This window comes from Nyctibius grandis, chromosome 11 (assembly GCF_013368605.1).
Source record: "Nyctibius grandis isolate bNycGra1 chromosome 11, bNycGra1.pri, whole genome shotgun sequence".
NCBI classification, from domain to species: Eukaryota; Metazoa; Chordata; class Aves; order Nyctibiiformes; family Nyctibiidae; genus Nyctibius; species Nyctibius grandis.
The window spans coordinates 20550115-20610272 of NC_090668.1; the positions used below are offsets into that span (position 1 = coordinate 20550115).

General features: G+C 49.5%; 1 protein-coding gene across 2 annotated transcripts; it reads left to right on the forward strand.

Moving 5' to 3' along the window:
* Positions 1-6866: 6866 nt before the first annotated feature.
* Positions 6867-38063, forward strand: ST8SIA2 (ST8 alpha-N-acetyl-neuraminide alpha-2,8-sialyltransferase 2). Of its 2 annotated transcripts, XM_068410601.1 has the most exons (7): positions 20550-20627; positions 21082-21322; positions 22268-22330; positions 24329-24457; positions 24985-25242; positions 27506-27799; positions 37641-38063. In XM_068410601.1, the coding sequence occupies exons 1-7, from the start codon at positions 20621-20623 to the stop codon at positions 37924-37926; spliced, it is 1278 nt and encodes a 425-aa protein (XP_068266702.1). In that variant the 5' UTR covers positions 20550-20620; the 3' UTR covers positions 37927-38063. The 2 variants fall into 2 exon arrangements, with proteins under 2 accessions (XP_068266703.1, XP_068266702.1); XM_068410602.1 differs by lacking the exons at positions 20550-20627; positions 21082-21322 and adding an exon at positions 6867-7055.
* Positions 38064-60158: the final 22095 nt, after the last annotated feature.

Genomic DNA, 60158 nt, shown 5'->3' on the forward strand with positions numbered 1-60158 from the left:
TTTTGCTAAATGGAACATATTGTTGAGTCTCATGTTTTCCTTGCAGAAAAGTTCTCATTTGCAAAGGACCATGTGTGCGTGCCATTTTTTTTTCTTTTTTTGGTTGTTTTAATTGCTGTTCTAATCTGCACATTTTGCAAAGATTTAGATCAAAATTTTCCAAAGGACCATAACAAGACCAGGAAAAAGCAAGACACCCTGCTTGCAGGTTTTCTGAGGTGTGCTCATCACTAAGGGGATAGATTTTTGGGTGGTTAGCAGCACTGCTGTCTTTATTTGGATGGCCCCAAAGGAGGGTCATAAAGATTTTCTCCTTCTTGCTTATCTGTTCTTGTGTCATCTTCTCCAGACCTCTTTTTCACTCTGACTCCTCACAGGAAGGAACAATATGAAATCTCAAGTCAGTCTTGCAAGAAACCCCCTCCCATACTTCATGGTGCCCATACACTGCTCATTTCTTCATCCCCCATGTAGGATTGTTTATCCAAACTAGGTAGATTTTACATCCTCGACACAGTTGTGGAGAGTAATTGGGTTTCTGTCAAATATAGGACAAGATTAATCAAACCTGCCAACTTGAAACAAGCCAAAACTAGAGTCAAATATGACCTGTGCTTTAAGGGCCATGAAATGCAGACACAGGTACCGTGATGAAGGTGTACTGCAGAAATAAACCTAAAAGCAATGCCACATCTTAGCCGCTTTGAACTGAGATAAGAGACAAAATTCAAAACCAGATGAGGTCTCAATTTGGCATCTGAAACCTGTATCTGTTTATCAGACACTTAAAACCTGCCATTATAAGTGAGAAATCCTATTGGTTTGGAATTATCGTGGGGGAACACGTTGTTAAATTCAAATCACTGCTGGTTGTACGCAAGAAATGTGCATGCTTCATGTGTAACCGAGCACATGCACATATTCTGAGTCACTGAAAATATGGCCTTGCTGAGTTATTTATTTCTCTATGGGGTGGGAAGAACAAGGGCTACATGTGTGGGTTAGGGTAGAGGCAGGGATCAGGGCAGGTACCTTGTGCCGGTTCTGTTTCAGGACTATCAGCAAAGGACTCTGACGACCCTGCAAGACAAATGCTGCAAGTGCAGGTTTGCAGGCAAGGCTGGGACAGCTTGGATCAGCCTCGAGTGCCAACACTGGCATTGGCCTTCGGGCACTCGCTCCTCCTGGCTCGGGAGTTTCGCACAGGTCGATGAAAACGCAGCAATCATCTACACTCTTTGAACTTGAAGCATCTTTCAGCCCTTTCTTCTCCTGCCTTCTGCCTTGGGCACCGCAGTGGCCTTCAGTGTATCAGGGATGAGCAAAACATATCAAGGTTTGAGATACCCCCCCCAAAAATGGCGTCCCCCCCCATTATGAGTGTGTAAATATATACACACATGTGCACACACCGCACTGCCACCCAGTGGCTTGCTAACCACAAAGGGGGGATGCAAACCTCTTTAGGTTGTTTTTTTTTCCCAAAAAAGCCATTAATATGGTATAAAAACTTCCTACAAGCACGTACTCAGCTCTGCCTTCCCAGCGTGGAGGTGCCCGGTTTGGCACGCACGCATGGCCCAGCTGTAACAGCGCGTGCCAGCCGTGCAGCCGCACGTATCAGTACCTCAGCATCCGGTTCAGGTAACGGGCAATTTGCAATTGTCACACATCTATTCCACCATTTCCCTTTTTTCAACCTTTTCCCTTTTTTGTGTGCGCGTGGTTAATTGTGAGGGGGAGGACAGCAGACCTTATCTCTTGCGACTAGTGGTGGCAAAACTGAAAAATTGTTTTCATTACCAGGTAGAAGGCTTTTCATATGCAAATTATCAATATCATTGTGATTGTGGCATTTTTATTAATCCAAACCAGCTTATCTGACCAAAAAGAAAGAAAGATCGTTCTTGTTTTATATCAAACATGTTGCTCTGACAATGGCAAGTCATATTTGATGAAATGTTGCATGGATCACACCATTTTTGCAATTTACTGCAGGAAAGAAAGAACTAGAAAAGACTAATGGATGGGGTTGGGTTTGGGGGATTTTTGTGGGGGTTTGGGTTTGTTTGTGGTTTTTTTTGCTTTTGCTCTTTTTCTCTTCAGGACACTTCTCCTAAATGCCAGTCAAACGTGGCCACTTTACGTAAGCGTTTTAACTTCTCCAACATCAAAGAAACTAATCTGGTTTCATAGATGGGAGTATTTTTGTCTCTCTATTGTGTGCACTTCCTCTGCAGACACTGGGAAAATAGGGTCACGTTCCCTACTAAGTCCATCCTTTTCTATTGATTTTACTTTCTTAAAATCCTAATAGAGCTTGAAATTAATACAGCTGAATTTTCTTCTCCCTTTCTTGTGAACCACCAGAGCTTTTTTGTTGCTGCTACACCACTTTGGGTATAAAGAAGATGATTGACTTGGAGTCCTCCTTCCAGTGGCAAAAATCCCTGAAAAGAGAAAATCAGAAGGGTTTTGGCTCTTTTTCCAAGGAATTAAGGGCTCTCCCTTCCAGCCTAAGAGATGAGGATCAGGGACGCTTCTTCACTCAGTTCAACAGGGGACGGACCACAGAAAGTCACGGACCCCTCTGATGTGGCTCAATTCAGATTCACCGACATTAGGACACGTCTAAATGCCTCTGCTAGGGCTGCATCTCAGTGCTGTCTGCTTTTCAAAAAAGAACCCTATTCATATCCCCCCTGCCTACAACAAACAATTTGTCCAGCATTTGAGAGTCCTTTAGTAAGACTCACAGCTCCTCCAGGAGCCAGGTGAATGCCCTTTAGCTGGATCCAGCTGGAAAACATTTACCCAAGAGTAAATAAAGCCAGGTGAGGAGACTGACAGCTCTGGAAGCTGCTTGGTTATTACCAGTGTTTCTCCAACCATGAGTAAAGATGCTGGAGTGGTACTCTCCCATCCCTTCCTCTGCAGGCAGACCAGCGAGAGCATTCAGGAGAAGATGGAGAGTATCAAACCTACAGAATCAGCATCCTTCCTTCCTGCTAATGAATTTACTGGGGAGGAAAAAGGCACCTCATGACCCTCGGGAGTTTCCTGACTTTCACAGGAGGGTTTCGTTGGAGAAAGCACCTAGAGGCAGGTTCGTTCCCGATAATGAGGCAATGAAACATCGCGACCCTGGTTAATACAGGCTCCCATTTGTCACGCCCATTCATCACATCAGAGTACTGTTTAGCTGTATAAAATGGGCTGTAAACTTTGTTCATTTTGACTGATAGACATGATAAAGGTTATGTGCGTTTCATAGCATTACAAATTTGATGGAGAAAGGTCCCCTGAGACCTCCTGCTGCACTAGGTCTTACCATTCGTCACAGCATGGCAAAGACCTCATGGGTCATCTTCTCTGTCCCTCCTTTGCTTGCTCAGGAGCCACTACCTTTCTCAATGATGCTTCTCACATAGATTAAAGGCATTTTAAATATGTATTATTTTTGCACTCTGTGTATCTGTGCCTTTCATACCCACATCTTAAATTCATCGCCTCGCTGCCAGTTGTTTGTAAATGTCCCTAGGTGTTTAACTCTTATTCCCTGAATCCTCCGAGCTATTGGTGAATGTGGCTATTACATATTCCTGATATTTCTCAAAGGTCAAAAGAAAATGTAAAAATGCCATTTCTTTTCTCTTTTCCCTTCAAAGCAGCAAAATGCAATATTGTTCTGGTGCAGTTACTTGTGCCGTTATGCTAAGATTTTTCTTTTTCAGTACACCTTATTGTATTTATTGCAGATGTTCTGGATACAGAATTATTTCCTCAAATTATTAGGAACTAGAAGACATAATAGCCTTTTATTCTGTTTCAGAACATATTACTCTACCACAACAGTCTATTTGTGACAGTTTGCTCTCATCTTCCTGCAACCCATCTTACAAATGAGACATAAAATTGAGGCTCTGGATCCTTACGGACCCAATCCTGCAACATTTATGCACCTGTTTAAGCTGAATCATGTGAGGATTCATAGTGAAGTGAATGTGCAGAATGACTAACACTTGAGGAACTATGGCAATTGCTCCAGAGCAGTTTGCAGTTCTTCAGGATAACAAGCAATGCATGAAACTAAGATGCGTTATCTGCTCCTCTCCCAAATCTGGCCAGGATGCTGTAAAGGACGGACTTGGAGGGAATGCAGAGTAAAATGTCCTCTCCTGCACTCAGTACCTATTATATTCATTTCTTCCTATCACTACGGTAAGAGTCCTGATCGTGCAGAATTTAGCCCTCAGCAGTGCAAGATCATCTCTAGGTTTTCATCGCAGAGTCGCACTTGGTGATGTTATACAGCCTTGTTAATTGATTACAAAATAATTCAGCAAGCTGCACTGTTTCTGCATCTTCTGTATAGCTTGCAGCCTCCTCATTCAAAACCAGCTGTACTTCAACGTCCTAGTCCCTGTGTTTGAAGCCTGATCAGCTGAAGAATGACCTTTCTCTCGAACCTACATCTTTCAGAGGAATAAAGCAATGGATGACACCAAGTACAGGATTCACAGAGCTCTTTGTGCAAGCCCCTGGCAGTGGAGCTCTCCAGTGAAGGGCATCAAGCTTAACTCTCAGCTCACCCCGCAAGGAGGGTTTCTTTTTTTCATTTCAGTTAATAGCAGCATTTCCATTGACTTACACAGGAGCAGAGTCAAATCCCAGCATGTCTTTTAACACAAGCTACTCCTCAGCAGAAGCACCATCTCAGCAGATAGGACGTCCTTGCCCCTGCTAGGGTCCTCATCCAGGCAAAGCAGCTTCCACCATGCACCGAACAATCCCCCCACTTATTGCTCAGCCTCCATCGAGACTTCTGCTCTTGCACGTCGCCACCGTGATTGGCAACTGAAACAGAAAGATGAGACAAAAGAAGCTGAAACACCACCTGGGATGGAGCTGAAAAAGATGCAGGAACAGCTATCTCCATCTGTATTCTCGAGGACGTGTAAGACGGGAAGCCAGCTGCGACGTGGTGCTCCCGAATCACAGGGGACTGGTGCTCTGCCCCGCTGCATCTCGGGAAAACCCGATGTCAGTCCCTGCACCAGCAAGGTCACCTCAAAGCCTGTTTCTTCATCCTCAGGCCAGCCACACTGCTGTGAAACTCCAGAATAAGGTGAGCAAAAGGAGTCCAAGAAGAATAAAACAGAAAGAAAATGAGGCTTTTCTCAGATTTATGCAGAAGGTAAATTATGGAGCTACTTATACCTCCTAAAATCACCTTCTCCCCAGGGGCCTGAATATGCTCTATTATAAAAGCTGTATACTGGACTGTAAATTTGCCATATATACTACAGTGTAATTGTACCGGACTCACCTATGTTGTATTTTTTACCTATAAATGTGTCAGTGATTTGTTTGTCTCCTCTTTCTACAGGAGTTTCACAATCCCCAGGAAAGCACATCGGCCGTAACACGCTCCTTCCACCGTTTGATCCAGATAAAGAGAAGTGTCTTCTGCTGAGTAGGCCCGACCGTACGCAATACCGGTGTCACGCACCTCTGTACGTATGGACACACTTACCCCGGTGCAAAGCACCTCGGCATCCTCGGTAGGAATTACACAACAGTGACAGCGCATCGTGCCCTGAGCAACGTACTTTTGTATTGATGCAAAAAGCCGTGCAGAGAAGGGAAAATGGCAGCTTTCCAAGTGGCCCCAGTTAATTGCTCTGTTTTGCTTAATGGTGCCTCCCATTCAGACTAAAGATGCTGTTTTAAATATGTAAGCAATTAGTATCTCTCCCTCTCAACACATCTGTGCTGCTTCTAGCTGCTGCATTATAAATCCACTGCATCCCTCTCCAGCTCGGCGGTGCATGTATCAACAGATATTCTGATTTTCAGCAACTTTCTGATCCGAAAGAATTACGCTTGGATTTGGGAGACGCTCTGCCAGGCTGGCCTTGCCTGACCCCCAGCACAGCCGGCCTCTCCTCTCCAGGGCTGGCGTTGGCCTAACAGACAGCAGGGATGTAAGGAAACGACCTCTGGGTCTTTTTTTGGCCTTTCTTTGGTCCAGCCAGTGCCTTTTTCCTTCTTCCCAACTTTCATACGCTTCCATCTCCCTTTCTGGATAGAAACTGCAGCCTTTTCTCTCCACAGCACAACCTAAGAGTACGCCTGGAGCTTTCAGGTTGCAGGGGCTGCAAGTGTGGCAGAGATGCATCCAAGCGCCTCAGCAGCGGAGCCCCTTGCCCAGTTTCTGCTGAACAAATTCTGCCTGTTCCAACTCCAGTGAGATTTAGAGCCGGGGCGGGACTGGTGTGGTTACGACCGTCAGTATTTATAGTAATGCAAAGAATTATTGTTGCTAAAATGGGTGTTAATAGTAACAGAGAGAGGTGTGATCAGTTATTCATCAGCTTTGTTTATGAAGTGTTTTCCACCCCGAAAGATCCACTTCATTGCACGCACGTTGCGTGAGAGGAGAAGGTGCGATCGCCGCCATAGCACGCAGGAGTTAGCTTTGTCTTATTTTATTCCAGTTTTTGCCCTTTTCGGGGACAAACCCCCCGCCTGCGCGTACCAGCCCCCACGCCCAGCCAGGACTGACCCCGCCGCACCGCGCCGGTGCGCGCAAGGCAGGGGCCGTGCCGCGGCCGCGCAGGATAAGCGACAACCAACAGCACAGCCCGCCCGGAGCGGGCGCCCCGGGGGTGCGGGGAGGCGGCGGGTCCCCCCCGCCTCGGGCCGAGGGGCAGCCGCCGCCCGCCGCTCCCGGGACCCGCCGCAAACTTTCCCGGCGGGGGGCGGCGGGGGCCGCGCCCGCCCCGTGCGCCCCCTCCCCGCGCCGGGCGGGGCGGGACGGGCGCTCCGCGGGCGCCAAGGGGCGGAGCGGCCCCGCCGGGCGGCGGCGGCGGCGAAGAAGGGGGGTACGCGGCGCCGCGCTCCGCACCCCGCGGAGCGGCGCGGAGGGGCCCAGCCCAGCCCAGCCCGGGAGCCATGCCGCTGCCATGCCGGGGCTGGACGCTGGCGTTGCTCACGCTGCTCGTCGGTTTCCTTATCTTCGCCGATATCTCCGAGATCGAGGAGGAGAGCGGGTAAATACCCCCTTCCCTGCCGCGGAGGGGCGCGGAGGGTAGGGGTGCTGGAGGCGGAGGAGGCGGCGGCGGCGGCGGGGGGGCGCCCGGACAGTTTCTTTGTCTCCGGCTCTCCCGGTTTCTTGCGGCGCCGAAGTGGGAAGGGAGCTCGCTCCGCTCCCGCGCAGCGCCGCGGAGCCGGCGGCAGCGCCGGGCGGGACCGCCCGCCGCCGGGCAGGGGTGCGGGACCTGGTACCGCTCCCGTGAGAGCCACCGAGGTGCCGGTCTGGGTAGGGATGCTCGGTCAGGGGCGGGTGTGGGCAGGGATGCTGGAGCGGGTACCGGCGTGGCTGGGGATGCCGGGGCAGGCAGCGGTCTGGGCGCGGGCGGTGCGCAGGGGGTGGTGGGCTGACGGAGCAGGTCCCTAATGGGATGTTGGTACAGGCGGTTTGCTGGCTGGGGATGGTGGGGCAAGTTGCAGCCCAGGGGGCTTGGGGACGGGTGCTGGTCCGGATGGGCGTGGTGGAGAGGGCTCCAGCCCGCCGGGGTGATGGATGAGGGACCAGTCTGCAGGGTGCTGGAGCAAGGACCAGTCCGCAGGGTGGGAGAGATCGAGCAGGGACCAGCTGGGTGGGGGTGATGGAGCAGTGTGGGAGAGCTCAACCCACTTGTCTGTCCCCACGGGCTGCATCAGGGGCTTTGTGATCACCCCTTCCCGGTCACCTCCAGGGTGGGTGCTTACCTGCGGGCGCCCTGCGTGGCAGGGGCTAAAGCAGCCCCAAAGTCTGGGGAGAGGAGCAACACCCTACCCACCCCATAAACCCCATCTGTGAGGGCTGCTTGGAAACTTAGGGGATGAAGGAACAAATGCGGAGAGGAGGGTTTGCATTAACTTCAGGAACTCACTACAGTAGCGTGGGAAAACAAATAATTCTAGTAATGTGGGGTGCACTCGTAGTGCCCAAATGGCACGAGGTCTTTCTGTTTGGGACCAAGTGGCATTGCCCACTGTGTTACATCAAAACAAACACCTGGCTGAAATTATAAATGGCATGCAGTGATGTTTGTCATTGTTTCATTGTTATATTATATTGGGTGCCACAGGCAAGTGCTTAAAGGTCAGTAGCGTTGTCCAGAAACATCCAGCACTGGACTGTAGGTTACTAGGCTAGATAAATTGTTGCTCTGCAATGAGCTGGCACTATCTATATAATAATAAAGGAAATGAAAAGCTTCTGAAGCATCCTCTCCATCAGACAGGCTGCTCCGATCCCCTTGCTTTCCTCCCATCTTCTTCTCCAGCTTCTGTTCTTTCTTCTCTCTCCTCGTCTATCTGCTAGATCTGTCCGCTAGAACTTGCTGTGCCCTTATTGAAAATCTATTCTGTTTTGTTATTTACTTGTCCTGTTTTTCACCCTGGTTCATTAGGGATTCCCAGTGTTGTGGGGTTTTTTTTCTCCTCTCTTTTCTGTACATTGTATGGAAATTGGATGTTTGCTGCCTGCTTATCTCCAAGCCCTGGCATCTGACTTTGTTGCTGTAGTTCCTCCAAGGAAGTACTGCCAAGCAGTGCAGCGGCAGAGACGGCAACAGGGTCAGATGAGTTCTCTAGAAATAACAAGCAGCTTCTTTCATATGGCATTTCAGAAATTGTAGTGCACAAGGTAACTAGCAAAGGAGAGGAGCACCCTACACCCCAGGGGAGTGCAGGAGGGGTCCTGCAATCTGGTGCCCTCTGATATGCATTAGTCCCAGACTGGTTTTTCATAGATAAGCTCCCACATCAGTTGTGCTTCTGATACACAGATGCACAGAGTGAAGGTGGGACCCTGCTATATTAAGAAGTAATCAGGAAGTAGGGCAAACTGACCCTTTCTCTTGCTTTGCCCTCTCCCACCCACTTCTTTTCCTCATTGCATCTCTGAAGTGGTTCAGGTTTGATCAGCTCCTTCATCCCAAACACAGCAAGGGGTCAAACACTGTTCATCTGACACCCCAAGCTCTTAGCACAGGAGCCTGGCACAAAGAGCTCTTCATCCCAAAGTCTTGCCCTGGGACCAGGGATGGTCAACATGATGCTCTCACCTGGCTGAAGAACATTGCTGGGGAGACGTGGAAAAGCCGAGTGCCTGATCTGCAACAGGTCAGAGGGTGGTAAAGGGTGTTCAACTTTGAGGGCCACATGATAGCAGCATCTTTTGCAAACAGGTCCTGTAGGTAAAGGGGACTGCGTGACAGCAAAGGTGCACAACAGTGTAGAGAAGGAGACCCTGCCAAAGTTTTCCAGGAGCTCTCTGTGTGTCCAGGAGGGAACAGCTGCTCTTTGTGAGAGGTTTGGGAGGTCCTGGATTTTTATGCAGCAATTCCCCAGGTCAGGGATATTTGGCTGATGGATCGTGTGGCTCAGCATCCTCCTCCACACCCGCGGACACCACCTTTGCTTTGGTCAGCACAGCCCAAGCATTAAGGAAAGCAAAGAGCTGGCCAGGTGTCCCTTGGCAGGCTCATGGCACCGAGGGGGGCTGGGAAACGCAGGCAGGTGCGACTCTTTTCTTCTTTTTCCTTGGCATCAAAACACTCTCTAATGACTGTGAGGAGCGAACAGCTTGCCCACTTTTACACATCCCCTGCCCCCTGCCTGTGCTTTGGATTGTCTTTGGAAGAATATGCCTCATATGGGTGGGAGCAGGGGGGAAACATATTTCTCTCACCTACAAATACTGAGAAATTGCAGAAAGAAAGAACAAAATGTTCATTAGGTACAAAGTAAGAATATGATATTACTGGCGAAAGGACAAAAGAAAAATCGTGCTGTTTCCCCGGACAATAAGTTCCCAGCACCGCAGGTGAAGGGAGGTGGGAGCTGAGGGCGGCTGGAGCTGCTCTGCCTGCCAGAGCTTTCTGAGAAAGATGTTTGCTTCCTAAGCAGTCCTGTCTTGCTCCTCCAGATATTCTTGTACCACCTCCTGCAGACGGGAGATACTGAAACAAAGAGATGTCAGGGCAAGAATGAGAATTCAGCAGTTTCTCGCTCCCGACGCCGTGTCGCTCTCGTTACCCCGTTCCTCTCGCCCTGCAGCCGCCCTTGCGCGCAGGTTTTCATCCCGCTGCATCCCTGTCCTTATATATACGTATCGCCCATACGTGCATCGCTTGAATCGCGTGCTCGGCGGGGCTGCGGGCTGTCTGCGGGCGCGCTCGTCCCGCTTGCCGTGGCTCGCTCCTCGCTCCTCGCGCTCGCCGGGCGCATGAAGCATCGCCGTTGCGACCGGTCGTGGCACTTTGTTTCCCAACACCCACCTGGTTCCGGGCTGCTGAACTTTTCCTGCAGCCCCGTGGCGCCTACGTTTCCCTCCCATCACTCCTCTGCTCCGGCTCTTTGTCTCCCTGGAAGGGAACAAAAGACACATTCACGTCTGTCTTGGGAACACTAATGCAATCGCAGCCATTTCTTCATCCACCTCAGGACAGGGGAGCGGGCCAGACCTCTTGCTGGGGAGGAAGACAAAGGACTCGGCGTTGAGTGGAATAATTATTGCCGGTGACGAGGAGGAAAATGCTGCTCCTTGGTAGCAGTTTGAAGGGTCTCTTTGTTATTATGCGTCTGCTGTAGCGGTTCTGCAGGGGTCCGGCTGTGTCCTGATTGTCTGTAGAGGGAGCTGGTGACCCGCTGCCACCAGGTGACTTCTCAAATGAGCCTGTGAGCCATCTTAGGGAGCACTTGACACTTGGTAATGGGTTGGACTTAATATGAGTCAACCTTTTCTCTGCTAGTCCGGACCACATGCCTTTCCATCCTGATTACAAGAGGAATTATATTCTGCTCTTTTTAAGTGACGAATTGGAGTATCTGATATTGCTGGCCTGCCTCGAAGCTTGTCAGTAAATTGCCACTTTTTCCTCGCGTGCCCTTTTCTGATGCCTGCCTTTCAAAGGCTCCGGATTGCCACAAAGACATTTTGTGCCCTTTATGGTGGCTGATGTGCTTGCTCTGAGTAGTCTGTAGTGTGCTGCAGTTGTAACACTTCTCGTCAAGGTTGGTCCATGGAGTATAAATGTCCTGCTTGGGTCTTTCAGGCTGTGATTTACTGTGCCTGACCTAGAGTCAGTCTAAGACTTGTTCTCCACCAGAAAGTTTAGTTGAAAAAAAGTGCTGTATTCTACCAACATCATATACTTTTGTGCACTCACACAGTGGGTGCACGTGAGCCAAGAATTATCCAGGTTGATCTAGAGGAGTAACACCTCTCTGCAGGACAGAAGCCCGCAGGGACCCTGTAATTATTACTGTAAATGGAGCCAATGGAGAGACCTTCATACCCATTGGGTAGGGCAGGGCTCTAACAAAAGCCCCATGACACAACAGGCTGGAAAATAAAAGCAATGTTGGAGCACTGATTTGGGTAAGAAAAAACTTGGTGTAGGCTTTGATTGCAACTCTTCTGACGATGACCAGAGCTGGAGCAGCCAACTTCAGGTTGGCAGCGGAGCTCCCCTTCCTCCCTGTGAAGCACTCCTTCACCTCATGCTGCCCTGCAGGGGCAGGGGTGGCTGCCACAAAGGTGTATCCAAAACCTCTAGTGCTCCTGCCTAGAGCAGGCTGAAGGAGGTGAATCTCCATAGCTTGTTTCCTTGAGCTCCGAGGGAATGGCAGGAGCCGCGATACCTGGCAGGATGGTGTCTGGCAGGAGGGCTGGGAACAGCGGGGTGGAAAGCGCTAGCAGACCCCTGAGCAATCCAGTGGAACAGAAAGAAAACCCAGCACCGTGAACGTAACCTCTAAGGGCGTTCCAGGGCAGTTGGTGAAAAGTTACTCTTCGGTCAGGTCTGGATTGTCAGCAGCTTGCAAGACTCCCCAGGAGGGAATTTCTGAGCTTGCCAGTGAGGAGGGCAGTGCTGTGGTAGGAGGATGCACTTCATCAGCCAGTGCTGCTCGGGTGCAGAGTTCCCAAAGCCACAGCCAGCCTCACCCCCAATGACCAGAGCAATGAAGAGAGCAAAGCAGCTCCCACAAGTTTCCCTTGTGCCCAGGTGAGCTTTTTGTTTCCCGTCTCTGACCCCTCCAATGCACTATTCCAGTCCGGAAGGCAAAGGAAACCTTTTTCTCCCTGCAGAGAAGAAGGAGTTGCAAATGTTGGTTCATTTAGCGAAGGCTTGTTGAGCAGCTAACGGGGAGGTTAAGTGATCCAGCCCTCAGCAGTACGGTGCCCGCTCCTCTGTACTGGTGGGCAGGGAGCGGAGCCCTGGGACCGCGGCCAGCGGGGACACAGCAGAGCCCGCTGCCGCCCTGAGCCCTCCTGGCCTCTCCCGGACGTGGATCAAGGGTTCAGTTTTCTCTTGTATTCCCTGCACCAGCCGTGGTTATTCTGCTCAAACATCTGCTCATCGGTGCCTACCTGCATGCCAGATGTGCTTTTCATCTTCCAGGAGTGTGTTTAACAGGAGCCCTTGGGCTTTCAGGCTACAGGTATTTTGTTTTTTCATCCCTGAGACCAGCACTACTTAAATACATCTACAGGCACGGTTGCTATAAAAACCTGTTGTTCCAAAGACAGAATTCCTCTAATTGCTTCCGTCATTTGTTTTCCCTGGGCCTGGGTCATCCTCAGCTGCATGAAATAAGTCCAAACTACAATATTAGATAATAATTATTTTGCATTTCTCTGATTTCTGTCCCCAGTTGCCTCTGAAAACGAGGGCGTTCCCTGGTACAGCAAATTCAGGGAGTTTCAGGTGTCTTTCAGCAAACACCACGGCAGAGCAGGCTGGTGTCAACAGCTCTGCCCTTTGCAGTGCAATAGAAAAAAAGAAAAAGAAAAAAAAAAAGAGCATCTTTACAGCTCCTTTTTCTTTGTGTTCCCACTGTAAATCTAAACAACTCCTTGTCTTTGCTGAGCAGGAGCCTTGGCGGTGGTGGTGGCCTTGGGGGATGCATCCTCAACAGCAGCAGCACTGGCTCTGATCGGGAAGCAAAAGGGAGATCCAGGGAGATGGGCACGGCACTGCTAAAACCCACTGGGGTAGCGGTGAGGGTGCGGGGCGAGAGGGCAGGCTGGGAGCAGGAGGGAAGATGAGCCGGGAGGGCAGCAGAATGTAAAGGTGCTCGGTGTGTGGGTGGTGGGACCAAAACGGTCCTACCAAAACAGAGCGTGATGCCACAGCACAAATGCCATGTCCTGCCATCAGGTAACCCCGTTAGGAGAGTCCCTGCCCCAGCCCAGGGGTGATATCGCTCTTGGGGGTGACACTATAAGGCAGAAACACCATCAGCTGTAGGGACGCTCCCCTCTGCCAGGCAGTCCGCAGCTTCATCGCCCTGATCCCGCTACCTCTGCTGGCCCCTGGCCCTGCTGTTGACCCTCTGAGGTTCCTTGTTTGCACAGTGTTTGATTCATCAAGCTGGCTGCTGGTGCACCAGGTCAGCTCTTCCCCCATTTAAGTGCTGGACTCTTTCATATTGCTACTGCAAATAAAGTCCTTATTATTGCATACAGAAATCACAAACAATCACAAAAAAAACCCCTAGGCTGGCCATCTGCATGCTGAGCGTACCATCCCTCCCGGTCCAGTGCTCTCTATGGGCAGGACTGCTTTTGAAAGCACATATTGTCACAGTCATAGAATCATAGAATGCTTTCGGTTGGAAGGGACCTTAAAGGTCATCTAGTTCCAACCCAGTTTTGAAGTGCTCTGTGAAGGCATCCCTCAAACAGCATCTCAGCAGGCTCCAGGTGTTGCCCATGCATCTGGCAGCTCCGAATCGAAGGATGGTTCTTTTGCCACAACCCATCACCTCCCAGCCCAGGCTTTACCGGCATCCTCAGGAATATAATTCAGCTCTCAGCCAGCGGCTACAGCAGGGGACGTTTCCCCTGTGAAGGTTAAGCATCGTCATAAGGCATCTCTAGCACTTTTTCAGATACCCAGAAGCACACTCGACTGTCAACCAGCAGCTGCTCAGTTGGTAATTAAACTTCTCCTTACTGCTGCCTGGATTTCCATGGTGTGGCTTTACGAGCCAGGGGAGGAGAGAGGAGGCCAAGCTCTGAAACTACTATTGGCTTTTCAGTATTTGGCATCTGGACACCGTCATCTGGGGACTAAGTCCCTGAGAAGGTCCTGGGATGGCTCCATTGCTGGTGAGTGCCTCTGACATTGGGCAAATAGCCCAGGCGGTTGCTGCTTGCGGGGTGCAGCTCTCATCCAGGTGCTCCCAGCTCTCTTTGTGTAGGCACCAGATGTTATTTTGAGGATGCTCGTACAGAAGAACCACCCCAGAAGGATGTCACTGCCCAGGAGAGGTCCTCAGCATCCACATCAACAGCGGAAGAAGAAACCACACGAGACATTGAATATTCCAAGGGGATGCGCAGAGCAGTGGGAAAAGTAGGCAGGAGATGGATGTGGGAGGATGAGCCCAAGGACCCACAGCCCCTCAGACATGATATCTTTTCACATTGCACCGTTCCCATTTCCCAAGGTACGTGGCATCCAAGATGCTGCAGGAGCCGCTGGGATTTCTGCCTTTTGGGACATGAGTGCTGAGGGTGACAGGATCTGCTGCAAGACTGATGCTCTGCTGTTGTGCTCCCTGATAGCTCTGCTCTGTTCACTGAAAAAATTATCCCAGGAAAAATGTCTAGTGTAGACAAGTTTTTTAAGCAGTGAGGCTTTTGTCTCAGCTCCTTTCTAAGTCTTCCCTGGGCTCTTGGGGTTTTTTCCTTCTCCCTTCCAGAAGGGGAAAGCTAAATATACAAACACACCCCCCGCCCCAATCCCAAGCCCCTCGCTGGGTTCTTTTTACCTGCTTCAATGTCTTTTTCTTTGCTGGCTGTTTCAGTAACACAGCCAAAGAAACTGAACCAATGCCAGGAATAAACTTCTAATGGAAGACCTGAGATGAAGGAAGGAATAAGGTCCTGCCAGTACGCAGGATGGGGAGAGGTGAAGTGTGAGACATTCAGCCCTGTGAGCGCATGAGTATTTTGTCTTTAGAGCTGCGATAAAACAAGAGCATCACGGGGTGATAGAGTCAGCCCGTGCTGACGTTATGGCAAACGTGTGTGGATGTGAGACCTGACACTTCACAGGTACAAGATGGACTTTTCTGGCTCAGGGAAAGCGCATGCTGGCTTGGGGGCAGAGCCTGAAAGTCCTGGACTGTGGCTCCTTCATGGGCAGCAGTAACCAAACATCAGGCTGCTCTGAGCATCCTCCTGCCTCTTACAGGTCCTTCAGGGCAGGTAGTTTGAGGCAGGGACAGGGATTTGGTTGTGGTGCTCTGGTTACACCAGCGCAGAGTGATCCCCAAGCAGTGTCCTGATGGCAGGCTGCCACGGGCATCCCTCCCGTTGCCTCGTGTCCTTTTAGTCTTCGGAGCTGTGCCGTTCCTGCTGGTTCTTCACTGGTTTTGTCACGTCAGTGTTTCAGCCTCATTGGTTTCTTCCTTATTAAGCAATAGGTGTTTCTTTTGCAAACTCATGTGTCTTGGTTCCTGCGTCCTCAGTGTACGCTTGCAATGATTACACACAGTGATTTGCAGCCAGGCAGGAATCTCAGGGCCAAACCCTGCTCTCATTTACGCGGGAGCTGATGTGGAGCCATGGTTACCACCTGACAGGTAGGCATGCTGAGCGCCTCCAACCTTCCCATCTTCTTGTGGTCCCCAGGAAGGAGCCTGTGGGATGGGTGGTGTGATGGAGGTGGGATTGGGGCATGGAAGGAAGCGACCAAATTAGCAAGGCTGGTTCGCGTGAGACTGACAGATCTGCCTCTCCCTGTGGTGGGTAATAGCAAGTGCCATGAGCAACAGCGAGGCCATCAGCTTTGTGCTTTTACACCGAGTCTCCTTGGCTTGCTGGAGGATGCTACGCCACCAGCCAGGCTGCACCAGCACTGCCCCCACGGCTCGTATACCGGAGCTGCATCGGGACCCAGCGGGGAAAGGTGATCTTCCTGAAAGCCATGATATGGGCACACTCTCCAAAATGTGGTCGTATGACTCGATAAAAAAGAACGAAAGTTGGAGCAGTAAAAATAGCACCTGATATTTAGGAAGGTTTTGACGCTCCGGCTGCCAAGCTGTGACAATACGAACAAGTGAGATTTTAAACACATCGAAGTGCGATTTCAAACGTCTTGTCAAGATGTATCGCAGGATCTTTCATCCTCGCAGACAAACGCTTTAGAAATGTCTTCCAAATTAATCCCTACAGAGGGAACCTTGCTCGCCAAGAAAGTACGGGTACCAGGGCTACCTAATGGCCACCGCTTCTGTTGATCGCAATCTCCTCCGCAGCCCGGGATGAAAGCCTCAGAAGTGACTGGTGAAATGTCACAGGGAACGATCTGCGAGTGTCAGATGTCCTGGCTGCTCCCGGTGTGTTCTGAAATGTGATACAGGGAGGCGAGATGAGAAACGAGCCTGCGAGAGCTGCGGTTCTGGGTGGGGTAAGACCGGTGTTAGAGAGAGTGCACGATGTTGTGTTCGAGAACCTGGTCTCCAGGGTCAAAAATTCATTTCTGATCCGATTGCTTCTCACCTGACTTTGGCTTTTGTTTCTAATTTGTGAGTTGGCCGCGTGCGTGTGGGGCTAGCCAGCAGTGAAGCCTTTCCGTATTTTGTCTCTTCTGTGATAGCAGAGCACTTTATGGCTATGGGTGGGCTTTGACCTAAACCCCGCAGAAACCACTTGAGCCCACAAGGGGACTTGCCAATGTGTGTGGCCTTCTCCCATCTTTTCAGCAAGACCCTGACATGCAGATGGAGATCCAGGACACGGTCCTCAAGGAATCCTGGTTTCCAGCCTCTGGGCACAGTTCCTGCTCAGTTTGGGCTCCCGGGACACCTTTGCTTCTCCACCCAGCAGGACAGTGTGGACAGGCTGGCACTTGGAAACCAATTATTTCCCTTTCATAGACAGCTTGAAAACGTGGCAGTTTTTTCCCCCAAAGCCCCGCATCGCTTTCGCTGCTCTGCCGGTCTCAACACAAACCCTGAATTTCAGGGTAGAGGAGGGAGGGTTGAAACCTGGTTCCCGAGACACATTTCATCACACTGGCTTGAGCAAATCCTGCTCCATCTTTGTGGACATGGCTTAGCTTAATGACTGCACTGCTCTTAGTCAGCAAAATGAATCCACTCACGTAACAGGGCAGTCGGTACATCTAAGCCCATCTCTAACGACGTGGCGTGCAGGTCCCAGCTAGTCCCTGGCGTTGCAAGGTCTGTCTTATGCCCATGAATGCACATGGGATTATATATCACTATGAGCGTCAGCAGAAGGAAAATATACATCAGGTTTGGGAGAAGGAGGGTGATCTGCGTGTTTGTATTTCATTTTCCGTGGCTGGGCAGCATCTCCCTTTCCCCAGAACTACTTGTTACAGCGCTTGGGTCCATCTGGCCACGAAGCAGCATCCTGCAGAGGGTCTGTGGGCATCCCGCTCCGCGTCACCTCCCCACCCAGCTGCCTTGGGGACGGCCCGTGTGTTGGGAGGGCAGTGATTTTTGGGAGGGTGGTCCCTGACCAGGACTGGCATCATGCTCCTGTGCTTTTCAGATAGAAAATAGCAGTTCTGGTCTTGAGGACAACATCAGAGTAACCCTTAAAAAACCAAAGTAAATATAGTGGGTGATTTTTCTTTTTTTTAATAGATATGGGCTGCCTTAGGGGTGCAGCCTGCAGCCATTTCAGGAGACCAACGGCTACATGTGCTTTTCAGGCTAGTGAGACCTTTTCAGATCTATTTCCGTGGTGCTCTGGGTGACGTGTCCTACCCTCTCACCCAGCAAGAGCCATACTCGCTCTCAGCGAGTAGAGAGCAGCATTTTCAAGAGGACAGGTCTGCTGTAAGCCCATAGTGCCTGCTGCTATCCTGGCTTGTGGGACTGTCATTTTTGGTGTTAGGGGCTGAGCCACTTCACCCCCACTGTCCCAGCCGTAAAACAAGGATCATAAAATGTGCTTAACACAAAAGCAGGTTGTGAAAACTTAATTAGTAGTTGTTAATCATTTGAACTCCTCAGATAAAAATTGTGGCACTCTGAACTCTCTTTCTGAAGAATTCAGATGAATAAATCCTGTTTAACAATCCCCCAAGGGGTTACAGAGGTGTTATTATCTCTCTTTGATGTGGAGGAGGGAGAAGAGGAGGACTTAGGTTGCCCAAGGTCAGGAAGAAGCAGAGATTTTGTTCCACTAGGAAAGGGCTCCACAAATGTGGCTAAATGGATGATTGTGTACAGCTCAAATTTCTGGCTAGTTCATGCTTCTTGTACCCACTTCCTAGGTGTATTCTCTGCCACAGAGGCTGGGGGGGAAGCGGGAGTTGGAGGTGGGCAATGTAAAATATCCATGGAAAACACATTTTTGAAATGGTAAGCCTGAGAATATGGATGCGTAAAGCCTGCTCTTAGAGATCCGCTCGCCCAAAGAGGCTGTGTGACCTACTTGTTCAGTCAAAGCAGCTTTGATTTCACATATCGGAATTGCTCGAAGCAAGACCGAACCGTACCCAGCAACAATTAAGAGAATCATTTAAGACGCGGGAAACGATGAAAAGGGAAGTAAAAACCCTAAACAGCCCATTCATAGTGGGTGAATAGAAAAGTCTTTGCATACCTAATTTGTCAGAAATTATTCATCCAAGAAAATTTGGACCTGAACCATAAGACAGTTTTTCTTATCCTCTGATATATGAATCAGTGTCACTTTACATCTGAGCACAGAGTGTTTTGACCTATATAATATCTTAGATAGTGGAAATTCAGCTTGAAAATCTCAGAGCAAAAATGAGAAAGGATGGCATAAGGCAGTAATATGGCATTAGCACATATAGATGTGACTTATCACTGGAAAACAACCCAACAGAAGTCCAGAGAAGAGCGTTTTGTAAATAATAGGATTAGGAAGCAGGTTGGTACTTTGTGGAGCTGGCTATACAATCAAACTGATAACAACTAGATTAATAAGGCAATTCAATCTAAACATGGTGTAGCACTAGAAAGCTTTTCAAAATCAATGCCTATCTGTGCAGTTTTAATCGAGGTTGGTCTTTGCCTTTTGAAGCCAGGAGATTTGAAACTCCAGGTCAGCAAGGTATAATAAAACAGGCTGACTTTTCTTTTTTCCCAACCTGTGCCTCTTAATTAGTGCCTTCCATTTCTTAATGTTTTCCTCTTCCCAGGTGGGGGAAGTGAAGCAGTACAGTGATATTGCCTTGCCTGTGTTGGTAATGAAGTATGGCAGACCTTGGAAAATACCACGCTTGGCTAAACTATGGGCGTTTTGAGCAGCTGGTTTGCCTGGCTGGTACCCAGCGGTGGGCTGAGCTGAGCGGGGTGGCAGGACAGGGCAGTACAGCCCATGGTATCGTACAGCGCACGTTGTCTTCGACTGTACAAAAGGAGATTGTAGGGAAAGTGTCCAGAAGTTGTATTGCAGGACACAAAGGGCCAAAAGGCCGATGGTTTTGAAGTCACAGGAGAATTTTAGGATTCACTCAACTGGCAGAGACCTTCAGCCAAGTATTGTGTCCCAGCTTCAGGCGATCTCCATGGCTCGGAGAGAGAAACCAAGCCTGGTACGGGGAGCAGTGTCTCTGCCAGCATCTCAGGTGTCCACCAAGAGCATCCTGGATGCTGCTGGGCCAGATGCTGCGCTGCAGCGGTGGTTGTGGCCAGCAAAGCCCAGTGCCGCAGAGCAAGTCATGGGAAGATGGCTAGCAGGGTCCTGCCCTCTCCTCCACTGATGAGCCACCCCCTCCATGTTCATATATAGAACCATAGAATCATTTTGGTTGGAAGGACCTTTAAGATCATCAAGTCCAACTGTTAACCTAACACTGCCAAGGCCACCACTAAACCATGTCCCTAAGCACCACATGTACTCATCTTTTAAATACCTTCAGGGATGGTGACTCAACCGCTTTCCCTGGGCAGCCTGTTCCGATGCTTGATAACCCTTTCTGTGAAGAAATTTTTCCTGATATCCAATCTAAACCTCCCTGGCACAACTTGAGGCTGTTTCCTCTTGTCCTTGTGCTCTGTTTGCTTGACAATATTTTGAAAACTTTGGCATTTCACAGTGTGTGGGAGGGAAAGAGTAACCCATGAAACAGCCCTCGAGGAGCTGCTCGGCAGGGGATCCAGGCAGCCGACCTCCTTCCCCGTCACCTCTGCACACAGTGAGCTGGGAGATGTGCTCTCAACTTGTCTTCCTCACATCCAGCCTCTCCAGCCCCAATGCCTGCCTTAATTTCAGGAGCAGACATGCACAGACCTGTCGCTGGGGGCATGCAAAGCTAGACTGGATAAATGCATTTGAATAATACGTTGTGATGCTTCGGATCAGCCTTGCTATAGACGCAAAACATGGATGAGGTGAGAGCTAATAGGTCTTCTCCACTTCCTAATTTCTGGGATTTTTTTTTTCCCTTTCACAGGGATTGTGAACCAGCACTTACTCAGGGAGCAGCATTTCTTTTTCTATGCCCTTAATCCAGTCCCTGTCGGTCTTACAGCAAGTGTGAAGGAGTGTGAATCTCATTTGGAAGGCTTCTTCAGAGGAGATGTCTCTGGAAGGATGTGTGGTTTGTACACTAACCCAGTCTGCTCCCACACCCCATGGTGAACCCCATTAAAGCAGAGGCTTGTTAAATGCCCGTAGGCTCCAGGAATAAGCTAGTCCTGCTGTTCCCTTCATGCACCAGAAAATGAAACAGCTCGCTGACTCTTGGGTTTGTCAATGGAAAGAGGAGAGTGTCAGAGCAGGAATCGCTCTGACTTGGCCGTAGATGGTCTCCAGCAGGAGGGAGGGAACGGACAACTGTCACGGCATTTCGAAGGGTTTGATGTTACGCGGTGCCGAGGGCTGTGTTCAGCCTAACGAAGGGATTTACATCGCATCCTGCAAGCCTGAAAGTCTTTTTTGATGGCACCAAATGTTCATGCATTCTTATTTCTTTTTCATTTATGTCTAATGCATTTGGGATTTTTTTAGGACTGGTAGAAATACATGCTCCTGAGATACATTTTCATTTCCAGGTAACAACATTTCTTCTGGAAGAGAATTTGGTTATCTTTATGAGCATGTTCATTTGGATATCTGTGCAATGGAAACAATAGAACAGAGCAATGAGCACATGGCAGTTGAAATGTGTCTGACTTGGAGCCCAGCTCCCACTGAGCATCACAGAGTGGGTGACTGGTTCTTCGTGACCCCTTTGAAAATAGCAAGCTATAGCAAGAAGGGACTCTGCAGCCAACTAGATGGAGACGAATACTTGTATGTATTTCTTTTTGAGTGAGGATTGACAGGTCTCATGAGTGTCATTGGTTTCTGAAGGGGCTTGGTCCCACCTATTCTTCATTCCAGCATCAATCTAGCACCTGGTGCTGGAAACTTGGGCTCTCCGTTCCCACAGGTCTTGCTCAGGCAGGTCTGGCACCTGTCCTTGAGCAGTGGTGTCAGGCCATGGGAGAGACAAGGCTGTTACTTGAGGTCTCAGCTCCAGCATGAGAGCAACTGCACTGAGTTGGCCTCATAGCTTCATCCAGGTTACACCAAAGGTGGGGACAAGGGGCTTCAGGACAGTCATGGGATTGGAGTGGAATGGGGCCCTGGGACTGGCCTGGGTCACTGGGGGCCAGGAGAAGGTGCACTGCAAGGACAAGATCTCCACAAGTCACCCAGGAGGCTGGTGTCTCAGTCTGGATAAAATGGAGATGTTGGGTGGTCTGAACTGAAAGCCCAAGATGAAAATGATGGTGGCCATCCTGTCCAGGTCATTCAGCTCCGTCCCCACCTGAGAAGGACAGGAGAAGTCTCTTGGCAGCCTGGAGATGGAGACCTTCTCTATTCAATGCTAACACCTGACTCGTAAAAAAAAAAAGTAGAGCTGTATTTAATGCAACCTGTAGGCTGCATGCTGCTTTGACGACAGAGACCAGATGTCTTTGATGGCTGGTTAGATGCGCAGGTATTATTAATTGGGTTGGTTAGCAGCTTTTTTGCCAGAATGATGTTAAGGTCGCAGTAGGGCAGCAATGACGATAGATGTGAAAAGCCCTTCACAGGCATCAGGACGTCTCCTTTCTGGATGGGGTGGGATGCGAACGGCGCGGCAGCGTCTCCGTTCGGAGCCCTTCAGAGCAGGATCTCTTGACTGTTGAACAATGCTTGGCAAAGAGGAGCTGGGTTTATAAATAATGCATTTCCTTTGTCTTGCAGGAGTTCTGGAGGCAGAGGTACAATCAGATCAGCTGTGAACAGCTTACATAGCAAATCTAATAGGTTTGTAAATTAGATTTTGTGTTCATTTGTTTTTGCTGTAAGGCAGCTATTAATCTGCTTCTCCTCTTTGCTGGATAGTGCTGTTCTTATTTAGCAAATGTATCTGTTTCTTTTCACTTCTGCTTTGCATTTTCGTAATCGTTTCTCCCCCTCCTTCCCCCAGCTCAGTGCAATAATCATTTGCGAATAACCAAGGATCTGCAAGTTGCGGTGATTGAGAGAATGGGAAAGAGAGAGTTACTTATTGTGAAAATAAGTCAGTGATAGAGTTGCCATTTTCGTAGTTTTACTACGTGCTATTAGAAGAGCGATCGCTGCCTTTGACACCAGAACTTCATTCGGTTTTATCATAATGCACTTCAGTAACGTCGCTCCATTGCAGAGCCATTTCGTGGCATCGCAGCTTCATTCGGTGCCTCTCTGTGTTATTTTTATGATAATTTCATGTCAGCCCAGCGTTACCAAGTGACACGGCTGCAAAGCTTAGTGACACCATGTGAGAAAGGAAGGGCGATGTCATTCTGTGATGATGTCATCACAAGTGATCAAAACACAGAAAATGGACAAAAAAAAAAAACAAACAAAAAATCATAGTTATTCCCAAGATTTCTTTACCCTATTCCCTTTATGATTTTTGACACCTTATAAGTAAGCTTTGCAAGACACGAGGTGATGCGGCAAAATGCAAGATGCAAACAAATCCACCAGCCTCGACTGGCAGCCTCTGGAGAGGTGCTGTACAAACACGCCCAAGGACACTGGCAGCCAGCATTTATAAACACGTTTCTTCGCCTTTCTGAAACATTCCATAGCGCGAGCCACTGTGTGTCCTCAGGAGGGCCTTCCCTGGGCTGGAGACATGCTCCCAGGAGCTGGATGTTGTCCATAAGCCTGGGCCACCAGCTCTGCCCCATCTCTCCCTCTTCTCCCTCCTTGGGGTTTACACACTTAAACGTATGTATTTACAAACCATTTCCCAGCTGGAAAAAGCCCTTTGCACTGGAGAAGGAGATTCCCTTTAGCTGATAGCGAGTGCTTTGGCTGTGTATTTCTCAGAGCGCTCTGAAGCGTGAAGGTTTTTTCGGGGCTGCGGACACATGCGCAGCTTCCTGATGAGGTGCTGGGGTATTCTCTTTGGAGGGCAGCTGGCTGGAATCAAATATTCAGAGGCTCCCTTAATTCGTGCCATTTGATGTAAATGGCACTGAAGTGCTGCAGCTGATTTGCTTCTCAGAGTAGGGATTAAAAGCTGGGGTCTCCCAGTGATCATCTCCAAGCCGCAGCATCTGTCTGTTGCCCGTCCCCCTGCTCATTTCTGGGTCTGGAGCAGGAGATACAGATGCTGAAGTCCTCGTGCTCTCTTCTTATAGGGGGAAAAGTTACCAGCGAGCCAGCCTCCCCCTATTCGGTACGGGATGCTCGTAGCCCGATCTCACAAGCAGCCCCCAGCCACGCAGATAAATTAATTTCTCCTTGGGTGAAGTGAAGGTTGCACTTCTCTGAGGAGGATTTTAACCCTCTCCAGGAGCTGAGCTGGCTCCGCTTTGGGATGCTCATGTGCAGCTACGAGGCAGCACAGCAGCAAACTCGGCTGCCCACGTAGGAAATGTCTCGGTGAATTTTGGGGGTTCCCCGGGGTTCTGGGGTGTCTTGTCCACGAGTGTCCATCTGCCAGCCTGTCTTTGCAGAGCCTGCTTGTGTTCCAGTGTGCATGCCTTTCTACAGCTGTCTGTGTAAGGTTGTGTTTTCTGTAGAGCTGTGCCTGCCTGTAAGTCTGTGTTCGTGTAAGCGAGCGGGTATTTAAAGATTTGTGTCCGTCTGCTTGAGTGTAGCAGAATACAAACAGGCTTTCAGTTCTTGTTGGGCTAATAACTACAATTTTGCTTTTCTGATGAAGTTTGAATTCCAGCAGCCAGAGCTGAACACAGTGATTAGAAGTGCCATTGGGATGCTAACGGATCCCGTGTCTCTCCCTCTCCCTGTCTTTCTTTTCTCTAGAGCTGAAGTAGTAATAAATGACTCTTCGTCTCCAGCTGTTGTTGACAGAAGTAATGAAAGCATTAAGCACAACATTAAACCAGCAACATCCAAATGGAGACACAACCAGACACTCTCTTTGAAGATCAGGTACTGGTAATTACCTATAGGACAAGAGACAGATTTGGTCTTCGCCACGGCAAGCTGGCAAATTGCCTCTGTATATCATCTAAAGAAGTCGAGGAAGAAATAAAAGGCTTATCTCCTGCTGAGCTAGGCTTCATATCTGTAAGCGATCACTTGGAAATGAATTCCCAGCTGAACTAACTGGCCTTGCAATGACGAAACAAGGAGCACTTGAGCCCCCATTTTCCCGGCCAAGTGGAATTAGTGTGTGCTGGTGGTGGGTCATGGAGGGGAGAAGGAGACCCTCTTCCCACGGTAAATGCAGGGACCCCCAACTAATGCTGGGCTGACCATGCTAGCCTGCCCCGGGAAGGGATGGGTGGAGAAGGAGCAGGTGTTAAGATGGAGATACCTGTTTGTAAGCAGTGTCTGGAGAGCATCAGTCAGATGGAGTGGCCACAGAGCGAGGGCAGCCAGGAGGTTTGTCTTATGCATGACCCAGGTTATCTCTGTACCTCACCTGATGGGGCTATTTTCTTCCCTGTTCTCAGGAAACAGATCTTGAAGTTCCTGGATGCAGAGAAGGACATTTCAGTGCTGAAGGGGACGCTGAAGCCAGGGGACATCATCCACTACGTCTTTGACAGGGACAGCACCATGAACGTCTCGCAGAACCTGTACGAGCTGCTGCCCCGCACCTCGCCCCTCAAGGGCAAGCAGTTCCCCACCTGCGCCATCGTGGGCAACTCGGGGGTCCTGCTCAGCAGCGGCTGCGGCCCCGAGATCGATGCACACAGCTTCGTGATAAGGTAAGGGGCTGTGCCCTGCTGCACGATGGGGCTGAGGGGGGTTCAGAGGGGTTCGGAGAGGTGGAAAGGGGCTGGAGTCCTGATCAGCGCAGCCTTGGCAGCCCCATGTGCACACACAGAGTTCACCGCTGCAAATGCCCACTGCAAACTCTTCCACCCACCGCCGAGTGCTCCCCCAGTGTTGTTGCAAATGCACCCCATGTCTTCTCATGGTGTACCATTAACCCCTCCCAGGGCACCATTAACCCCCAGCACTCCCAGTCCCAAACGCTCCCATTTTTTTCCCACATTCTTGCCCTCTTGCAAACAAACCCTGTCCTGGACTCTCCCATGGACATGGGCTCAATTCTTCCCCAAATCACTTCTGCCCTCAAGCACTGGGTGCACCACATGGTGCCAGAGCCAGGTCTGACTCTCCCCTGTGACCAGTCCTTCCCCAGCACCGATGTCCCCGCAGATGCACTGCCTCGTGGACCTGCAGCAGCAGATCCTGACCCACACTGGGGCTCACACCAGATTCGCTACAGAAGATGCTTGAAGTGGAGGGGAGGAGCACACCTGCCCTCCCGTCCCTGACACCCATGTACATCTCTTAGCTGAGGGGCTGTAGGAGTCTGCTGATGATTTATATATGTGCAGACATTTGCTTTCTGGCGAGTCTATTATGAAGACAGCCCAATCCATCAGCAGCTCACAGAGGCACTCCCTGGCATGACGTTGGAATGAGGATAATGTCACCTCTGCCCCCCGCTCACACCCGGCTGCTCCAGCCTACCTGTCCGCAGGGGACGGGGCCATTATCGTTTCCATCCTTAAGTGTAATCAGAGAGAGCAAAGGGAAAAATTGCTTAGTGCATTCTGGCAGAGCTTAGGGAGGGGCTTTCATGCCAGGCAGCAAAGTTGCAGGAGGAAAGCTTTTCTGGGTGTAAGGATTGGGATTTTGAGCAACTTCTCCCCAGCCGTGTATACTAGTGCAGGTGCTAGTGGGACATGCTCTTCCCACCGTAGGTTATCTAAGCCACCACCTGAACCTGCATCTTCCTGAGGAGGGTTTGCTCCCTCCAGGCAGCCTTTTCAGCAGGGCTGGCAGTTACCAGTGATGGGCTCTGTGTCCAGAGTACAGCTTCGCCCTTCAGATCCGATGTTATTTGCAGTGAGTGGATCAGAAGGGCCCCACGTGCCAGCAGCTGGATTTTCTTTACACCATTCCCTTTGTCTCCCCATCTATAAAGTAGAAATGGCTGATTCTCGAGGCAGATGGTTAGGATGCAATTCCTGCTCGTTAAATACTGTAACTTCCCTGTAAAACGCTGCAGGAGAGCACGCAGTGTGTGAACACATGGGTACCCTCTGGTTTTCACCACCCAGGGGGACCATCTCTCTGCATCCCCCCCATCAGCTGGTCCCCAGGGCCATTTTCCCAGTGCCACATGCGTGGCATGGCCACGGCTTAATGGCTGTGAATCCCCCCTCGAGGAGCTGTAGGAAACCACCGTATAACGAGGGTGATTCGTTGGCAATTTATCCCGCAGCCTTTGTCCCTGGCATGGTGCAGGAGCTCATGGCACGGGAGCTGGCAGAGAGCTCCCAGGGGACTGCGTGTGCCCATATCTGCATGCACAGCCCGAGAGGAGGCATCAATTAATACCACAGAAAGAGATGTTTTTTGAGGGTCACAGCCTCCAGACAGCCAAACCCTGTGGAGACAATGTCCTGGCATCCACCTCCCGCTGGTGTCATCATTGCTGCCGGTGCCACCGGGTCTGCTGTTAGCAGAGACTCACCAGGAGGAGAAAAGGGACTTGGGATAATATTACCCCAGCAAGGCTAGAATTACGAGGCAAGCGCTTTCCTTGCGTGGGAAAGGCCGTGTCGTTTCAAATCTGCTGTGGCAGCAAAGACGGGAGGTTTGTTGCTACGTGTTATTTTTGGACTGCGCCAGAAGAGATACTGATCCGTACAAACCCACCCACCAGACACCAAAGTTGTGTCTGTTATTAGCATTGCCCCAGAGGAATAAGCATGCACATGCCAGCATGTTGAGGAATGATGACCTGGTATTAAGACGGCTCATCGTTACCAGGCCAGAGCCTCTCTAATTTATTGCAGAGACTCATTCTCCCTCCTCCTCCTCCTCCCAAAAGCGAGGCCCAATGGGCACATCTGTCACCGGCCCCGGCTTTTGGCATCAAACACCCCTCGTGTTTGTCACGGCCCTCTCTCGCGTCCATTGTAAAGGGCAGTTCGGTGTTTCCCCTCGCAGGTGCAATCTGGCCCCTGTCCAGGAGTACTCGCAGGACGTGGGCTTGAAGACGGACCTGGTGACTATGAACCCCTCGGTCATCCAACGGGCCTTCGAGGACCTGGTGAACGAGACGTGGAGGGAGAAGCTGCTGCAACGCCTCCACAGCCTCAACGGCAGCATCCTCTGGATCCCGGCGTTCATGGCCAAGGGGGGCAAGGAGCGAGTGGAGTGGGTGAACGAGCTCATCCTGAAGCATCACATCAACGTCAGGACTGCCTACCCCTCGCTGCGCCTGCTGCATGCTGTCCGAGGGTGAGAGCGTTTCTGGTGTGCTCGGAGCCAGGATTTCATGAGCCTCCTGACCTGGAGAGCAATCAATGGGTTTGTGCTGGAGGCAAATGGCACGAGCAGTTTCTTTCTGCAGACCATGAGGAGGACTCCACGGGTGGTGGCTGGTCCCTAGATGAGCACTGGAGACCCCCTCGCAAGCAGGGTCTGCCCACTCTGTTGAGTGTGAGGTCTTTTAGCCATGCAACAGAGTGAGCCTAAGTCTTCCAGCGCTTTGCTCACTGTAAACCTGGATGTCACCACAGTAACTCCCCGACCTACAGTTAAGGCTCTCCTTGGAGGAACGTGTGTGTGTTGTGGTTTGTGGAGCTAGTGACAAGGTTTGTCACTGTGTGCCTAAGTGACACGTGCACATCTCGCACAGCTCCTCAGGTTGGGTTGCTCATGGCAGCCTGGATGGGCTCGGCAGAGGACCAAGAGCTGTTCACGAGTAGCCTGCATGCTCCTGTAGCTAATTGCACTGCTCATCTTAAATGACCAGCCTAGGGAAGGGACTGACATGGTCTGGTCCTGCTGCTCAGATAAATAGGGTCAGGTGGTGGTGAATAGACTTACTGGGAGGGAAGGACGGGGTCTTTCTGCTCTCTCATTGCAACCAGGTGTGTGGGAGACAGTGGTGTGATGGGGATGGGAAGACTATAAAAGAAAGAGAGCTCCAGGGCTGAGACTTCCATGTAAGTGGCTGGGTAATGGGGTAAGCTCTTGCTTTTTTGCTTTATTTCTCTAGGGAGAGTTATTTAGGGGGTCTAGGCAGGCGGTGGCTTATGCTGGAGATGGTTTAGTGGCAGTAGTTGTCCTCTCTGATCCTGACTAGACCCTATTGCTCTCCTGGGATGGGAATTCACTCGTGCAGCTGGTTCTCCCATCTCTAAGCCTCAGCATTAATGTTTTTTGATTGCTTTGAGTGCTTCTTCCCCAACCCAGCTCTGAGCCTGAGCTCCTCTGGTCAGTTGGTCCATGCTGGGTGTTGCTCTGTCCCAGCGTGGGTTATGTGTCAGTGCAGGGTGTAGGCACGGGACAGACTTTGGGGTCCTTTCCTGCCTAAGGGGGTGCTCCAGGGAGTGGGGTGTGAAGGGCAGCTCTGCAGGCAGCCCAGGCAAGCTGGGAGGAGTGGAGGCTCTTGTGCCGTGGTGCATCACAGGCAGAAAGAACTGTGTCTGCCCCAAGTGCCTGTGTTTGGGGCTTCCCTGGGCCCGAGAGGCATTTTACAGAAAACACTGGCTTTGAGGTAAAGAAAGGGAAGGAAACAATACCACAACTCCCAGAAAGGGAGGAGAGGAAGGAAAAAAAACCCCCACAACCCAAATTCTGAGCTATTTCTAGCTGTAATTGACTTACTTTCATCTGTCAAAATAGAATTAAGCTGCTGTAACAAGCCCTTTAAATCAACAGGCTGCTAATCCTGTGCTGGCAACCATTCCTCGTGCCAGAAACTTCCCTCAGGAAGCTTTGTGGAGGGATTGGCAAGGGCTGGGCATCGCTTTCCCACGGCAGAGGAGGAGGGTGCCTTGATAAGCTCTGCTGCTGAACTATCTTCCAACTTGCGGCATCTTCCTGGCCCTCTTGTGCTGCAGCCCTGCGGCCCGGCCAGGCGCTCTGGTTGTCCCCGTGCATCTCCCACAGAGCAGTGCTGGAGCCACCACTGGTGCTGGCAGGTCCTGCCTGGCTGGGGGGGATGCAGGGATTTTGGGTCAAGCCCAGGGGTTCAGTGCTGTCTCTCGGTGCATGGAGTGATGCACCCCTCTCCCCCGTGGCTTGGAGTAGTGTCTTCCTTTGCACATGTTAGTGTTCCCGTGGGTTTTAATGTGGTCCCGTGCAAGGAATATGGGTTCAGGCTTCTGAAAACCCACTAGGGCTCAGAGGGATGCGACCAGTTAGACCAGCAAGAGAGTGAAGTAGCCAGCATTGGTGGCTGGCTGGGATGGGTTTGGTACCAGCACGTGGTCGGACACTGGCTGATGCTGATGACAGGCTCTAAGTACCTGGTCTGAGTTACAGCCGAGACCTCAGTCCTGTCCTTTGGGCTGCTCACTGTGCTGTGGGGCAGTGGAGAAAGGTGGGTCATGGCTGCACTGAGGCAGCACTAATTCAATTATAACTGCAGAAGCTGATGCTGATCCTTGTCAGGGGTTGCCCTCTAAGCCAAGGGAGCTGCTGCCTGACCTGCCCTCCTGCTCTCACACTTATCAGCAGGAAAACAAGGATGCCTGCTAATTAACGATTAATAGAATTAAAACTGCAGGCTCCTGAGCTAGCTAGAACTGATGGGAGCACTTTAACACCTACCCAATGTGGTGTGGCCTGGCCAAAGAGCTGTGCAGAGAGACCACCCAGGGCTGGGGGGCAAGGGGCTGTGATGTTCTGGGGGAAGGCTAGAGTCAACGTTAACCCGTTCCTTGGTGCAGCCTCCTCAGGTTTGGACTTGGGTGGATTTAGGAGTGATTCAAGCAGTGTTGAATGAACTGGCCACAGCTGAGGAGGGGGTGTGCTGATGCTTTTGGTGCTATATAGGATGTCTGTCAGGTACCTATAGGGTTGTCTTGGCCGTCTGCTCTGGGTAATTGATATGATGTAGTCTGGGATGAAGAAAGAGTCTTTCCTCAGGTCAAACTGACCGGAATCAGTAGGAGGTTACTTATTCATCTGCTGTGATACTGTCTAATTCCTAAGATCATCATATATTTTTGTTTATGAGCTCCTTGCTGTAACAGGCATATGATCTCCAATTACTTCCTCTGTCTCTCCAGCTCTCTGAGGAACACGCCGGTTTGTAGCATTACACTTTTCTTTGGCAGATCTGAGATTTGTGAAATAAATAAATTTTGTGGCATGCAATAGGGAACATCGGTTCCCACAAAGCCCCACAGAGCATCCCTCTGTGCTACAGTGGGCTGCAGTTGCAGGGATGTCCTGTCTTCTCCTTTGCTGGATAAAGCTACCCTTTACAATGTAGCCTGAGTTGATTTGGAAATCACAAAGAAATGGAGGAGGTCTTTCAGCCAAGACACTCTTCTATATATTTTATTTTTTTCAAGGAATAGCACTTTCTACAAAGACTGACGTTATCTCAGCCAACTTCAGTTTGGCTACAAAAGCTTTGCCTTTTCTCTTCTTCCTTCGCTTTCAGTGAAATACGTTTGTGAGTTCTTGACTCCTCCTTGAACCGCAGTATTTATTGTCCGGCTCTGCTTTCCCCCAGACCAGAATGCATTTCAGTGGCAATTGAGCAGTTTTTCCTACAATTTTCAGTGTATTTGGGGCATTTGTCGAGTGTGCATTGCTGAGATAAGTAAAAAGCATTTGGTTTTGTTGTCCTCAACAGCATCATTTGAGACATCACCTTCCTGGCTGTGAGGGTGCCTTAAATGTTTGCTGATAGCTTTTTGTGTTGGCGATTCTGGATAATCTGTGCAATAGGACGGAGGCTTTTCTCACACGGTTAAACTCCCCATCTTCACGCGATGAGGGGAGAGAGCCATCAGCGTTTCAATGATGGAGGAGCTCCAAAGGAAGGAGAGTCACTACCCAAGGCTGAGGAGGAAAGCTGTGCCATGGCAGGGAGCCAGCTCGCGGGGACGGTGCCATGCATTTTGGGGGTGCGTGATTCACTTCGGAGCGATTGTATAAAATGTCTCCTAAGCAATTCATCTGGCAAGTGCAGTGCTCATCTCCTGGCTTGGAAGCAAGCAAGCCCCTTATAAGTCATCTGTTAGTGTCTCCAAAAAGCCTTGTAATCCCTATTGCCAAGCAGCTTTTGTCAGAGAAATAACAAGCAATGCAGGAAGCAGGGGAAAATAATTGTGTCTGAAGGTTTGACTATCACTCCTTGCGGAGAATTCATGGCCACGTTTCAGTTTGCCTTGTATAATCTAGTCTAGCATTTCTCACTGTGTCCATCACGAGGGTCTCTTGGCAGTAACCAATTCTAATCCCGTAAGATTTTGTTGAAGAGCTTCTTGAAAGAAAAAAAAACTAAAAAAAATCAATAAATCTTCCAGCTCCTTGACTTGGTCTCCCATTAGGTTTAACATCTAAATAGCTGTGACAGTTCACATGTGCTTTTCACGACAGCGACCGCCTTGCTCAGGGTCCGTAGCTTTCATAGTGCAGCTCTGCCGCGTGCCCTCGGAAGTGCCACCTGGTGGGACATACGGTGGATCCATCTTTGCCTCAGAGGTCTCCCTGGGTCCTCGCACCCAAACAACGTCTAAGCCTTTGCTGATTTTTCAGGGCAGTGCTGCTCAGCTGCTGCCTTTCCCATCCATCAGCCATGGTGGAAACCCTTGCCTTGTGTCCTGATTACAACACATCCTTTCCAACAGTCTTGCCTTGCTTGTAGCCATGCAGGACGCACGTGTGCAGGTTGTTCTCCTGAGCTGTTGCTTTGATCGCATCAGCCCCCTCCTTTGCATCCCTCCATGGGCTCCCCTTTTCTCCAACACATTAAACCTAAGCTGCTGCTTTTCCTTTTCGCAGCCCTCAGAGCTCATCTTTTATCACCCTCTATCTTGAGATGGTTCTGCTGTTGATTAGCCAGTGTCACCCAGTTGTGGGGTTTCTAAACAAGCTCCTTCATGCTTCTTCCCATATGGTCCTTAAGCTCACAGGGGCTCCTCTGAAATATCTGCCCCCAGGGACTTGTGCCTTAAAGCCCTTCCTCTCTGGTTCCACAGACAGTTTAAGGACAGTGGTCCTGTGCTCGGGTGAGGGATGAAGATGACCAAAGCCTTTAGGGGGGGGAAAAATAGCTGTTCACAAGTGTGTGACTGGGTTAGGGTGTGAGGGACTATGAACGCCCAGTAAAACTACAGGTGGGTGAGATAAGTGGATATCCCACAAATAAATCCTTGTGCGAGCAATTATTCTTGCCCCTCTGCACTTGAGCAGATGAGGCATGTTGTATCCGAGCTGTGGCGTGTCTGCGCTGGGACCGTGAGATGGTTAATTTGTTCTGGTTAATTGGGAAGAAGACTTAGTCTTTTCTTTGTCAAAAGAAGGGGAGGGGCATAGGAAGGAAAGGGGAGCAAAATAGGATAATCCTCTTCCCAGTTACTTTCCTCCTCTTCTGTCTGCTTGGAAATGGTGTAACTTGTGGGTGCTGCGCACCATGTGTGTTTGAAAGGGCACTGCAGTGCTCAGGACCTGGAGGAGAGAAGTTACTTATCCGTGACCCAGCGTTGGTTTGCTTGCACCAAGTCACCAAAACCAGACCCAAGGCACACAGTACAGATCCAGTCTGGATACAGAGGCTTGATTTGGTGTTTAGGCTTTGCCCAGTGTGGGAATAAAGCCCAACTCTGACTCCAGATCCATCTTTAGGAGTCTGTTAGCATGAATCTCGATGGGTACCTGCCCATTCCCACCTGTCCAGCACTGATCTCATCGCTGTATGTGGCTCTCGGCTATTTTGGTGGGGGTGACAGAGGAGACATGGACAGAAAAGGGCTGGGAGAAGCTGGATGGGGGATAGCGTTGCTCCCTGGGCTCCAACACTTCACCTTCATCCACCCAGCAGCCGGGAGACATGCTGTGCCCTGCCAGCACCGGCGGGTCCTGTCCTCGCCTGCGCCAAGGCGAGTGCGGCGCACCATCAGGGCACTCGCTCTGATTATCTGTAGCTCGTTTTTTATGGCTATTAATGGGAGCGGGATGTGTGTGGCAGACTGATAATGTGCTTCTGACAGTCAAGGTCTAGCACCTCCACAACAGCTTGTGTTTGTATCGTGCTTTTATGAATAAGCTGTTTTAAAAAGGTCTGAAAATGCATTATTTCAGCTATTCTCATTTGTATCGCTAAATAATGCAGCTGATACTGCTGAAACTTGATTTCTTCATTGACCTGGGTTTGTTTTATTCATTTCATCAGGGCGATGGATTTTCTGTTCATTTTATCCTGCAGGTTAACCCTTACCTGGAGGGTACAGGTTTCCTTAGGGTTTTCTTGGCCGTGTCAGGAGGTGATGGGTAAGCACAGAGCAGGACCCTGCCCTCGCTAGCGGTCCTCAAACACTGCCTGCAGGGAGGGGATTTGCACCCAGCGTCTCAGCCCAAATCAAGACCAGGCTGTGCTCCCTGGATTCGGTGATGCCGGGGGAGGATGAGCTCTGTCAGTGCGGTGGGGTGCGTGCTCCAGATGTGCGATGTGGAGGCTGCCACCTTCCCTGGCTCAGGTGGGAGCTGCGGCTTCCAAGGGGCAGTTCCAGAGCGTTTTGTCTCCTGAAGGATTCCCACTGGGCTTTAAGGTCCAAAAGCAGCGGTCGCTTCCCTTGTGGCTGCAGCGCAGCCCCCTCGCAGGAGGCACACACCCGTGGTCAGGCAGCCGGCAGCAGTGCTGTGCAGTTCTGCTTAGGAGGCTGCTTAAGTTTCTTGGAAACTTTTCTTTTTGGAAAACTGGTGTTGCTGAGGAGCAACCAGAACCACCTGCCAGCTAGGATGAGACTCTCTGAACTGCTCTTCTTGAAGCCTCTGTCCTTGGTTACCATCAGGTATTAATTCAAAGAAGTGCTAGGGCTTGTGTCTAGGCTGCCTCCTTGCAAAAGATGGCCTCGAAGATCTGATGGCATTTTCAATCTGTCACTATCATGATCCGAAGGAAGAGCTGTCTCGAACAATTTTTGCCTGACAGCATCACGGTTCCGGTTCATAGCTGCATCCCGCTCGGGCACCAGCCTATCTCTGTAGCTTCTTCCACCCCTGAGGGTTTATTTACAGAAACGACACAGCACCAGCTTTTGAAGGAGGTCCACGCTGCGAGAACAGCTCCGAGAAAGGAGGTATTGGGTTTCAGGACTGCTCTTTGCTCTTCTCTTTTAATTACGGTCTCTTTCCATAAAATGTTGCAGTTAATAGTTATGGTGATTGGTGTAGCCAATTTGAAAAATAATTACTGCCTGCTTCAAGATTATCTTTCCTCCTAATTAAAATCCTGGACCTCCCATATTAAAGGTGCGCTGTTGACACAGCATCCCATGTGCGCCCAGACAGCCTCATTTGAATTTACAGAATTAATTAGGTTTTATTTCCATCCCCAGCTGTTCTCTTCTGCACCAGGAATGTGGCCGCTGTCTCAGTTGGCCAGTGGTGGGAGAGAGAAGAGGGAGATCTTCCTGTATATCTCCCACGCTCCCATCATAAACCAGTCATTAAAAAGTATTCCCAAGACCTCACCGGAGCATTTCTCACCTTCGCTGTCCAGGAAACAAATTGCAAGCGCTGTGGCATGGCCTATGTTATGGTTTGGGCATTATGTATGTCGTCTGTGTGGGTGGGCTGGGACAGCCTGGAGTCCATCACCCCCTCCCAGAGCTGCAGCCAGCAGCGAGAGTTTATGATGCTGTGGGAGAGAGGTTTGTCATCCTTCTCGTTTTTGCAATGCCGTGCCTGCAATAGAGGGGAAATACAGATAAAAGAGCCAGGCTTTTAATTTTTATTATAAGAAACTGAGTTGGCATTGTTCCCTACCCCGATATTATTGAGTGAGCGGGGGGGATACGCCGGGTTGGGTTTGGTCAGGCTGCTTTTGGGTACTGGTTGCACACACTTGTTGGTCTTGGTGAGGCTGTTTGGGCGCGCTGGGTTGCAGAGGATGGCACGCTCCTGTGTTTGACCCAGGTCATTTTTGTCATCATTAATACGCTGGAAACATTGGTGGTCACATGAATGTTCTGTACCCGCGTGCAAGGGTCACTTCATCGTGCTGTCAAGGTCGTTGTGCGTTCATAGAGTTTTTACAGCCTCTCAACAAAACCCCAAAGTTAGTGTTTTGAGCAGGTGTAAGGTCACCAGTACCTTTCTGTGCTCTGGCTGGCAAATTGATAGAAGGAGAGTTTTAAGGCTAAAGCAGCTGCAGGACAAACCCAGACAGTTATCTTCCCCCAAAGCCAGCCGGTTAATGTGGCTTGACAGTTCTTCCCAGGTAGTTTCCCTGCTGCATGAGGGTATCCTAATTCACAGGGTTAAATGGTTGTGACAGTCTCCCATTTCTCTCCACGTGCCAGGGGTTTAATGTGCTTACCTGTAAACTCATCAGGGAGGCTGTTTTATGGCTACCTGTGGGAGAAGATTGCCTTGGCACCGCGGTGAGCTTTGCTGTGTCCCCATAGCACAACCCATATGCCCGGGCAAGCCCACAAAATGCTGACGCTGTGCCTCTGAGATACTGGTTCTCACCAGTTTTCCCCCAGTCTCTTGCTCCATTTTTTTGTGCTGGATGCTGAGGAGACAAGTCAGGCAAGGAGGACCTCCCCAAAACATTGTACTTGGCTTTTGCTAAAGCTACAGGCGCTTGGACAGCCCTGGGGTGTGGGACCCCAGTAAACCCTGCTGTGCCCTTCCTGCACGCTCAAGGCAGTCACTCTGCTTCCACAATTTGATTCACCAGAAAAGTCAATTTTTCTCTTATCTGACTGAGAACAAGCAAGTACATTTTGTGCCTTAGTTGCTAAATTTTAATGGCTTTCATGAAAAGCTAATTTGCGGGATTAAGGCTGAGCTCTCCCAAGGGTTCCCACTGAGTGCCAGAGCCTCAGGAGCCTGGCAGAAAGTGCGAATGAGGAGCAAGACAATTCCCGAGGCTCCGCGTGCGACAGTGGGACCCAGCCGAGGATCCCAAACCTCTGGGTGAGAGCACAGAAATGCCACGTGCTTTGCTCCGCTTCCTCGTGCCTTTTATCCAAAGCGCTGCCAGTCACTCGCCTGACCCCAGGACCTTTGAAATATCTATTAAAAATAATCCGAGGGCTTTGAACGGGCTGCAACACGGCGGGATGTGCTGCCTGCACCATCCCTACCTGCTGTGGGGCAGCGCCGGCATCGGATGTGCTGGGGGAGGAAGGAGGGAGTGCACCGGGGGGAAGACAATACACACCACCTACCTCCGCCAAACCTTTTGCTTTCTGATTTTGCTCCTCTGACTATTTTTCTGTTGAGCAAACCAGGTAAGTTGCCTGTGCAATAAACACTGGGAACATCTTCTTACAGAACGTTGATGCTGCAGTAACTTCTGTCAGCAGCCCAAAATACAACTGCTGATACTGTTTCTGCTCATGCATCACTGCAGGATGCCTCCTTCCCCTGGTCTTTTTGCCATCCCCCATAAAAACTAACGTACTTTTCAGCAGCGAGCACAGCTGACCATGCAATATGACAGTATTATATATTACAACGTGCCGTATTGTGTATCTCCTGGACTGGTGTTGCAAAGTGTGGTGATGTGTTTTGGTCCAGGATCGCAGCAGCAATTGCTGGGTGTAACGGGAACATGGCAGTGTGTTTTAGCTCTTTCAGCCTGGTGACCCTTTATTCTGAGGTAAATGTTTTTACAGCCCTGTTGTGTTTACTGTTGGAGTAAAAATCTTCACTCGTCGATGAAAATCATCAGCGTGTGTGCGTGAGAGTGTGCCTGCTTCGAGGGGTTGCTGGAGTCTACTTGACTTGTGGATGGTTTGGTCTGTGGTATTGATCTCCTAGGTTGATTGGAAGATAATTGTAGGCTGAAGTGCTGAAGTACTGAAGGCCACTGTTGCAAGCAATTTGTTTTTCATAAAGGATTGCTGAGGCATGAGATGCTTCAATGCCATAGCAACAAGTGTGATGTAACCGCCAGACAGAGAGCAGGAGGATGCTTATTCATGAAGCAATCCCTAAAGAGGCTTTTTCTTGGCATGGAGAACTCTTCTGCGAGTCAGAAACCTCTCACTTTGAATCATCAACGTATCTCAGTCAGAGGCTGGAGAGACAAAATCTGCAAGACACGAGCCTCGTGTGTGTGGGGAATAACGTGCTTTCCTCTACTCTCCCTTTGCAGGTACTGGCTCACGAACAAGGTGCACATCAAGCGACCCACCACCGGCCTCCTCATGTACACCTTAGCCACACGATTCTGCAACCAGATTTATCTCTACGGCTTCTGGCCCTTTCCCCTGGACCAGAACCAGAATCCGGTCAAGTACCACTACTACGACAGCCTGAAGTACGGCTACACCTCGCAGGCCAGCCCGCACACCATGCCCTTGGAGTTCAAAGCCTTAAAGACGCTGCACCAGCAAGGAGCCTTGAAGCTGACTGTGGGGGAGTGCGATGGGGCCACGTAGGGTGGTCCCCGGCCGCGTTCCTGCACAGCCACGGGAGGAAGGGGAGGGGGTGGAAAGGACGAGTGGTGCCTGGTGGGGTTGGTTGTCTTTGTTAATGCGCAGAACAGCAACACAAATATATATACGTGGTACCTATATATATTGACCTGAGTATTATAACTGTTTGGTGTTCACCAAGGAAGGGGCAGGAGAGATGCGGGAGCATCTGGCATGACTGGCCTGGGCAAGACCCCTTGCTGTGGGCTTGCTGGGCTCGGCAGGGTGTTCGCCCTACGTCAGAAAGGTGTGGAGGTGGCCTTGGTTTTTGAGGGTGTGTTAGGTGATGGGTAAACGTTAAGCCATTTGTCGTGACTGGTCCAAGGTTGGTAGTTAGTTTGTTTGGCCAAGGACGCTGGCGCTCTGCAGCAAGGCACGTTCTTGGCCCCGTGCTCGTGGCAGGGAGGGGAAGGGGCAGGGAGCGGGGTGGGCAGGGGAAGGTTTGTTGGCAGCTCTCACAGCTGAGGGACTGCCTGTGGCATCGAGCAGGACCCATCTCCTGCCCAGCAGGGACCAGTGCCCAGCAGAGTCGTGCACAGATCCATCCGAAACATGGACCACCAGGCTGAGCACAGCCTTCGGAGAGGTGGGGGAGAAGCCTCCTGGGCTGCAGCTTGGTCTCCAGGAGGTGGTGGGGGGCTGTGCTAAGCTGAGCCCGGTGACATTTGCTCGGAGAGATGCAAGGGCCTCCAGAGAACGGGCGCCTCGGCATTGAGCCAGATGGGCGGCGAGGAGGATGCTGAGCATGTGTGTCCTCTTCCTTTCCTGAGGAGCGATTTAGAAAGGAGCAAAGATGCTGGAACATAGCGGGAAGGTTTGCAGCCGCAAACCAGCACCATTAGTATTAAGTGTCTTACTGTGCCACAGTGGAAGACACTCGACATCTGTCAGGGCTCGTGAAAACCATCTAGCTCTTAATTCCCTAACGCTACCTGCTAAGCAGCTGCCTTCTCTCCTCCTCCAAAAATAACCACTGAAATATTGGTGATAGGCCTGAGACCCAGCCAAGCAGAAAGACCGCAGGACTTCAAGGGACTTTGTCAAGTCTAAATAATTTATTTTCACTTTCTCCGCAAAGAGCCAGCCTACAGCGCTGTGTTCCTGAAGTCCCGCGCTCTCCTTGCTTTCAAGCTCTGATTAGCTCTCACTCTGAACAGTTAAATAGGATGGCAGATGGATCTTGATGGGATGCTTGCCTGGTGATGAAGTTCAAGAAAATAATCTTTTCCCCTTTTTTTTTTTTTTTTCAGAGAGAACCCAAAATATAAAGAAGTTTTTATAGCCACACTTGCTTTTCTCTTAATTTTGGGGTTTTGTGAGGGAAGCAACTAGATCGGTCTGATTAGCCTGTTTAATTTTCTGCTGCTGTAGCCTACTCGATTTATCTCCTAATTAGCGCTCAGTGCCAAAATGCAGGGGAGTCCGGGGTTCAGTGAGTTCAGTCTGGGTTTAATTTGTGGGAGAGCAAATACCACTGCACAGGCGAGCCTCGGCCACGCGCTGCGATGCTTTCATGGCTGGGTATCATCACCTTTGTGCCTCTTCTTGCTGATGTGTTTTTTAAGTTAAAAAGTGTACAGTTTGGGGCTGAAATACTTGATATTGTCTCTTTAAAAGCCGAGTGCTTCAAGTGGTAAAAGGAAGAGCTCGCTTTCATGTTTTGGGATGTAGAAGCTACTGTACCCGCAGGAGCCTCCAGCCTGCTAATTAGTGTCAGATGAAGATGGTGAAGATTAAGGTATAAGCAACATTATAGTGGATAAATGTGGGCTAATTTAGCACCAAGGGGATGTTTCTTTCCAACTCCTGAAAATGATTTCTTTTATGCATTTTTTTTTTTTTTAAAACCTGGTGCTTTTTTTATTGTTGTTATTTTTACTTGAGTTTAGTTGCACAGTGAAGCTAAACCTGGCTGTGAACCTCAGCTTAAGCTGTTGGAGGTTCCTGAGATGGGAGGAGACAGAGTAAAACTGCAAGACGGAAGTAGTCTGCAATCCCGAGGAGCTTCCCGTGATTCAGGAGTGGTTGTTAAAGCCGGATAATTCCCTGGTTTGTCCCCGGCGCGGAGGAGGGACAGGCTAGGGATGAAGGCGCAGGGACTGCTAAAGCCAGCTGTTGTACTGAGGGGCTTGGGCCACGGCACTGATTGCTGTTAGCAAACCTTCTTTTTAAATAAAAATACAAGAAATGAAACAAATGAGCAGGGTTTTTATTTTTTATTTCTTTTCATTGACTGGAAGGGTGAGAAGGGAGGCAAGACCACAAAATGCCATGCCAATTAAATGCGGACACCCTGTAACCTCCTTTGCCAGTGAAGGAGAGGGGAAGGCTGGGCTTATCTGCCCATCTGGGGTGGCTGTCGGTGCTCTGCCAGGGGGACATCAGAAGCCACCAGGATGTCCTCGCTGTGCCTGCGGAGATTGTTGAGCTGAATCTAACAGCATCACATCGGGTGTGTGGGGGGGTGAGAAGGGGATGGGAGAAGGGGTTTCTGGTGCCCTTGGAGCAGCTTCTGGGTCAAAGCACAGGCAAATTACAGGCAAAATTATTCAGGGGGATGGAATTGCTAGTGATGTTTCTATTCCCAGAAGGGATCCTGCTCACCCCGATTTTAAAAATACATTAAACCAAGAGTAAGACCCTGCAGCCATTGAAATCAATGGCTGAGCTCCCATTTCACCTCGCTGCCATCCGGGTTGGTCCCTGCTGAGTTTATAGGCACAAAAAACATCTAGAAATTTCCCCTTGCTTTAGTGGACTGTGTCGAGTCCTGCAGTGTGGTTCTCTGAGCGGCTTCTCAGGTTGGAAACACACTTTATCATCTCTGTTTCCAGGAGATAGCTGGGACCTGGCTCCACCAAGCCCCAGCCCCTGCAACTCAGGAAGCTGTAAAGCCCATGTGGGAGTGGAGTTTGGGGTTCACCTTCTGCTCTGCCCTGGGAGCAGCAGTGCTTGCAGTAGGTGAATGCTATTTTGGGGCAGCCGCAGGGCTGCGGCAAAGCAGCTGGCAGATGCTATGGGGACGCACCGGCCACACCAGGCTGCTGCTTGATGAATTTCTGCATGCCCAATTAAGGCTCTCCTGTCATCAAGAGTGAAACAAAAAGGAGTATTGATGCTGTTCAGGCAGGGATGCAGGTGCGCGTGTTGCACCGTGAATGTACTTAACTGCCCTGAATGGCAGCGGCAGCTCCCTTCGATCTTCGCTCCTCCATCCCACCGTTCCTGCCAGCAGCGAGGCCGGCCCACGCTGGCGATGCTGGTGACGCTGGGATATGGGGGGCTCCATCTCACAGGTTAGACACATTTGTGCCAAAAGGCACAATGGTAACAGATGGTAACAAGTGACCTGAACTTGTAAAATAGAGATAGACTTGAGTCCCCACCCAGCTAAGCCCAGACTTTGGGGCTGTTTTTCTCAGTGTGTCTATTTGGGTAATATTTTAACAAGTGCTTCTGGCCAAACCCAGTGTCCCTTTCCTCGCCGTGTGCCTCTGGTGCATGTTCCCTTACACCAGCTTGGGGACAAGGGTCTGGTCTTGCCTGCTCAGCCATGCAACAGCCAGAAGCACAGCTGCCTGCATCGCTTTTCTTTTTAACCATGGTTCGCTTGGTTACATCCCAGCCTTCAGATCTGCCGCGCCGTCCTTTGTGTCTCCGGGCAATCATGTGTATCCAGCCCAGCCATGAAACCTCACCGCACCCTCCGACGCTGCCGAGCACCTCTCCCCTTGATTTCATCAGTGATTTCGGTCCCTGTTGAACGAAGCTGTAGGAGCGAATCTGTCATTACGGACCTGTCCAGACTGAACAAGGATCCTTCAGACGAGAAGTTTAATTCGTCTCTCGCCACGCTCGTTTCTCTGTGCATGTGCTGCAGAACCGTGCGGGGGAGGAATGCACTAGCACAGCACTTTTGTTCTTCCTATAAAAGTATGTATGTATATATAAAGTGATGTGGCTGTCTTACTGCAGTCTACAACTACCTGAAGGGAGGTTGTAGCACAGTGGGAGTTGGCCTTTTCTCCCAGGCAACTAGCAATAGGACAAGAGGACATAGCCTCAAGCTTTGCCAGGGGAGGTTCAGGTTGGACATTAGGAAGCATTTGTTCTCAGAAAGGGTCATTAGCCATTGGAACGGGCTGCCCAGGGAGGTCGTGGAGTCACCACCTCTGGATGTGTTTAAGACAAGACTGGACATGGCACTTAGTGCCATGGTCTAGTTGGTGTGGTGGTGTCAGAGCAATGGTTGGACTCGATGATCCCAGAGGTCTCTTCCAACCTGATTGATTCTGTGATTCTGTGTTGCTCTCCTGTGGGAGATCTTGCCTATATCTTGTTCTGGCACGGAGTACGGCTCCTCTGGTCAAGCTGCAAAGTCCACGGGCTCCGTGCTGCCAAGATCCTTTATAATTAATGCCCACTCTGCCTTATTTAAAGCTGGCTTGGGTGAGTTGCAGCAGCTCCTCTGAACTGCGGCGCAGGACCCCGGCTGCCTCTCGTGCTCCCCAGCCCCTCTGACATCCTCCCAGCCACCGAACGAGAGGGATGGAGGAGGGACGGTCACTGTTCCCTGAATGCTTCATCAGCCAAGGCGTGGGTCAACAACCAAGCCCCTGCTTCAGTCCCAGCCCAAATAGTTAGTGAACAAAGTGCAAACAGTTGTTGTGAATCAAATTACAATTTTAAGAATTTTTTTTTCAAGCGGCCTGAGGGGTTTTTTAGTGCTAAGAAACAACTGAGTGTTCTAATATCTTTTTTTTTTTCTTGAGACACCAGTCTTGCAAATCAGAAAGACACAATATTTTGTTTTGAAGGTGTGATGAAAATTGTTTTCATTTTTACGTTCTGTTCTGGTTTCGTGGGGATAAAATTTACAGAATCACTTTTCTGTTCCATGTTGTTTCAGTTTGTGGCCAGCTGTGGGATGGTGATCAGGGCCATCAGCAGTGAAAGCCAGGGCAGCTGCCCCAGGCTGGCCCACAGGTGTGTTCTGTAACATTAACATCAGGTCACTATAAATGGGAAAGCTGCTGGGGATCGGGGCTCTTTGCTCTGCTCTCCTCTCTTCTCAACAATTACTATCCCTGGAGGGACTTGCCACCACTCTATGAGCTAAGTATAATTTTGTGTCTTTTGTATTAGTATTGATATTGGTTTCCTTATTTTCTTAAATCTGTTTAAATTTCAACCCAGGAATCTCCCTCCTTTTCCCAATTCCCTTTCTCGGTTGGGGAGGGGTCTCGGGTGATAGAACAATTGCTTACTGCTTAGCCCTGGGTGTGGGCTAAACGGAGACATGTTCTATTTTGGATACTGCTTGGGAATAACACTGAGCACTGTGGACTTCAAGTCAGTCTCACTTAAATCACATAAATGGTTTCAGTTGATCTCAATATGAATTCATTTTTAATTTTGTGCAAAAATAGTCTCAAACATGTTGCACTGTCTACAGATCTTGATATACAGATGTTATTTTTTGACCACTACTCCTTTTAAAAATTTAAACGCTGCAATTTCATGCTAGAGAGGCTTGAAACTATGGAAATTAAAGCTTAAAGCTTTGAGAGACCCCCAGGGGATGGCAGGGAAGTGGTTTGCTCCAGAGTGCCCCTCAATGTCAGGAGGTAAAGCCAGGCGCATAACCACTGTCTCTAGTGTAATGCTTTGTCAAACCACACATTTTTCAGCTCTTTCAGTGCTTTGGTTGTTTTCCTGGTTAGGTTTCTCACATTCATGAATGGTTTATTAACACATATTTTCGTCTCTGAATGTTACTCTGTGTCCTTGGCACCAAGCAGTAGAATTTCACTTCAGGGTGCCCCTTTTGACCCCATCAAACTCTTTCTAGCTTTCCTTTTCTTCACCTCTACTGATTCTTAGTTTTCCCTATGAAAACAACTGAGCACCCACGAGCTGGCAAGTCTCCTCTGTGACTCAAGTACCATCACAGGATGGCTCATGTCCAAGCTCCACGTTAGGTCATCTCCTTGCTGTGGATACTACAGCACTCCCAGCTTAAGCTCTAGACTGGAGAGGCCTGGGGAGTGGGCTACATAGCTTATTGCTCCCGACCAGACAGTTGTGTGTCACCTATGTAGGCAAAGAAAGATCTTGGACAGAGGCCTGAATGATGACAGAAAAAGATCATCATCCTCTCAAAAGGATGGACTTCTCTGCCAGTATTAGCAATCAAGGCATTTGGCAATAAGCTCCTTTACCAGCTGGGAATAAGTCCTGTTCATTTCCATCAAAACCTAGCCCAATGCACGAGCGAAGCCATCACATGCCAATTACATTCACAATCCAGCTGAAGGCAGATGCATTTAGCTGCTTAACATCATCTACAAGCACTTCTACAAGAATCACAACCAGCACCCACCAACCCTTGCCACTGCGATGCTCTCGCAACCTTGCATGTGAGCTGAGAATAAACACTAAGTAACAGCACGGATGGAAATACCTCCCTCTTGGCTAGCGTAGGAATCCCCAGCACCCAGCCAGCAGCAGCTATCTCCAACCGCCTAAAAAAGGCACAGGGCAGGAGGAGGGCATTCACCCCAGCCCTACATACCCCAAGGAGATACCCACCACCTGTAAGATTGCACAGTGCAGGCACTAAATTTACTGCTCGCATGCTTACAACAGGACCAATCTGTTGTGTCGATGAGAAAAGCACAGAGTTTGAGCAAGGATTAGTCCTTGAATGCCAAAAAGCAACTGGAGGTGCTGATCCCTCCGCAAAGTGCCTGGCCAGAACAAACCTGCCGGCGCCGTCAGAGGAGCGCGGCCAGCAATAAAAGTTAAGTCCCTCTATGTTGAAATGGTGGTGGGCCATCTGATACTAATCCTGTGCCTCCAGCAAACAAAACCTCCCAGGCATTGTGAAATATCCACAGCTATTCGGTGGTTTGGTTGCCTGGAGAAATTCCTCCAGCAAGGGACAATGAAGCACATCACGTTCTTGCACGACCCAGGCAGCAAAGGTTAAAGCACATTATAGGAATGTAATGGGATTTTTTTTTTAACTGCTGCTCTGGAAAGCCTGATATGCCACTTTCTAGAAAATGTTGCAATTTAGGCTTCAGCAGGACCCACAGAGCAAGGAAAATATTATGCTTGGACCATCAGTCTTGTAGTGCCTTGCTGCACAGGTTCCAGATGAACTTGCTTAACTCGGCTTGCGTCTGAAAATGACTTTGGATTTGAGATTGCTAGAAAAGAGAAGAGGCACACTCTATTCCTGGACTGCATATTAGTGTTCCATATGGGTGCAGAGCCAAAGCATATGGACCTCCATCTGTTAGGCAGGCCTGGCCTGGCCCCATGGATGGTTTATAATGCACGTAGATTCATCCAGATTTGGGATTCCTCCAAGGCAAGAGACGAGCCAATGACTCAAATATTGTGTAAAGCCATTGAAACTAATGGCACTAAACAACAGTCATTTGTCTCCTGTTTGATTTTACTTGCTGTAAAATAATGAATTAGTTACGGGGGTGGGTGACTGTTGTGTTATGGATGGAAGCTTCGAAAGAAACGTGGTTAAAAGAAAACAAAACAAAAATCATCCTGGTTATTCTGTATCAGCCTGCTGTAATGTATTATTGCCCAGAAAGTAAGCTGTGTCCTTCAACTTCAATAACATGGCATTTATGTTCCATCTGTGATCAGATTTAGAGAGGTTTGGAAGCATAATTCAGGAAACCTTCAATGAAAAATTCAAGGAAGCTGGAGAAAGGACTCTTGAAGTTCTTCTATAACTAAGACAACTCTAGGAGAAATGAATTTTGCTCCTACAAGCTCTATATTAACCACGAGCCCTGAACTTGGATGTTTTCTTTTCTTTAAAACAAATAATGAGCCCCAAAAGACTCCAGGTCCTGGCATGCAATGCTGTTCCTTGCATTGAGAAGCCAGCGTATGGTGGGACACGTCCTGACCTTGCTGAAGTCAAGAGGCAGCTTCCACTGGGCCCAGCAGCACCACAATTTCATCCTCTGCTTCAGAAGGTCGCATCTCTGATTCGAAAGATGGACCTTGTAAGCTCAATTTCAGGCACCATGCTGGAAAAATTTCTAATGAATTTTTCTGCAGAATTGTGTGGGACACATGATTAAAGCCATGGGATGAGTGCCAAGGAGATGTTCTACTGTGTCAGATCCTGGGAGAGTTCATAGCAGAAAAAACCCTCTCTCCACTAAAAGAATTAATTACCATGCCTGTTAGCTCTGTGGTTTGGGGTAATTACTGTGGCCTGATTTCCTTCAGCGCTTTTATTCCTGGATGGAGACCGGGGGAGTTGTTGAGGTTGCTGACTTAAGACACCGTAACAAATGCCTAGAAATGACTGAGCAGGCGTTACGATTTGTAACCTGTGTGTCTCACCTGCCTCAAGTACGGGCTTCACGGCATCTTTTCTTGGGATTTTATGGAAGGGGCAGACTTACAAGCACGCCAGCCTGCTCCTGGGCTTTCCAGGAGAGACCAGGAGGGCACAAATTTCTTGGCTGAAAACCATCTGAGAAGCCAGGCAGCTCTGAACATCCTGTGGTTTATTTTTGGAAGGAGTCATTTTGGTAATTGCATGTGTTAAATGAAATGCAATTAGGGATGGAGAGAAGGTGTTAGGTATGTGTTGGAACAGTAGCCAGCTCCTAGCCAAAGGATCTGTTCAAGACGTGGACCCCTGAGTGTGCTGCGGGGCGAAGGGGGCAGAGAGGATGTGCTGTAGGGGTGCGCGGTTAGCAATGAGTGTTCAGTGTCAAACGGGGTATGGAAACTCTTGTCTCTGTGCTGTGTCTTTTATGGACTTCCCAAGGTTTTAATTAAAAACGCAATAAAAGCATGGCTATAGGAAACCAGGATGTTTTAAAATTCAGCTGCTATAAACTGTTTTGTGGGGAGGGGAAAGAAAAGCACAGAACAATTGTTTGTATAAAAGCGTTCAGGACACTGAGTTCACACAGAGAAATAATCCCTTTGGGAAAGGTTTTCCTGTTAGGAAGCACGTGCTGCACAAGACAATAAAGCACAGGGGGGGGCTCCCGTGCCCCTGTGGGGACGTGCCAAGCGGCTGTTTCCCCATCGGATACACCTGGCTGCCAGAAACGCGGCACGTGCCGGAGGATGGGGAGCGGGACCACGTGCAGGAGGTGGGATGCGGAGGACATGGGGATGTGGGCTGGGATGATCTTTGGATGGCTCAGAGGGGTTTCAGCTGTAATTTCCCAGACGATACAGCACAATGCATTTTGAGCTTGGTGACAGACACCCTAAAATCATTTCATGCAGCACTTGTTGCCTCTGACAGAGGCCATGGGAGGGAAACGCTGGCACATGATGGAAGGGAGTCAATGAGGCCCGGAGAGGCTGCTGCAGGGCGTGCAGGCATGGTCTCTGTCTGTTTTAAAGGGCTTATACGAGTTTTGGCCTTGGAAGGGATCAGGTTTGCTGCCTACTGCTGTGGATGTCCAGCCTGTCTGGAGATAAATGCAGTGAGCATCTCTATGAGCTGGACCCCTTCCTCATGCCCCTGTGTATTCACATTTCTTGGTGGAGAAGGGAACCCTGGGCCAACCACCCCAGCACTCCCTGGCTCTTTCTCCATCACTCTCATGACGCTGGTACCTGTAGATCTTAGTTTTCACTGCATGTGCTATTTAGCTTTTTGCAAGAAAAGAACCGCCTACACCCCAAAATGGTGCTTGTTGCTCCTGCAGAAGCATCCCGGGTGGGTTTTGTCTCTGCCTTCCCGGTGAATTCAATGAAAGCCCACAACAGCCGTGGCTCCAAGCAGCCCCCGAGGACCAAGGTTCCCTGAGCTTGTAGCTTAAACGGAGATTAGCTTCTAAAATTTAACGAGGATCTCTGTGAAAACAGAGTCCCAAGGATAAAACAACAACTGAAAAAAAAAAAGAAACCCATTGAATACCCATCCAATTAGGGCTTCCAACTGATCCTCATTAAGCATCCGCTCCTGACATTTGACAGCGCAGTTTAGATTAGAGCAGTGAAAAATCCCCTTGAAAAGGCAGATTGACATTTTGCAGAGGAGTGTTTTCATAGTAATACTAATGGCTTTAAACCCCCAGCTTTTATCCTAACATGGAAAAAAAAAAAAAAAACCAAAGCCTTGGGCTTGGCAAAGGGGTAAGGAACAGCCACGCTGGCTGGTAGGGAAACTCCTGGTGACCAAACTACTCACAGCGGTGAACGCAGGCAACCCCTGGCCTTGGCTCTCCACGCATAGGGTCCTCAAGAGGGAGCGTTTAATAAGATACAGAAGCTGGATTTTTTTTGGCTGAGCTGAATATGAAATCGCCATGGCAACCTTTCTTCGGAGGTGATCCGAGTCAGGTAGCAACAGCAGAGATGAGTTAAAGGTCACCCCTGCAGAGGAAGATGAGCACTGATGAAGCACTTTAACAAGTCCCAGGGGGAGGTGGCATTTAAAAGCCACCCGAAGGGCTCAGCCAGATCCGTGAAGGGAGAGAAATCCGAGGGCAGCAGTGATTTGGGATGTTCCTGGCTGAGAAGCCAGCAGCATCTACCAGCCGGTCAGCAGTGCCCAGAGGTCGTTCCCATGAGGGCACAAGGAGCCACGAGATGTGGGTCCAGCCCCACGATTCCAGGACCTGGAGAAGGGTTTGCTCAGTAGCTGGGTAGGAGCTGGGTAAAACCTTTTTGCAAAAAAATGCTGCTGCTCCGGAGTGAGAGCAGTGTGTGCAAGAAACGAGAGCTTGCGCTCCAGTAGGGAGATATGGGGAGAAAATAATTTCAAAAATCATCTAAGACTAATTGCAAACTGATTTTCACCGGAACTTACACTTCCAAATGCCTGAGGTTCTTTGAGAAACATCCGCTCCTGCCTCAGACGAAGGGCTCGGTGCGATTTATGACGACGAGCCAATGCTATTATCCCCGCTCCACAGATAAGGAAAACAGAGGCATGGAGGGTTTTACCGTCATCTCCATAGCTAAAGCCAGGCCCTTGAAAATACAGCTTGGTGTTCAGCAAAGGCGGGTGCCCTGTATTCCTGCAAACTATTTAGCCCAGGGCTCGCACATGGCATTTTGGCCATTACAGGTCAGGGTGGCTCAGTCTAAGTGACACACCACAGATTGGGCAGCAAGTTAGTGGCAGGGCCAGAGACAAAACCCCAGGTTTCCTGGCTCCCGGACCTCTGGTCTGCTCCTTTTATTATGCAACTACCAAAATATCCTTTCCAGGTGGCAGCCGCCAGACAGAGGCATGTGGCAGAGACAGCCTAGCCTCTGCCAGACCAGGACGTACGGTCGGTTTGGGGACAGTCACCTCCACCCTGGCTGGGAGCAGCTGGGTCATTACCACCCAGGGCAGGGGTGGGAGGACTGGGCAAACACCTGTGAAAGACTCCTGCCATTTCGGGATGCTTCTCTCTCCTGGGAAGGAAGTACAAGCTCTGGAGCTGATAACTCCGGAGTTCAATCTTCCTCCCAAATCACAATATTTTTTTGGAATAATACCTAAGGGAATCTTTCTGTATGTATGCCATCTATTTTTAATTTTGTTATGTTTCTCTGGTTCTCAGGGTCTTTTTTCAAGCTTTTTCCCTGCAACCATGAGGGCTAGAAACTCTCAGCTTTTGTTGTATTAATGAAAGCTCAGCATCTCAATCTCAAGTTCGAAGGCTGTGACTTCAAAAGCCCCATGTATCATATGATCGGTGAAAAAATTTGTGCTAGCTCAGAGCACTCCTCTTCCCCATCCTTGCAGAGCTCAGCTTTTACCCGGAGCTCACATCACGCTCTGAGCCATGACTTACTTTCGTATCCTCCATGGCTGCAGCTCCTGGGTCAGGGACTTTCACTGTTAGAAATCAGGTAGGAAAATCTCCTTGGGGTAAGCCTGATGACTGGGAGAGAAGCCAGAGGTTCAGGAGATCTTAGGAGCCTAACTCCTACCACCTCCAGCCCTGCTATCCCTAAGCCCCTTTGCTTGCTGGGCACATTTCAAAGCCTGCCTTGCACACATTACACCGGTGGATTTGTCCAACCCAATGTGTATTTATTGTCAACAGAAATGTCTCCCTAGCAATATTTTGGAGGGAGGAGATCAAGAAAAGGTGGTTTGGAAATGAAGCCCAAAGAAAGGGCGCTGGGGAGACCGTGGTCTACAAAACACATGGAGGTTGCAACCTCCCCAGACCCCAGGGGTTTGCTGGTTCTTGCCAAGATTTCTGCTTCTCTAACCAAAGCCACGTGCTCGCTGCTGGCCCCAGACCTCCCGGCTGCAAACCCATCTGAACACGGCATTATACAACCGCTTTGTGCCCATTCCTCTTTTCAGAAATCAGGACAAAATAAACCATTCTGCTCTGCTTGTGAGCAGAGTCAGCCTGCACCTTCCTCAGCCATTAGAAGCTGGAGCTGCCATTTGACTTGTCATCAGAGCTGCTCTAATTTGAACTAATGACTGGGAAACTCATTGCTGATTACAGGGCACTGCCAGGCTCCGAGCCGCCAGTGTGCAACTGCAACAGGAACAAAATCCCCCCCCCAAAACTGGTAGGGTAATTTTTTCTAGTATTGCCAAAATGGACTTCAACCATTTATTTTGACAGCTGTAGTTTTAATTATTTATGATAAGATTTTACAACGTGCTGGTAAATGGACTGCAAGGCATTTCATAAAAAAAGAATGAAGTCTTGCAGTGGGCTTGTCTCAGGGCTGTAATAAAGCAGGAGGCAGAAACGTGGGAAGGCTGTACCAAAGGACCCAGACTAGCAATCTTCTAGAGACCGCAAGGAAAAGCTGTTTCCTTTTGGACACCTCAATAGTTATCATAAAGCTGAGCGTGTGGACAGTTCAAAACTTTTGAGGCAGGATACAAGTTTGCTCTTCTTTAAGAGTACAGACTTGTTGTGGGAGGGAGGTGACCTATCAGCAGGAAAATCAATGTTCTTCATCCCTCTACAGCTTTAATCCCATCCTACCCACCAGGCAGGTGGGTAAAGCATTCCCACTGCAGCGTCTCAGCAGTTGCTTTCTTGGGGAATGAAGACAAAAGCCACAGTTTTCACAGAAGAGAAGGCTACACAAATGCACACACAGGGGGATTTAGAAAGACTAAAAAGCTTTCAGCCTGTCTGACATTCACCTGTGCTGCTGAAATGCCCCACTGGCATCACAGTTTGGCTATAACGTGCCCTGGTGCTCCTCTGCCAACCGCAACACTTCACCGTGGGGCTGCGGGGTCCACGAGACACCTCGTAGGTTAGACAAACACTCCTGAAATTTACAGGTTGGATCATCTTGACGTGACTTGGTTTTTCTCATCAAGAATGTGTGTAAAAATCATATTGTTCCCATGGAAAACGTCAAGCACATGGAACTGAAAATTTCACCAGAAGTATATTTAATGGGAATTTTTTTTCCTGGTTCTGCAAGGCAGGCCTTAAAACGTATGAACTTGAGGAGATGATTTAGCATCTCTGCTGCAGCTCTTCATTTTCTAAAGGAGGAGAGAAACAGTGGCCCACCTTGTTAAAGCTCTTGGAGAAAAATTGCTGGAGAACATTAAATGAGAGCTCACTGCTACTGTTGTACAAGGGAGCATTCAAGGTCTTGCCATTCTCTTGTCAGGTTGAATCTGCACCATAACTGGTGCTTGATTAATCTGTGCCCATCGCAAAGGTTGTCCCAGAGTTACTGCAATCATTGCTTTAGTATTAGTCTGAGGGGACCCATCACTTCAGAGATGATTTTAAAGAGGAGCGTGAAATGAGCTGAGACTTAACACCTGCACATCAAGAGAAGATAGATGTAAAAAATAAATGGGTATCTCAGGCAGGGGGTCAGGCTAATCACCTGCAGGTTCTGTTTGCCTGGGCGTGTTTTTAACACAGGAACCAGGCTAGATTTCGCCCATGTTAAAAATAAAAGCAAGTTAGTATGTCTGAATCTTTGAGACAGGATTCAGGAGAGACCCCTGCTCTGGCAAGTGCCTTCTGCCATGACTTTCCTCGAATGAGGTATCCCTTTGCATGGAGACACGGCGGTGCCATACCCACGCTGAAGGACAGCAGCTATGCTCCAACTCCGAGCTGATCGAACGTCAATGGCTGGCTAAGTCATCCCTGATCACTGTGGGCCCATCTCTGCTGGCCTCCATCTCCTGTGGTCATTTACAGCAGCTTAAAGTCCCACCAGGTCATTTCCATGGTCGTATTGAATTGATATAAATGACTGCAGAATATGCAGGGCAGAGGAGACTCAGACTGGCGCTCTGCAGAGCGTTTTGCAAAGAGGATTAGCAGCTGTGGGGGATGATTATTATCATTAACGATGTCAGAAGGCAGGCGAGCGGAGAGTTCAGTGTTTAGTATTTTGACAAAAGCCACGGGGTCCAGATTTGCAGTCAAATTCTACAAAACGTTCTAAGCTGAGGCTCAAAAACACAAGGTAAAATGTTTATTATACTAATCATTCTTCAGTTAACGTGAAGACAGGTGAACAGGGTATCTAACACTTGATCCCCCGCTAAGGCTTTGGCAATTGCAAATGCTAAAAAAAAGCTGATGCGACTATGCAGGTTGCACAGGCAGCAGCACGTGGGCTGCTGGGGATTCAAAAAGGGCTGCTAATTGCCCAAACCTGCCAAGAAACTGTTTGTGCCCTGGCTCTTGACCTCCACGCAGCCTGAAATCCAGCGTGCTCTGTCTCTCTGACATCAAACACGCACCCAGGAGGACGCATTCGGACCAAGCATGGCAGCTCTGGCTCTCACGCGATGCATGAGCGTGCCACGCTGATGACCTGAGTGTGCCTCTGCACAAGACCATGATCCTCCCCTGAACCTCATACTGTTTGAAATGGTGGGTTTTTTCTGCAGCTCCTGAATCTGAGAACACGCTCAGTTTTCATTTTCAAAACCCTGACTAGAAGACCTTGCAGATGGCAGGGTGTGCAGAGAAGTGTGTGAACAGGTGTCTACTGAGACAAACTAATTAGGAGCCAACCCTATATAAAACACAACGCAGTACCAATGAATAAACAAATAAGCTTAATTTGGGATCTTCTCAAATCCTTTCAAGCCGGTGTTTTGGTGTTTGGGTGCTTGAGAGCCTGAGGAGGGGCAGGAGCAGCAGCAGTGCAGAACATGGGCCTGGAGGCAAGAGGTGGAAGGGAAACAGAGCTGTGATTCAGAAGGGGACGCAGGACTCATGTTTCATGCTCCCTAGGGAGAGTTCCTTCTTCACTTCTTTGCTCTGCTCAAAAATGGCCTGATTGACCTCGGGCAAGCCATTTAACTTTCTCCATAGTAGTGAGCCTTGATGATCTGTTGCTGAAGGGATGAGATGTATATCTCTCACCGGCACCCCAGGCATCCTTCATTCCTCACCGTGCAGCCACTCAGGGGTCCTCACAGCCCTTTCAGTAGGAGCTTTGGCTTGCACTTGGTTTGTAAGCATTGGCTTACAAACTGGATTTCCACAGCCAGTCTAATGCATCTCAATTTTCCCTAAAATAGGTCATCTTCTTCCCTATTCTGGGCCTTCAAAGCTGGTTTCCCCCATCTCAGGGACAGCAGCAGGACAGTCGCAGGGCTCAATAACTGTTACTTTATTCTGCAATTTCAAACCTGGGAAATGTAGGTCGCTGATCTGCGGCATGACCTACATTCACATCTCCAAATAAGCCCCTTTTGCCAGTGTTGATGTTTTCTAGCTTCATGTTGGATCTGGAACACACACACGAATGCCTTCTTGTGCCTGGGTGTCCAAGGAGGGAAGTTATGACTGTGCACAAGCAGATGCTGCCTAGACCAGCTGTGTCCTGCCCTGCCGCTGGCTTCACCGGAGGCAGGTTTTTCACTCCTAGTTTCTTCTTCCTTCACATAGGGGAGGAAAAAAAACCTGGCAGGTTTTCTTGGTATGCTTCATCCATCTTTTACAGAAGTGCCAATTTCACTGATCCTTTCCGACCTTGTCTTCATTCCATCCATCATGTCACCTCAACACCTAGAATATCTTTAGTCTTGAGAAAATATGAGTGATACAGACTGGATTTTGTTCACAGGGCAAAAGGAAAAGCCCTCACGTGCCTGCTGCATTCCCCAGGTTTGGGAGGACGTTTAAAATGGTGCTAGGCTATTATTAGTAATTCCTTCCACAAGCTAAACATGAAAGAAAAGACAAAATAATCTGAAGGAAGAGGAATGGGGTGAGAAAAGGGGGAAAAGAGAAAAAGGAGCATCCTTATATGCTCTGGGGACAAGGCATGGAAAAAAGACATCATTCTTGATGCCCACATATCCTGGGGAAGGCATGTTATAGCTCACAGCAGCCACCCAGGTCACCTAGCTGTGCTTGGTGGCCTTTGAGTGACACAGTAACATCTGAAAGGACAACAATGTTCATGCAGGGCATGTCTCCAAACTCAGGATAGCCTGGCATCAGGGACACGGCACGACTTGAAGAGCTGGGGGAACACAAATAACCCCAACTCTCTCCTGAACTATTTATTTCAAGACTCAGGTGCAGTGGACAAATCACCATGGATGCTGCTCTGCTCTTCTTCCCATCAACACTTTTCTGAGGCTGCCCAGGGAGGGCCGTATTTGTCACTGATTTCGTCTTGTTATCAGCTGATGGGAAACAGGTCAGGCACCTCAGTTTGATTTAGGACCAGCACACTTGGTGCAGCACTGATCCCAGCACCGAGGGTCTGGCTCCAACCAGCGCAGCCTCCCAGAGCCTTCCCGGGAACCACACACCACTTCTGCCCTTCCCCAGCTCTTTCATCATGTCTTCTTTATGTCTGGGTCCCATATATCATGTACGAATATAGGTCATTGCAAAGACCGTGTCTCAGCCAACTGTGAAATCTCAGCTTAGCCTCTTGTCTTACGTGCAGGAAGATTTTCTCACATCCTATTGCTCCAAGCTGCTGCTGCCTTGAGTTCTTCCTTCTCAGTGAGTCTGTGCTCCCCAGCAAGTGTCAGGAAAACTCATCGCAGCAGTGATGGTAAATACCCTCTGACAATGTAAACATTGCAGGCTGCAGACCTCCTTGGGAAGAAAAGGAGGTTGAGTTGTGACAAACTCCAGCATCTCACGTGAATATCTTTCATGCAACCACCATCCACCATCCCCAATGCCATTAAAACATCTCTTTAGTGTGACTCCCTTCTGTGCACTGGGGTGAAAAGAAAATCAATGTCTTGTATACCTGAGGCATCGATATTCTTGCAACCAGTGGGATAGCTCCACATTTGTGTTGGTGGCAGCGGGAGCAGGATCAGTCCTTCTGGTTCTTTATTGCTGGGTGGGCAAAGTCAAAAAGGCAAAACACGTCCATGTACCAAGAACAAAATAAGGGCTTGTTGTCTGGGAAGTGGCAGCACACGAAATCCACCTCTACCATTGCCTCGGTGGCACCGCAGCTGAACGGGCTGTATTTTCAGCAGGAACCCTCCCTCCTTCTTTCACTCATGGTCAGCACACGCTTCACCAAAGCCCAATGCAGACTGAATGACACCAAGCTGTGAAACCCCCGGGGCACTCAGAGGTGCCACACTGCATTTCCGAACACCCCACTGATGAGAGCCGGCCAGCAGGATGCGATTAAGAGAGAGACGGAACCATCGAGTGAGACGACTTAATGTATCGGCCATGTTAAACGTGTAGGGGTAGGGTCTGAGCTGACCTCCAGCTCTTTAAGCCATGCTGTGTCCCCTGCACCTTCCTACCTCCACCCCAACAAGGCTTCCAAGCCCACAGGACATGTTTTGCTCTGTGCCAAATAAAGGTAGCTCCTAACAAGGGCTCTTGGTCTCTGACCTAGCAGCTCATGCATTTTGGGGAGGGTCAAAGATGTGGGGTGCAAAAGCTCAGCGCTGCAGTACCACAACCCCTGACTAACACCTCACCTGGTATTTGTGTTTGTATTTGTGTTTGTGTTTGTATTTGTATTTGTATTCTGCATGCAGGTTGCCTCTGTTTGCACACATTTGTATTAGGCCTTAATAGGCTTCATTGAAGTATTTTCAGGCTCTGCAGAAAAACAAAATGCCAAAGGAAGCCTAAAATGCTGGGTTCCTCATGTCCTTCCTCAGATTTCAGCTTTTTAGACAGCACATCAAAAAAGGAACATAACAAAGCTGCTATTACTACTAATGCCTTCCACATCATTCGAGTTGCAGGGAACAATTAAGCGGCATGAATGACGTGCTGCTACGCTCGGGTATGCTGCCAAACCGCAGCTCCGTTCACCTTCTCTCCTCCACTTCTGTTCTTCCCCACCTGCTCCCCACCAGAAGGCAAGGCACAGACGGTTTGCTCCGCTTCTTCTGAAAATCAAATCAAAGAAAACTCCAAACGCTCCGAGTTCCTTTCAGAAAAATAAAATGAGTGCAGAAAACGTCACCTTCCAGAGGCTTCTGCCCCACGACTGTGGCCACCCCTTGATGTCTCCGGTGGGGGCGAGTTGCACAGCAGCTCTCCGTGACGGGAGGAGACTCACCTTGCACCCGGCTGCCTGTCCTGCTGCTGAAGAGCCCGGCAGGTCTCCTCAGCTCTCTGTCCAAGCTTTTATGAGCCAGACTCACTAATCACCTCTCCCTTACGAAGAGAGACCTCGCTACACGCTCCCTGCTTGCCAGCTGCGGATCGAAAAGAGACAGATGCAGTTCCCAGGCTTTTGACCTGAGGTTTCTTGGAGCTTTAGGTTTTGCAGCCCTCTGTGCAGGATGGTTATGTGCTGCTCAACCTGTGAAGCCCTAGTTAAGAGATGGAGCTCTGTGAGGTCTTTCCCGTGGCTGAGGCTGCACAGGTTGTCACGAGCTGCAAGCTCAGCCTTGCAGAAACCCACCCGGCCGTGCAGCGGGTAGCGATGCCAAGCCCAGCCATGCAGTTAAATGACTGAATAATGCTGCCCTGGCACGGGGGTAGAGAGTGTCTTTCATTTTATGGGCTGGAAGCAGCCAAGAGAAAGCATCCTGTAGGGCTAGGAAATGCACATAACACCACTGAAGCTGTTGGGGGGTTTTGCCTTGTATTGTGAAGTTCTGGACACATGGCTTCCCAAAATGGCATGTTCCACAAGTGCCCCGGGGGAAGTATGGCCGTGGTGCAAGTGCTGGGATAGCCTCAGCATCCTTGTACTTAATGAGCTGTGATTTGGGGAATCTGCATAACTCTGAAACCTTCAGCCCACAACTGCGTCTTTACATAAGCTGCCAGCTCTGTTTTGGATCTGTAGCCTTGTGCCTTCTTCAATGGGCTTCCTCCTCCACCTGGGTCTGAAGGAGTATCTTTAGCAAGGAAGGCACCTGGCAGGCATTGGGTCACTTAGTGGGATGCCGGCCAAGACCAGGAAATTGTAAAGGGCACAAGTGGAGTAATCACTGCAAGTGATACAAGGTGGCTGGGAGGTGCCTCGTTAGCAAAGAGCCTGTAGAGACCAAGGGAGCTTGATGCTTTCGACAAGGATGGATCTCCAGGGGCTTCCTAGAAACAGGTAAGGTTAAAAAAAGAAGGTCAGAGGTTTTTTTTCTGAGTACCTAGAGGGTGTTTTGTTTTTATGTTTAAGCGGAGCAGTGACGGTATCAGAAAACACATGTGTACATGTGCCTGTACATGTACAGACATATTGTATCTGTTTCTGAGCATCTTCTGCTTGAAAAATCCAGCTTTGATACTGGCAATGGGTGAGCAGTCTGTGACTTCCAGCGTTAGCAGGGTGGGATGTGGGGAGGCGATGGGACACCTGCACCTGATCTTTAGGCTTGGATCCACCAAGGAGAGCATCAGCACTCTCTTCAAAACTCCTGAAGCTTAAAATAGCTGGAGATGAAGTGGCCGAGTGCAGTAACAGCAACTTGGAGAGTTGAGTGCAGGGGTGTGTTGGCCCAGTGCTCTTACATGGCTGTAGGGCTGCACTAGGTTCTTGTGGCTTTATAGCATGCAGACCCCAGAACTGATACATCTTGAGTGACGTGTTCTGTATTTGACATCTAATGTGGGGTTTTTGAGCCATCTTGTGTGCCTGTATTCATCCTCGCAAAAGGCTCTTGCCCGTTTGCTTTCACGCTAATGAGGTATTCTCACACGTTTCTTCATTACACCACCTCTAATTTCCAGCTCTTTGACATGAGCAACCGTTTTTCTCTGAAAGGCTGAGATCACATGGCAGGATTATAAATTTACTCCTGAAATGCGCCATTAATAAATAATAAAGTGTTTATAAATATGCAAAATAGATTATTAGTCAATTCTACAAAATCTTGGCTACCGGAGCATAAAAGTGTGCCCTGCAGCTTGTGTATCTATTATAAAAAAGAGGAAGAAACTAAAAAGAAATTCAGGTTCCCTTTTTAACTTCCAAGCAGCAAATGCTGAATAATTTACTTCTGATAGTGATTATGTTAAAAGCAAATCATTTGTTTCCTTGAACAGCAGCAAACAATGCGCCGCAAATATGTCATTTAAAAAATATTACACGTACGCAGAGGGACGGAGTAAGTTGTTCGTTTGAACAGCTCATTAGAAGCAGCTCTTCAGCAAAAACCTTACCCTGCGTGTAAGTGTCCTGAGTGCTGCTATTGTTTTATTTAAGCTTCAGGAATGCTAATACTGCTTAAATAGACCTGACTACTAACCACAGGAGCTCAGAGTGGAATATTGAATTAAGTCCCACTGAAGTTTGCCTGTCACCAAGCAGTACCACCCGAGGGTGATCCATGGCCATGCAGGAGGAGAAGCGAGCCTGCCTGGGTGACTCGGGGCCAGGTGCTTTGCTGTGCACACACCATGGCAAGTGTCACCTCTGGGCACTTTGATTTACGGTGTAGCACAGCCTCCACATCCCACACCTGAAAACTCCGCACCAAAGCCTACAGGGGTTTTAGGGACGGGGTTAGAGCTGGAGCATCAAACATTGACCTGTGCTGGGGGATGAATAGTCATTGCTGCTGTTCAGGCTGGGCAGGTGGCTTTTGTCAGCTGGTGGGTTTGTGTCATTGGGTCAGCCTTGGGGATTAGTGGGTCCTGAGGATCTCGGGAGAGCTCTGGCCAACATCTGCTTTTCTAGCAGGACCCATCCTTGTCAGTAGGCTGTTGCAACAATATTTTTTCTCATTATTCCAAAAGAAACATCCTTATTTCTCCTTTGCCATAGCTTTATCCACAAGGGCATTGCTAATCTGTACCTGCAGGTAACCCCCAACGGCTGGGGATGGGAGTAAGGTAACTGGGAAGTTGGTGGCAGAAATATCAGAGGAAGCTGAATGGCAAACGGGGCGGCAGGGGAAGAAGGGCAGGGATCATCGCATTCACTTCTGAGCTTTGAGAGCATTGCTGCACCATCAGCAAGAGGAGCTGGTCTGACCGAAAAAAATTTTATTGGATCAAGGAAAGGAAACAGGAGGAATTGCCTAAATAGATTGTTTTTTCTGTTTGCCTGAGAAACACCTTGATGCCCCTGGGATCAGTACCTTAGGAGTCCTTACGCTAGGAGATGCAGAGAGCCGGGTAATTTCAGACACTGTCCAAAAGGTGCTGCTGAGACAACTCTGCTGACAGCCAGGCAGAAACGAAGTGGGGAAATGTCAAACGTTCTTGACCTGAGCTTAAACCTTTATGAATTGAGGGCAGGAAAAGGGAAAAGTGTCTGTAAAGAGCAGCTGCTCTTCAGCTAAATGTGTTTGTATCAGGGCAGAGACAGTCTAGAAACTCATGGAGGTGGGCAAACAGCTTGGGAGAGGCAAAGGATTTAGAAGTGATGCTTCAAGGAACTGATGGTGATTCGAAGCATTTTATTTATTTTTGCTCAGTAGCAGCGCAGTGATTATTCTGGGCTGGCATCAGAGCTGATGAGGACCAGCTACATCAACCCAGGCGCCCCTGTGTCCCTTTAACAGACTTGTTACCTGGCAAATACGTGTCTGAAACTCACAGCTGAGGATTTACTGTGAGCAGGGCCAGCAAGTCTGGAGGAGAGGGTTTGGCTTCTGTGATCCCATAGCCTGGAGCGAGTCACTCTCCCACCTGTGTGTGAGTGGGAATGCTGCCACAGTTATTTCACTGGCTTTTAGACTTGGCAGAGGAGTCCCTGAGGATGCTTTGTGCTGCCTAACATAGGTCAGAGAAGATGGCCAAACTGAATTGGTAAAGGTCCTGAGCAGGTATCTGTTGCTAAACTGTTACTAGGCC

Coding starts and splice junctions, on each gene's coding strand:
- ST8SIA2 (XM_068410601.1), top strand. Junction 25,243..27,505: donor GCACACAGCTTCGTGATAAG/GTAAGGGGCTGT, acceptor TTCCCCTCGCAG/GTGCAATCTGGCCCCTGTCC. Junction 27,800..37,640: donor CTGCTGCATGCTGTCCGAGG/GTGAGAGCGTTT, acceptor CTCCCTTTGCAG/GTACTGGCTCACGAACAAGG.